A 72089-nucleotide genomic window follows, 5' to 3' on the forward strand; every position below is an offset into this window, starting at 1 on the left:
ATTTTTTTTTTTTTTACCACTATCTGCCCTTCCCAATACACCCCAATACAGCACACAAAAACTCAAGGAGTAATGGCAAGATTTTTCTTTGTGTTCAGCGCCTCATCAAAACCTCTTTTACATGTTCGTATTTATACATGGTATACTTTCCAAAAAATTTCATTCTCCTCAGAGGGACACAATTACAGTTTTTGCTGTTATTTATTCATTTTTCTAGATTTTTTTGGTCAGTTAGTTAATGGTTTTATAGCGGTGGTATTGGTAGTGTTAGTTATTGCTCAGGAGTTCTCTGCAAACAGTCTGCCCCATCACGGAAATGGTTTGGGGATATCTTTTCTTTTTGTGCTCTTCAATTCTGTTGTCTGATGGAACTGAGACAGTATGTGTTACTCTCTCTCTTTTAACTGATAAGTAACTGAGGAACTAAGAGGTTAACGAATATGTTCACTGTTACAAACATAATAAATGTCAGAGTCAGAATTTAAATTCAGCTTTGTCAGATGTTAAAACCCTTGAAAAAGATACAACAAAATAAAAACAGAGCAAGACAAAAAATGTAGAGATACTTACAAGTACTGTGGGAGGTCAGAGGACAGCATGGCTTACCTGTATGGATTGCTGGCTGACAATCATGGTGAGTCACAGAGGAGTTCCCTTTGAAGCTCATGGAGGGACCAGCATCTGAGCTGAGTCTGGAATGATGAGCAGGTATTCAACAGGCCATAAATAGGGAAAAATATTGGTGGCTGTAGCAGTAGGAGCAGATGTACAGGGGTAGAGAGATGTGGTGGTAGAGACTGCAAGCAGCCTTGTTTGACTGAACAGCAGGTGCGTTTGGAGAATGCCAGGTCAAGCCTCTGTGGTCTATGCAGAGGAGTATGACATCGACCCCCTGACATCGCAGGGGTAATGTGATCATATCTGTGCTCTTGAGGAGTTATTATTCTGTGGGTGAAATGAAGAATGGAATGAATGATAAGAAGACAGGAGATAAATAATATCGACAGAGGAGACATCCAGATTGGAGAGACATTTAAAAGGTAGAATCCCTGTTACCTAGGGAGGTTCAGAGGCAGGCTCCTTCGTCTGGAAGAAAGAGCCAGTAGAAAGTTATACTGAGAAACATGCTCTAGAGCCATAGCCCTTTATCCCATTATTCCAGTGGCCCCTATTATTAGTCCTTCCTTTCATATACTTTTAATAACCCACTTGTGCTCTTCATGACAAAACCCTCCAGATGAAATCACAGCCCTGGTTAAGTAAAACTTACTTAACCTCTTACTCTTTGCCTGCACTTCAGCTCTGAACATGGCTGGAGAAAAACACAGAACTGTTTAGTCCACTTAAGTTCATGACGGACTGACAGCTAACATCGAGGCTGCTTGGTTCTGTCCAGCGCTCCTGCTGCGTTTCTCCGTTCCATTTTGTCTTCCACTCTCTTAAGCCGCTAGATAATTTTAATTTTTACTACAGAATCAGTTTTTGTTTTAGTCATTTGGAATGAAAGAATTTCAGCCTTTTTTTCCAAAGTGCTTACCTTCTATTTCATTTTTCATGAAGTACTTCATTATGTGTCCTCAGAACAACAGTATTCTCTAACATAAACATAATAACCCTATCACATGCAGAACTTAGACAACGATACCATATTATCTGTTATACAGTCCATTTTCAAATTGCTCCAATTATCCTCCAAATGTCCTTTGTTGCTGTTTTTATTTTTAAATCTAGACTCCAATTAGAAATCCTTTATTGGTTTTGGCTTTCAAATTTATTGTCTCCATTATTGTACAAGAGTCCTTGCACCTTTGTTTGTTTTTCATGATATTACAACTTCCAAATACATTGTTTTGTAGAATGTTCCTCAATCTGGATTTGTCTGATTGTTTCCTAATTATTAGATTCAGGGTAAACAAGAATATTATAGGAGATATGTGTTCCCGTTGCCTTGAATCAAGAGACACATAATGCCAGTTTGTTTGATCAGCTTTGGGTTAAGGTGAGTCTACCAGATGCCTCCATTATAGAGACAGCTTTTCCCTCTTTATAATTAATAAGTATTTGATAGAGTGATACTCTGAGAATGTACAAACATCTTGATTGCCAATATCTTTTACCTGATGAGTTTAGGATCTATTGATGAACTTTTTCTCCATCAATTATTACATTGATAGATATAAAATTGGGATTTTTCCATTTCATTATTTCTTTTATATTAACTGGCATTGTTCTGATTAGATATCTCCCCCCTCCCTCTTTGAATATCATTACAATTTTTTTTCATTTTTTATATTCAATAGGTTATAACTCTTTACCATCATTATTCTTTCAAATGGTGAAATTCTTTCAGATTTGTCAGTGGGAATTTCTTTATGTTGCCTTGGTGTCTTTTTGACATTCCTCACTTCTTTCTTGGCACGAGGTATCCTTTTGCTTTCTCTGGCTTTGACATGGAATCTGACATTTCTTCAAGGATGACTTGTTCATTTTATTTATCCAAGAGTTATTTAACAATTCATTTAAAATGTCCCTTGATAAGACTTTCTAGGTTTATTTTTAATTTCTAGTTGAATTGCACTGCAGTTAGAGAATATTTTTGTGTTATTTCTACCTTATGAAACTTATTGAAGTTTTCTTTGTGACTTAATATATAGTCAGCTGTGTGTGCTCTGGGTCCACTTGAAAAGAATTTATATTTTCTACTTTGGGGATGCCTAGGGGTTCTTATCCCATCCCATGGTTTCAAGTGCCACATAAATGCTTCAACTCTAAGAGGTGTAGCTCCAGCCTTGACCTCTCTCCTGAATTCTCGACTTATAAATACAATTACCTTCTAACATCTCTCTTGGAGGTTTAATAAGCATTTCAAATGTAAAATGTCCAAGATGAAATTTTTAATTTCTGCCATCAATCCTACTATAGTCTTTCTTGAGTCAGAAAGTAAACAGCTCCAGCCTGCTTGGAGGTGTTCAGGTCAAAAAACTTAGAGCCATCATTGAATTCTTTTTCTCTTGCACTCTCACATCCAGTCAATCAGCAAATTCTGTTGTTTTTTTTAATCTTTGAAATATCTATCTATCTATCTATCTCCACCACTACTGCACCTCTTTATTTATTGTTGCAGTAGCCTTTGACTGACCTGCCTGCTTCCCTTTTGGCTCCTGCTGTCTAGTATCTTCTCTGCAGCCTGACTGATGCTTTAGTATGCAAATCATACTATATAACTCCTTCGTTCAAAAGACCATCTCACAATCTACATGGTTTGGCTCCTGCTATCACTCTGACCTCATCTTCTACCTTCACCTTGATCACTGACCTCTAGTCACATTGGCCTTCATGCTGTCCTTCAATGACACCAGGCACACTTGGCCTCAGGGCCTTTGCATTTGATGTGCTCTCATCTTACCATGCTTTTCTCTGAGACATCTTTATGTTTCCTGCCTTCACTTCACTCTGATCCCTGATAAAATCTCTCATCTGCAAGGCCAGAGAGAACTTCCCTGACTATCTAAACCCTACCTAATACAAAACTCTTTACAACTATTCCTATTAAGTCCTTTACCTGTTTTACTTTTCTTTATAGAACTTATCACCACTTGGGGTGTGTGTGTGTGTGTGTGTGTGTGTGTGTGTGTGTGTGTGTGTATGCAAGAACAGTACCTGGAAAACAATAAGATGTTAGTAAATATTTGTTGAATAAGTAAAATTGCTTTATTGAAAAACATATTTTTATTAAATTTTAAAATGGTATCACTAGGAAAGACACATTTGCCAATCTCGTGTGGTGTTCTATGTGACTAGACTCATTTTTATTTGGACTGGACTCAACAGTATCACTGATATCTTATAGAAAACTGCATTCATTTCCTTAAAACAGTTTTCCTAAGATTGGTTCAATATGGCAGAGTAGAAGGACATGCACTCACTCCCTCTTGCAAGGGCACCAGAATCACAACTAATTGCTGAACAATCAACGACAGGACGACACTCGAACTCACCAAAAAAGATACCCCACATCCAAAGACAAAGGAGAAGCTGCAATGAGATGGTAGGAGGGGTGCAATCACAATAAAATCAAATCTCATAACCGCTCGGTGGGTGACTCACAAACTGGAGAACACTTATACCACAGAAGTCCACCTTCTGGAGTGAAGGTTCTGAGCCCCACATCAGGCTTCCCAACCTGGGGGTCCAGCAATGGGAGGAGGAATTCCTAGAGAATCAGACTTTGAAGGCTAGAGGGATTTGATTGCAGGACTTCGACAGGACTGGGGGAAACAGAGACTCCACTCTTGGAGGACACACACAAAGTAGTGTGTGCATCAGGATCCAGGGGAAGGAGCAGTGACCCCATAGGAGACTGAACCAGACCTACCTGCTAGTGCTGGAGGGTCTACTGCAGAGGCAGGGGTTGGCTGTGGCTTACCACGGGGACAAGGACACTGGCAGCAGAAGTTCTGGGAAGTACTCCTTGGCATGAGCCCTCCCAGAGTCCACCGTTAACCCCACCAAAGAGCTGGTAGGCTCCAGTGCTGGGTTGCCTCAGGGTAAACAACCAACAGGGAGGGAACCAAGTCCCACCCATCATCAGACAAGTGGATTAAAGTTTTACTGAGCTCTGGCTACCAGAGCAACACCCAGATCTACCCACCGTCAGTCCCTCCCATCAGGAAGCTTGCACAAGCCTCTTAGACAGCCTCATCCACCAGAGGGCAGACAACAGAAGCAAGAAGAACTACAATTCTGCAGCCTGTGGAACGAAAACCATATTCACAGAAAGACAGACAAAATTAAAAGGCAGAGGACTATGTACCAGATGAAGGAACAAGATAAAACCCCAGAAAAACAACTAAATGAAGTGGAAGATAGGCAACCTTCCAGAAAAAGAATTCAGAATAATGATAGTGAAGATGATCCAGGACCTCGGAAAAAGAATGGAGGCAAAGATCGAGAAGATGCAAGAAATGTTTAACAAAGACCTAGAAGAATTAAAGAACAAACACCTAGAAGAATTAAAGAACAGACAAACAGAGATGAACAATACAATAACTGAAATGAAAACTACACTAGAATGAATCAGTAGCAGAATAACTGAAGCAGAAGAATGGAGAAGTGACCTGGAAGACAGAATGGTGGAATTCACTGCCATAGAACAGAGTAAAGAAAAATGAAGACAGCCTAAGAGACCTCTGGGACAACATTAAATGCACCAACATTCGCATTATAGGGGTCCCAGAAGGAGAAGAGAGAGAGAAAGGACCTGAGAAAATATTTGAAGAGATTATAGTTGAAAACTTCCCTAACATGGGAAAGTAAATAGCCACCCAAGTCGAGGAAGTGCAGAGAATCCCAGGCAGGATAAACCCAAGGAGAAACATGGCAAGACACATAGTAATCAAATTGAGAAGAATTAAAGACAAAGAAAAATTACTGAAAGCAACAAGGGAAAAACGGTAAATAACAAACAAGGGCACTCCCATAAGGTTAACAGCTGATTTCTCAGCAGAAACTCTACAATCCAGAAGGGAGTGACACGATATATTTAAAGTGAGGAAAGGGAAGAACCTACAACTAAGATTACTCTACCCAGCAAGGATTTCATTCAGACTCGATGGAGAAATCAAAAGCTTTACTGACAAGCAAAAGCTAAGAGAATTCAGCACCACCAGACCAACTCTACAACAAATGCTAAAGGAACTTCTCTAAGTGGGAAACACAAGAGAAGAAAAAGACCTACAAAAATAAACCCAAAACAATTAAGAAAATGGTAATAGGAACATACATATCAATAATTACCTTAAATGTGAATGGATTAAATGCTCCAACCAAAAGACACAGGCTCACTGAATGGATACAAAAATAAGACCCATATATATGCTGGCTAAAAGAGACCTACTTCAGACCTAGGGACACATACAGATTGAAAGTGAGGGGTTGTAAAAAGATACTCCATGCAAATGCTAACAGCTATAAAAGAAGAAATCGACAGTAACACAATAATAGTGGGGGACTTTAACCCCTCACTTACACCAATGGACCAGTCATCCAAATAGAATATTAATAAGGAAGCACAAGCTTTAAATGACACAATAGACCAGATAGATTTAATTGATATTTATAGGACATTCCATCCAAAAACAGCAGATTACACTTTCTTCTCAAGTACACACAGAACATTCTACAGGATAGATCACACCTTGGGTTACAAATCAAGCCTCGGTAAATTTAAGAAAATTGAAATCATATCAAGCATCTTTTCTGACCACAACACTGTGAGATTAGAAATCAATTACAGGGAAAAAAAAGGAAAAAACACAAACACATGGAGGCTAAACAATACTTTACTAAAACAAAGAGATCACTGAAGAAATCAAAGATACCTAGAAACAAATGACAACGAAAACATGACAGTCCAAAACCTATAGGATGCAGCAAAAGCAGTTCTAAGAGGGAAGTTTATAGCAATACAATCCTACCTCAAGAAACAAGAAAAATCTCAAATAAATCTAATCTTAACACCTAAAGGAACTAGAGAAAGAAGAACAAACAAAACCCAAAGTTAGTAGAAGGAAAGAAATCATAAAAATCAGAAGAAATAAATAGAAACAAAGAAAACAATAGCAAAGATCAATAAAACTAAAAGCTGGTTCTTTGAGAAGTTGATAAACCTTTAGCCAGACTCATCAAGAAAAAGAGGGAGAGGACTCAAATCAATAAGATTAGAAATGAAAAAGGAGAAGTTGCAACGGACACCACATAAATGAAAGCAACCTAAGAGACCACTACAAGCAACTCTGCCAATAAAATGGACAACCTGGAAGAAATGGACAAATTCTTAGAAAGGTATAACCTCCCAAGACAACCAGGAAGAAATAGAAAATATGAACAGACCAATCACAAGTAATGAAGTTGAAACTGTGATTAAAAATCTTGCAACAAACAAAAGTCCAGGACCAGTTGGCTTCACAGGTGAATTCTATCAAACATTTAGAGAAGGGCTAACACCCATCCTCCTCAAACTCTTCCAAAAAATTGCAGAGGAAGGAACACTCCCAAACTCACTCTGCGAGGCCACCATCACCCTGATACCAAAACCAGAGATACTACAAAAAAAGAAAATTGCTGACCAATATCACTGATGAATGTACATGTGAAAATCCTCAACAAAATACTAGCAAACGGAATCCAACAACACATTAAAAGGATCATACACCATGATCAAGTGGGATTTGTCCCAGGGATGCAAGGATCCTTCAATATATGCAAATCAATCCATGTGACACACCATATTAACAAATTGAAGAATAAAAACCATATGATCATCTCAATAGATGCAGAAGAAGTTTTTGACAAAATTCAACACCTATTTATGATAAAAGGTCTCCAGAAAGTGGGCATAGAGGGAACCTTCCTCAACATAATAAAGGCCATATACGACAAACCCACAGCAAATGTCATTCTCAATGGTGAAAAACTGAAGCATTTCCTCTAAGATCAGGAACAAGACAAGGATGTCCACACTCGCCACTATTATTCAACATAGTTTTGGAAGTCCTAGCCATGGCAATCAGAGAAGAAAAAGAAAGAAAAGAAATACAAATTTGGAAATGAAGAAGTAAAGCTGTCACTGTTTGCAGATGACATGATACTATACATAGAGAATCCTTAAGTTGCCACCAGAGAACTACTAGAGCTAATCAATGAATTTGGTAAAGTTGCAGGACACAAAATTAATGCACAGAAATCTCTTGCATTCCTATACACTAACAACAAAAGATCAGAAAGAGAAACTAAGGAAACAATCCCATTCACCATTGCAACAAAAATAATAAAATACCTAGGAATAAACCTACCTAAGGAGGTAAAAGACCTGTACTCAGAAAACTATAAAACACTGATGAAAGAAATCAAAGATGACACAAACAGATGGAGAGATATACCATGTTCTTGGATTGCAAGAATCAATACTGTGAAAATGACTATACTATCCAAAGCAATCTACAGATTCAATGCAATCCCTATCAAATTACCAATGGCATTTTTTTACAGAACTAGAACAAAACATCTTAAAATTTGTATGGAGACACAAAAGACCCCGAATAGCCAAAGCAATCTTGAGGGAAAAAAATGGAGCTGGAGGAATCAGACTCCCTGACTTCAGACTATACTACAAAGCTACAGTAATCAAGACAATATGGTACTGGCACAAAAACAGAAATATATGTCAATGGAACAGGATAGAAAGCCCAGAGATAAACCCACGCACCTATGGTCTACTAATCTATGACAAAGGAGGCAAGGATATACAGTGGAGAAAAGACAGTCTCTTCAATAAGTGGTGCTGGGAAAACTGGACAGCTACATGTAAAAGAATGAAATTAGAACACTCCCTAATACCATACACAAAAATAAACTCAAAATGGATTAAAGACCTAAATGTAAGGCCAGGCACTATAAAACTCTTAGAGGAAAGCATAGGAAGAGCGCTCTTTGACATAAATCCAGCAAGATCTTTTTGACTCAGCTCCTAGAGAAATGGAAATAAAAACAAAAATAAACAAATGGGACCTAATGAAACTTAAAAACTTTTGATCAGCCGAGGAATGTGTAAGCAAAACAAAAAGACAATCCTCAGAATGGGAGAATATATTTGCAAACGAATCAATGGACAAAGGATTAATTTCAAAAATATATTAACAGCTCATGCAGCTCAATATTAAAAAAACAAACAACCCAATCCAAAAATGGGCAGAAGACCTAAATAGACATCTCTCCAAAGAAGACATACAGATGACCAAGAGGCACATGAAGAGCTGCTCAACATCACTAATTATTAGAGAAATGCAAATCAAAACTGCAATGAGGTATCACCTCACACCAGTTAGAATGGGCATCATCAGAAAATCTATAAACAACAAATGCTAGAGAGGGTGTGGAGAAAAGGGAACCCTCTTGCACTGTTGGTGGGAATGTAAATTGATACAGCCACTATGGAGAACAGTATGGAGGTTCCTTAAAAAACTAAAAATAAAATTACCATATGACCCAGCAATCCCACTACTGGGCATATACCCAGCGAAAACCATAATTAAAAAAGACACATGCACCCCAGTATTCATTGCAGCACTATTTACAATAGCCAGGTCATGGAAGCAACCTAAATGCCCATTGACAGGTGAATGGATAAAGAAGATGTGGTACATATATACAATGGAATATTGCTCAGTCATAAAAAGGAATGAAATTGGGTCATTTGTAGAGACGTGGATGGACCTAGAGACTGTCATACAGAGTGAAGTAAGTAAGAAAGAGAAAAACAAATATCGTATATTAATGCATATATGTGGAATCTAGAAAAATGGTACAGATGAACCGGTTTGCAAGGCAGAAATAGAGACACAGATGTAGAGAACAAACGTGTGGACACCAAGGGGGGAAAGTGGGGGTGGGTGTGGTGGGATGAACTGGGAGATTGGGATTGACATGTATACACTAATATGTATAAAATAGACAAGTAATAAGAACCTGCTGTATAAAAAAATAAATAAAATTTTTAAAAAGCCTCAATGAATGCAATTCGTATGAAATAATAAAAAAATAAATAAAAAATAAAACAGTTTTCCTCACTCATCCACATGCCACTTTAGGTTAATGTGAAAATATGGGTCTGTATCTGAGGGAGCTAATCTTACTACTTAAATCAGAATACCTAAGAGCATTGAGCTCACTCCATTAGTACTGACAGGATTTTCAAAACGTAGCTTCCTCTGAGAGAATAATATTCCTGCTAGGAGACTGTCAATTTTGCATCTAAGAAAACAAGTGGAAACTGTTCCTTAGTGCTGAATATTGCATAAATCTTATGTATTGGAAATATATTCGAGTTTTTATACTTCTTTTCAATCAAATCTCTTAGTTCATTTCTTCTGCTTTGACTGAATACTCAATAGCTCTTTCTTGCATTTCTTTAATCTGAATTTCTCTTTAATCATCCTGCTTGATGGTCAGCACTAACCTAGTAAATATAGATGAGAAATGTTATGTGTTTTGTAGGGATGCTGATACTAATGCAGCTGATATCTGGACCATATAAATGAAAGTGCTATGTAAGTCAAAATGTGCTATATATCAGTGTTGTCAAGTGTGATATGTATCATTGTTATTATAGCTATGAACTTTGCTTGATAAACTCAGGAGTCTAAGAAATAATAATAGTTCTTATTTAAAAACAATATCAATTTACACTCAGCTCAGAGCTCCCTTCTTGCTTAGCTAGGAAGAAATTCAATCTTGACATTGTTGCTCACCCCTTCCCTCAGACAGAATTCTGCAAAAATTCTCATGTCTTTCCCTGAGTCAAAGCACTGAGCTGGGCCCAATGGCCAATGGCAATTAGTCAAACTAACAGTGGTTACTGAAGGAACTGCAGGTTCCTTTCTGGTCTGGTTGCTTTGCTGCTTGCTTGCCATTCTTGGGGCAGAGGACTCTGGTGAGGCTGGGAGCTCATGTGCCTAGAATGCTACATTCTTATCTTATAGAACATAAGAAAAATCCTTTCCACTTAGTATTTTATCAGTTAGAGTTCAGGTTTTCTGGAACAGAATTGGCTTTAGCTAGTTTAAGCAAATGGGTACATTATATGGAAATAAGAAGCTTATAGGATTTCCAGAGGGGCCAGGAAAACAAGTTTGGAGACTTTGTAGTCAGATAAATGCCCAACCACACGATGGTACCATTCTAAGAGGACAGGAGATGCTATTAGGCTATAGAAGTTTATCTCTTGTTTTACTGTTCCCTGATGGCACAGTAACATTTAGGACACAGACGTGCATTGGTTTATACTGGGGAACCTTTTCAACAGTTTGTTTACATTGCATCTATCTATATTGGTGAACTTTGAGCAGAGTCCAGGCTCTCTTCCTGCTGATTTTCCAGGCACCCTCAGAAGACGGTTTGATCTATGCCATCAGGGGTCCATACCTATTTGGGAGGGGAATAGAAAACTCTAAGAAATATAGTCATATTAGGTTTACTTAGTAATTTGCATCCAGTCAAGCAGACTGAAGTCTTTAGTATTGTCTTTAGTGATAGAGACAAGATGGCTGTTTTATGCAGATACTCTTCTTCACTTGCATGGACAATTCCAAATAACTCCATTTCATGGTTCCAATTCAGAGTCAGCTGGGGGAACATTTAGCAGCTAGCTGCTCTTGGTTGACCAATCACCATGAAGTCTGTTCAAGAATAAATGTGCTGTAGTGCTTTTAAGGTTGAAGCCACTGATTTGTAGCTCCTACCCTCAGGAATTTTTAAGACAAAATTTTCTGCTTTCTGGAACACTGTGGCTTAGTAAGGTAGGTTTTCATAGGTTTAAGCAGGTCCAAAGCTGCCTCCTTAGGAAAGTCCTGGCCTTATCTTTATATATTCCTGTGATTTTCATCCTGTAAAGGTGAAGTGGCAAGGACACTTTAGGTGGTTAACTTTCTATGAGAAGATACCAGTTTTCCTAGTGAGAACTTATTATCTGAACAATGCAAGTCTCTTTTTAAATAACACAGAATATAATGCTTCAGGCACTTGCTTTTCAGCCACAACTGTGGTTTCTTTTTAATTTTGTTTGCTTGTTTTTTTTTTTTTTTTTTCCTGCATAGCATTTTAAACAAATGCGAATTAGTTGCTAAAACGTAGGCATTGAGAAATTTTACACAGAAATCTAGACTTGGGTTTTCTCCTGAAAAGTTGGAAGCTCTGGCCGTAGCACTGAGGCCTCACTGCCACCTGGTAATAGAAGGCGGGCGCTGAGGAGCTGAGGCTCTGGTCTAGTTCGCTAGGTCTGGTCTAGTTCTCTTCAGGCCTCATGGCTTCTCACTGTATTCCTCCCAGCCCACTTCACTCTGTTATATGCTGATCTCCTAGGCAGTTGAGTTTGTAACCTCTAGTCTTGGCACATGGTTATTTATTTCCTTCAAGGAGAAGTTTTGAGGAGTTTTTCAGTGAGTGAGCATTTTGCTTTGTTTTTGTTTTTAACCTTAGATGTCAAAATGTACATATCTGTATTTTCCTAAGGGGAAGATTCACAGCTTTCATTAAACTTTCATAAGAGCTTAAGAACCATTACTTTGTATGTTCTAAGTCTCTCTTCCTCCCATGTTTTAATGATCTAATTATGTTTGTGTTTCAATGTAAATGTTTTAAGTCATCTTTTGGAATTAGGTATAATATAAATAATGTAATAGAAATAATGCTAATAATAAATAATAAAGAAAAATATCATCCAGAAGCTAACTTGATCTTAAAGCATGTTCCAGTCTTATTCTGTATCTATAAGTTGTGGAGTGCTCGAATTCACTCTGGGGCAGTGGTGAAGAATTGTAGAACCTGCAATTTAGTAATGTCAGTTTTTTTTCATATTGACTCGAGGGGTTTCTAATAGTCTACCACTCTCCAACTAAGGAAAGGCTACCATAACAAATTATCAGAGACTTGATTGCCAAAGGGAGGAACACAGCACTCTCATGGATGAGCCTTATGTAGCTGACAAGCCAGACACAAAGCAGGGGCTTAAAAATAGAGAGTTGAGGTGGGTAACAATGAATACATACCTCACAGAACACCTGGCAGGGAAAAACTATAGGGAATCAAAGTCTAGTGAAGAATATCAACGCCCAGTGTCTCTGACAGCACCTGTGATTTATCTTTCTCAGGTACTCCATCATCTTCCTCAGTTGTTTATGTGCTTTTTCCCTTTACTCTAGAAGGCAAAAATCCTTAACTTAAAATTTCTAAGAGGTAAAGAAATTAGAGAATTGTAATGTACTTTTTTTTTTTTAAATGGGAATAGCTGTGAGTTTGTCAATCTTCAGTCTTTTATTTATTTATTTATTTATTTATTTATTTATTTATAAATTTATTTATTTATTTTTGGCTGTGTTGGGTCTTCGTTTCTGTGCGAGGGCTTTCTCTAGTTGCAGCAAGCGGGGGCCACTCTTCATCGCGGTGCGCGGGCCTCTCACTATCGCGGCCTCTCTTGTTGCGGAGCACAGGCTCCAGACGCGCAGGCTCAGTAGTTGTGGCTCACGGGCCTAGTTGCTCCGCGGCATGTGGGATCTTCCCAGACCAGGGCTCGAACCCGTGTCCCCTGCATTGGCAGGCAGATTCTCAATCACTGCACCACCAGGGAAGCCCTGTAATGTACTTTTTTATATAACAATATACAGATCTTAAAAATACCTTCAGAAAAGAGCACTGGCATGTCTAGAGAAAAAAATGCTGTAATTTACCTTCCTTCTTCTTGCTCATATTAGAAGCCTTTGAATGACTCATTCTTCCATATGAGTGAACACTTGGAGTCCATGGTAAATAATCTGAAATTTTGCCAAATTCTTGATATTACTGTAGCGTCAACACACCACCATGGCAGCTTTGAACATTGTGCTTATAGGATGGAAATCTATTGAGTTGTTCAGAGAAAGAATGAACTGGTAAGATGCCCTCTGGTATATGTATTTCTGAAGAACAGCCACTCCAGAAAAATGCATTTGGAGAAATCACTTCAAAAGAATAGAGCAAGAAAAGGGAAAAGGATGACACAATGTTGTTTTCTCATAAATTAGTATGCAAGCTTAATTGTTTTTATCATTTTTATTTTTTAGCTTTGTTAAATGTGGTTTTGTTTTTTGGCCGAAGGTCTGAGTCAATTTTATAAGCATAGTGATAACTGGGACTGTAATAGCTGCCAGCAAATGGTGTTTCCTGAGGGATGACTTATGCTGGAAGGTGAGTCACTCCACTTCAAATTCTCAGCTCCGTGTGAACTGACCTGGCTCTGAGAGCATGGAAATGATTATTTAAGTGTGCCATCTTGCTCTTCAACAAGGCTGAAGAGATGTTGGGCAGGGTATCAGGGTAAGTCCCCGGGGGGCAGGAAGTGGCTGTAGGCTGAGGGGAGTGAGTGCTCCAAGGCTCCCAGCCAGGGCACAGGAGCGTGTGCACCGCCTGCCTGGCTTGTTGTGGAGCTAGGCAGAAAGCTCAACAGATGCATTTCTTCCTGTTTCCTCTGTCACTGCTACTTTCCTACCTGGTCCTGTGCCTAGAACCAGGGCAGAGGAGGAAAGGTCCTGTCCCTCATCTGTGAATGCAGCTCAGCTCCTATTATTAAACTCCAGACTCAACTCTAGGGTATAATGCAATGAACTTGACTGGGTTCCATATTACTAGTAACTGCTGTGACATTTAGATAAATATGAGCTTTTTCTTATCATCTTAAAAAATATGTCTTTATAGAATAAAAAAATAATCCATATAAGATAGTCTTCTTTTGGTCTGTTTTATACTAAGTGGGATGAAAATGTGCATCTATAATGTAAATAATGAAGAATAGATGATAGAAAGAAGCTAGAAATTAGAAGATCTCTTTTCCAGTCGTACTTGACTACTACCTTACTATGTTTGGTCTTCTCAAACATTAATGTGCATATGGGGAATGCTGTTAAAAATGCGCATTCTGGTTCAGGAGGTCTGGGGTGGGGCCTGAAATTCTGTATCTCTAACAAGCTCCTGGGTGATGCCTCTGCTGGTGGTCTCCAGCCTATACTTAGAGTCACATGATCTGAGTCAAATGCTTGACTGATTTCTGTTTCTTGCCTCTTCACTTCCTTCAGGCCTTGGGTCACATGTCACCTTCTCTCCATGGTCTTCCCTGACTGTGCTAGCTAAAATGGCAGTTCCCACTGTCACCTCATTTTCTTCATTGCACTTCTCCATAGATTCTGACATAAGTATTTATGCATTTATAATTTTCCTATTCTCAGTAGAGTGTAGGCTCCATGAGGGCAACAGCTTTATTTATGTTTATTTATTTTCTTTTCTTATTGTATCTTCAGTCTATAAAGGAGTACCTGGCATGTAGAGGAGCACAATATTGAGTGAATGAATGAATGGCTGGAAGGATGGAGGGATGAATGAATGAATTTTTCTCCCCATCATGCAATGTGTGACACCTTATCTGGAGTCCAGGGTCTTCTGAAAGATTGAACAATCCCACCTTTGAACAATCCCAGTACAGGCAAGAGCAGTGTTGGTAATATCTAGATTCAACTTGTAACAGAATTTGATGTCGACTAAAGGGAGTCTACAACTCTGGTTGGGCTCTTGATATTTTGCAGTTTCCATGTCATTGTAATAAAAATAATCAGAGTACAATCTTGCCCAGAGAAGTCAAGCATTCTAGGCTTTGAAAGAGAGTTCCTCAGGATTTCATGGTTAATTAAAACCATATCAGGAATCCTTCTTCCAAATTATTTCACCTAGTACTGGAAGATAGAAAACCCTTCTGCCCTTCCTGCTTATATTTATCCTGTCTCAACACAGAAGGAATTTTGTAGGGGCAAATTGAGTTGTTACAGCTCCTAAGAACACCATCATAATTGCAGCTCTCAGGAGTGGAAACTGTATTAAGCAGTGGTCAACCAGAATCGTAAGGTGTAATTTGTAAAACACTGGAACAGGCGAACAACAACTGTAACTGCAAATCAAGGAATTCTTGTTTTATTCTGGGTAGAAAGGAAGCGGGATGGGTTATGGGATTCTCTTCTACCATATCACAGTGAATAATAGTGACTTCCATCAAAATGGTCATCTTCAAATTTTATTTATGTATGAAATAATTTGTGGGAACACAAATTGTGTGAAAATAATAATTTTTCCATCATTTTCAGGACCAAACCTCATATTTTAAAGAACCCCCCACAGCAATAAATGTCCTGTCTTCTATGTGCAACACACAGCAGAAGGCAGTAATCACACAAGAGCTATAGATGACTAAGAGATGGCTTTTTGCAATATTCTAACTCCAAATTTAAAACTAATTATCTTAATCAAATTAGATAAATTGCAAACTGCTAAGAAAGAAGAGATGTGAGTTGAATTAGTCTTTGTACTTGCCCCTTGACAAGGGTGAAAAGGAGATTAAGTTATTTTGATTCAACTAAAATCTATGATTTAGGTAAACTAGTAAAGCAATAATTTCAGCCAAAAGTTTTGTTCCTCTTTAATTCCAAACACACCTGCTAATTTTCTCACTTGTGGAAAAGCAAATTGTAAGATTTGTGGATGATTGCTTCTCCAATAGAAGGCCCTAAAACATTTCTGACAAGGAGCTCTCACTTATTTCCAGTTATTTCACAATCATTGCAGGGAAGTAAGAAGAGAAAACCACAATGTGAATGCAAGGTAATGATGGGGCAGCTGGGGGGCATTTTCTCTTCTTTGAAACTCTCTTTAAGCCACAGGGCTTGGAAGCCTTCCAGATTTATTGGTATAGAAGCTTATCCCACCTGCCGGATTGTAAAATTCCCACTTACAGAGCTTTGTTGTCTATAAATCTGAACTAGAGATGACATGGTATCAACATTTTCTTCTAATATGCATCTGTTGAGAAATAGAAAAACAGGTATTAGGTGCTCATAAAATCACCACTCCGCCAAACTCATTTGTGTTTCAAATCTATGAAAAAATATTATTAATGGGATAAATTAAAGATGTCAAAGATAATAAGGTGATAAATAAATTAATAAATTCTTCCCATCATGAAAGCCATCAGGATTGTAGACTTGTGTAAAGTGAGTTCCCTTTAATTCATGTGATGGTACAATTAGGGCCAAGACTATGTCATTGAGGAAAACAATGATGTTGGTAAAAGGAAATACACACACATACATATAGACACACAAAGGCAATTTTCACAGCTCACAATGACAAAACATTTTGTTTTTCTGTTTGATTTAGTTTTAGAAAGCTATTTTCTTAGGTCTAGGTAAGAACACGGCTGTTGGGCTTTACCAGTGGTTGCATCTTTATTCATGTAATAAATATTGATAAAATAAAATACAGAATTTCCCCAAATATTTAAAGGTCATTTATCTTTCTGGCCTACTTCATGGAGTTGAAAAGAATATGACAAGAAGGGTGCTTCCCCTGAGATACTTGGTTAATAAAGCTTTACTCCCATAGTGGTAGTTACATAATCTTGTGCAAGAAGCATAAATCTTACTGTGCAAACCAGGACTGAATAACTCCTGGAATTTTAAAGGTATGGTGGCAGGTGATTACCATATGAGAGCTTATAGGGCACAAGGATGGGACTCTACTACTGATAAAACAAATTAGTTCATAATATTGGAATAACCATTAACTAATGGATAACCACCAGTCAGCAACAGTGCAAAAGCAATGTAATTTAGCTCTTGCCATTGACTAAAATGGCTGTACTGTTCATTCATTATTTGTTTCAGCATCTGACCAACCTGTGTCTAAAAATGGCACCCTCTTGGAGGGGAACAGAAGTGGGTAAAGTAATATTTCCCAACATGGCAACAAATGTTTCTGGGTGAATATGTTACCTTATAATGAATATACAGAAAGCATTGACAATATTAGGGGTATACAAAATGGTTAAATGGATGAAAATACCATTTTAACCAAATGGGAGGACATCCTATTAGATTCTTTTCATTAAACGTCCAAAAAGTAAGTGTCACATCTGGCCTATTGTTCAGTCACTTTCCAGTCAGGGTTCTTAAGTGATTCCTTAGTGCCATGAAATGCATGTTGAGAGGGGTCCTTTTCACTCTGCTGTGGCCTCTCCTCTGGAATTGACATTACGCAGTGCACATCACTGTCACTGTCACAGCATGAGCTGCATATTTTGGGTGAAACTTCTTTCATATGGATGTCAGATACTCCAGCCGGTGCTACATGTTCAGAATTCAGATCTTGTGTTTTAGAAAGAATTTTTTTTCTGCTTGGTTATATAGATTCTTTAAGATTTGTTATTAAAACATGTTCAGTGGGCCCTATAATTGCTGAATTTATGGAGGAGGCTAATATAAATTATTTTATTTTATAGCAAATCAACAATGATGATGTGGCTAGGGAATGTCCATTATTTTAACATCTTAGAAGCCAAGACTTTTTACTTGCCATTCATTTATATGCTTTGTGTGTGTGTGTGTGTGTGTGTGTGTGCGTGTGCATATGTACACACAGACGTTTATATAGCAAATGCCTGAGTTAAGCCTATTATCTTGAACGCAACCTAGAAAAAATCAGATACATCTGAGATATAGAATCAGTTATAATATAATCAGTTAGATACATTGAGAATAATCTTTTACAATCTTTCCTTGTTAAAAGCCAAACTTCTGCCCACCAAGTAGTAGAGCTCAGAAACTTTGGTGAATACATTAACTGGATCTTTCTTCCAGGTCTGATATTTGATCATGCGACATCAGTCTTAGAGGTAAGACAAAAAATTCTTACCTCTGGCATTAATTTGCAGTGTGACCTTGGAAAAGTCATTTAACCTCTTTGAGTTTTATTTACCACATCTATAAAATGTTGGGTTTGGGAAGGTTAAAGGTATTATTTTGAAAAGTAAGCATTAACTATTATTTAAAACAATTATAAAAGAAATTCAGGAAAGGAAAAAAGAAGGTAGGTTTCTTGAAGCTTTGTGTTCAGACCCAGGGTAGAAATTTAATTCAGGGTAGAATTTCCTCCTATGGAGGAAATGACTAGCTGAGAAACATTTCTTTCCCCCACCCAAACTGCCATGAAAAGGACTGACTGATAGAGGATGTCAAAAATAAGAAAGGGTTATGGTCCAGGAAATGCATGCTGCTGTGGTCAGTTTGATGGACTTGGTATCTTGAAACATAAGTGGCAGGTCCAAGAGGAAGTGTGGGCAAGCAGTGGATATCAAGGACATTTAGCTTAGTTTATTGATGGCAGCAGGTTATTTCATAAGGCAGAGAGAGAAGCAGCTGGAATCTTAAATCAGGCCACATTCTGTAATGTGGCTGACTCATTGTCAGTATCAGGGAAGTATCAGTAGATATCAAGGACTAAGAAATGATAACATGATAGGTGCTAGACTAGGGTGACTAGAAAATACCAGACAGAACTCCATACTTGAAGCCTACATAACTCCAGGCAAATTATGGAAAGTTGCAGCTAAGGAAGGGAAAGATGAAAATTTTCTTCACCATTCTTTGAGCTTCCTTGTAATGCAGATTAGACCATGGACCATTCATATCATCTTTGTGTCCCTGGCACCTACCCCAGTGCTGGACATTCATTATATACCTAACATACATTTGCCATTAAAAAAATATTAAATTATAGGATTCAGATGAATGGTGTTAATTTGATCTTAATAAATCAGAGTCAGAGAGGTAGGTCACATTTGTTATTCTGAAAAAATTGGGGGATTTGGTTTACAAAATAGTGAAATGAGAGAAATATATATATATATATTATATAAAGATCTAAATATTGTTTATGAGACAATAGAAAATCTTGGAATTTGTGACTTGTATTACTTAAAAGAAATTTTATATTGTATTTATAGTAATTAGTTGTCTAGTCACCATTAAATGCTGGTTTTGCTGCATGACACAAAATAACTACATGATAAATGTCAAAGAAATAAGTAATTAATGCAATTTATAATATGCTTTTTTTCAACATCAACTTAATCTATAAGTATGTGAAATAATTACATTAATGGAATCGTGGAAAAATTGGGACATGTAATTGATAATATCTAAAGAAAATACACTATCATCTTACTTAGTCATGGGGTTAATAAGATAATTGAAAAGTCATTTTGTTCATTCCATCCCCTTCAGGCAAAGCTAAAATGTTTATAGTTTCCTTTGAGAGGAGTGTACTTTTTTATAGTGCAATTTTTTTTTTTTTTTAATTAATTAATTTATTTATTTATTTTGGCTGTGCTGGGTCTTTGGTTCGTGCGAGGGCTTTCTCTAGTTGCGGCAAGTGGGGGCCACTCTTCATCGCGGTGCGCGGGCCTCTCACTATCGCGGCCCCTCCCGTTGCGGGGCACAGGCTCCAGACGCGCAGGCTCAGTAGTTGTGGCTCACGGGCCCAGCTGCTCCGTGGCATGTGGGATCTTCCCAGACCAGGGCTCGAACCCGTGTCCCCTGCATTAGCAGGCAGATTCTCAACCACTGCGCCACCAGGGAAGCCCCTATAGTGCAATTTTTATAAATGATACTTATAAGTTTTGATAAAATGTAACAAATTTTAAAATTAATATCTCTTCCAAAAAATCTGATGTAAAACAAATTTCTTTTTGTTAAATGATATTTTGGAGTAATTGCAAATTAAAATTTAAAATCTGTTTTCATGTTAAAAATTTGGCCTCTAATATAATAACATTTACATGTATAAAAAAGAAAAATTCATCAAAACATTTAAGGATAAAATTAATAATTTTCTAATACAGTGTATATAATCATTGTCACAAAGTTCAAATATTCTATTGAAATTAGAGTACTTTAGAGAAAAGCTATATTCTCTTGGTTCTGAGTCCTTGGAAGAACGAAATGTGGTCTACATATTGCCTGATTCTACCTTGTGTCTCTAACTTTTATCCACAGCACTTAGGTTTTTTTGGTCCTTCTTCTAATTGGGTTTGTTTATCTTGTATGATATTTCTTCATGGTTTATTTAGTAGCTCTGATAGCTCTGGTAAGGCCTGTTAGGGGTATTTGATTTGTTTGTTTAGCATACTTTTAAGCAACTAATTCCAACATAGGATACAGGTATCATTAGAAAAGGATGGTTACCACAATATATTTTTTCTTAAAGTGCAAATTTCACTTAGTGACTTTGCTTTTTAAAAAGCATATCTATAAACCAGAAGGATAAATGAACTTTTTTCACATGATTGTATAGCGATTCCTATTTTTAATGTTGTCTAATATGAACTGCACACACTGGGCACAGGGATTGAAAATTTGCACTTCTGCCTTTCCTTTTATTTGCACTGTGGTTATAGTAATCCCTTTAGCACATAAATACTTAGAAACCAGAAATGACTGACTAATAAATGTTACTGGTTACTTCATGCAATATTATGAGGCACTGTACTAGGCTCAGGAGAAGCATAGGCTGTGCTCTCTGAATTTATAGTACTACTAAAGCCAGACAACGTTTGCATGAATCTCCTTGGCCTTGGCTAACTCATTTTCATTTCATTTCTTTTTCATTTCATTTTCCTCCCCACCTTCAACTTCCTCATCTGTAAAAGACTAAATTTACAATAGAGTTCCAGCTTCTAGCTGGAACATTCTATAATTCCATAAATAGAAATTCCAGTTTTCTCTCTCACTCCTGCCTTTTTAATTTAAAAATATTTATTTATTTGTTTGTTACCAAAGACTGTGCCATTCTTTAACTTATACTACCAGGTCACTTCTTCTTTATGAAAGTAGAGGTGACATGCATCCCTTCAAGGTAACTAGACCCAAGCTTGTTCAACTAGTCACTCAGCAAACATATACGGAATATCTACCAGTGGAAGCTCTGTGCTCTACCCTGTGGAGGGTTTAGAAAGCAAACAGTTCACACTGTCAAGAAACTTACATTCCAGTCCTGTGGTCTCCATCTTTTTAAAGATCAGGATTCCTTTTTTTTCCCTTTAAAAACAATTGGCATTTATTGAATACATATGACCTGCCAGGTACATGCACAATCTCCATGCTAAGTTTGTAATATGCATTATCTCTATGATGTTTTTTGACTTGCAGGGTTGTGTGTGTGTGTGTGTGTGTGTGTGTGTGTGTGTGTGTGTGTGTGTGTGTATGGTATGTTTATATTTAAAAATTTTGGTAAAATAGATAAAATTTTTACCATTTTAAACATTTTTAAGTGTACAATTCAGTGGAACTCATTATGCTCACAATGTTATACAATTATCATTACTATCAACCTGGCATTTTCATCAACCCAAACAGAAACTCTATACTCATTAAATACTTACTCCTATTCTTCCCTCACACAAGTTACTGATAACCTGTAATCTACTTTCTGTCTCTGTGCATTTGCCTATTCTAGATATTTCAGATAAGTGGAATCATAAAACATTTGTCCTTTTGTATCTGGCTATTTCAATTTACATAATGTCTTCAAGATTCATTAATATTGTAGCATGTATCAGAACTTCATTGTTTTTTATGTCTGAATAATATTTCATTGTATGTATATACTACATTTTATTTACCCATTCATCTGTTGATGGACTCTCCTCTGATTTTGCTAAGCTTCCAATTTTTGTAATCATAGATCTACTTGGTGTCCTGATATTTTCATCTCTTCCTAGTGCTAAAGGCTAAAATGAAGCCATCCACCCTCCATGTTTGCCTTCACCTTTATTCTATTCAGAATTAGCTTTTTCATTAGCTTCTTTTATTCCTGTTTTATTTTCTCTTTCTGCTAATGATTGTCTTAGCATATGTATGACTATTTTTTTCCAAAGTATAGTTTCAGTGGTCCAGTGTGTTTACATAGGAACCTAGATTGTTAAATAATAAGGAAATATCAAAGCCATGATTAAGATTCCTTTGAGTTAAATTTTTTCTAGAATTCATTGCAGTGAAAATATGAATGTGAATGTTATTTCCCTCAACTCATTGATGTATTACCATTTTCCCCCCAAATAATATAAGGAACTGTAAGATATTTATATAATTTACTAAAATACTAGCATTGATCCTTGGAATAATTAAACTCATTGCTAAGTTTTATTATAAATAAATTTTTAACATTTTATAAGATTATTCTAAATATGATGTATTTACTAAAGTCAAATTGCAGGAAAGACTAAGGCTGTACCTATGTAGAAAATTCTTCCATAGTTGTTGACGTTTCTATAAACCCTTGTTACCTAGCTAAATTTAGAGATGTCTTACTGATGAGATATTAGTAAACTGGGTTTAGAAAATAACTATTCTGTATATTTTATTCTTAGGAAAAAATAGTTTAGACCAAGCACATTAATGAATTAAATTTAATGAGGACTTTTGTGGCAATAATGACGGAGTGTCAAGGTCTCTAAGATGCCTCATGCTAGCTATTTTTCATTCTCTTTAATTTACACAAGAAGGCTTAAAGAGCTCTGGGCAAGCTACTTCAAAGAAAAGAACATCACTGCTGAACCAAAGTTAATGCAAAATTATTTGAAAACTAGAGAGTCCTTTTAACACACAATCATAGAGGAACACAGAACTTTCATATAACAAAATATAAGTTCCCTTGTAAAGGATTTTTCCCTCTTTACTGTTCAAATTAAGTACATCCAATTCATTTTTTATTCAGTCCACAAGTTTTAACACTGTGTGGATATGTTGGTTTGTGAAAAAAACTGATATTAAAAACAATTCTATGTTAACAAAAACCAGCTGAATTTAGTTTAACATTTCTTATATTTCCATTTATTTTAGGTAATGACATGCATGAAAATGCATGCAAGTTGTATCTTTAAAGAATCTTTGGGTGAATAAAGTAAGGAAAGGAAGAAGGGTTTATAGTACCATAAATTGTAGTTGGAAATCTGATGCCTGAGATTGTCTATATGTGTTAGGGGAACAAGCACAAAGACCAATTAGCCCATTCTTTTGATTATCTTCATAATCAATACTGATTTCTGTGGTTTCATTGATCTGCTCACAATTCATATTGAGTCTTAGCTTGGAAAGAGCGAACACTTTCTCTCTCCCTCTCTCTCTCTAGCTGATTGCCTGTGCAAAGGAGATGCTCACTAAATGTTTATGAAAGAACAAGATGAAAGAGGGTTTGATGTCATTTCCCAGAAGAAAACATGGCCAAATGGCACTTTACAGTCCAATGCGATTTGCACTTTTTATTCTTTTGACTTCTTTTTTTAAAAAGTGGAATAAAACAGAAAACAATATAATGATACTTTAGCACTTCGCTGTCAAACATTCTATGGAGGCTCAACAAATACCAAAGCAAAAATAGAAACACTGTATGTTCGTAAGTTAAATTCAACTGAATTTATTGTTCAAGACAAAATACATACAGCAAGCAATATTAGCCGGGGTTCATGGACCCCAGGACTGCATAGTAGTGGAGAGCTTCAGGGTATCTGTGAAGACTCTGAAACCACATGCAAATTCTGGAGTGTATTTTTCTGAGATGATATTACTTAACAATGATGGAGAATTTTCTATTTGTTTGGAGCTGTTCTAATCATTTATAAGTTTTTATTCACTTGACCCTCATGACAACCTTAGGATATAAGTGTTCCCACTATTTTCGTATTATAGATGAAAAAATGACATACAAAAATTTCATGTAACTCGCCCAGGGCATCACAGCTATTAAGCAGTCAAGCCAGCATTTGAACACAGAAGTCTGGCTGCAAGGTCTGAACTCTTAATCAGCACACACACTGTGCTGTCTTTTGATAGGGAATAGATTTTGTAACTTTTCTTTTCATATTTTCAAGACGAGTTTGTGATCAAAAGACAATAAATATCTGCTGGAGTAGAGGAGACATCTAGACCACAGAAATGCCGCTTTCTTTAGACATGCTGTTGCTTAAAGTGCACGGGGTTTGCCATAGCTAAGGAAAATCAGATGTAGTCGCCTGTGGTCACGTAGATGTTAGGCATTTTTAAGGTCTGCTGATAAATGTCCCAACTATTTATTTATTTAATCTGGCCACCCAGGATGTCATATTTCATATTGCCTACAATAAAATGGATCAAAAATGGTAAGAATCAAGATTCTGACAAAGCAGGTAAAATGAATTGATCAAAATCTGGAAAAAAAGTTGAAATTTAAATGGAGACCATAGAGTAAGCAAAATGCATTTACTTAAAGTTGAGCCTAGAATTCCTGATAATCAAAGGAAAGTTCAAAAGATGATCAGTTAAATGATTCACAGTGTTCCTAAGAAAACCTATCACCTCCTCAGAGAGAATAATATATTACTTTGTTTGAAGTCAGTAATACATGCTCATAAAAATATATAGTGAACACTTTTTTCAGTAGCATCTCTCTAGTAAATGTAATAACTGCCGTAATAGACTGAATTGCATTCCCCCAAAATTCATAGGTTGAAGAAGTTCTAGCTCCCAGTATCTCAGAATGTGACTATATTTGGAGATAGGACCTTCAAAGAAGTGATTAAGTTAAATAATATGGTTGGGCCCTAATCCAATATGACTGGTGTCCTTATAAGAAGAGGAAATTTGGATCTAGATATTCCCATGCACAGAGGAGAGATCACATAAGGACACAATGAGAAGCTGGCCATCTACAAACCAAGGTGAGAGGTCTCAGAAGAAACTGAACTTGCAGACACTTTGATCTTGGACTTCTAGCCTCCAGAACTGTGAGAAAATAGATTTCTGTTGTTTAAGCCACACAGTCTGTGATATTTTGTTATGGCAGTCCTAGCTGACTCGTATAAGCAGGTTCCTTAAAATACTTTATAATAATCTGTACTTCAGCATCATTCTGGTTCTTACAGTATTTTTTTCATGGCAGTTGAGGAAGCAGTGCAAGTTAATTGAGGACCCCCAGTGAAATACTGAGACCTCCCCCCCCCACCAAATGTAGTTCAAACACAGTGCCCTCTCTGGGACAGCTTTATTTGGAGATGAGATCTAGATTATTCAGAGTAATGGATGAACTCTATGTGTGTTCGGGCTTTTGATAAATCATATTGCTGAAGAGAGCACTTAAACTTCATAGTAAGGCATGAAATAAAATGAAGGCATGAAATGAAATAAAATAAAATGAAACGAAAATGTCGTTTCTGTATTGCTAATTAAGGGCTAAAAATAGACTATTGGTCAAAAGACTTGACCTTTGATGAAAATGGAAAGCACCACCTCCCTCCAAGGGTTGGATCCCTCTAGCTCATGGTCACCTTGTCTCCAAACCAGGGAAAAACCTGCTCAGGAGCAAGAATTTTTGTTAGAAAGAGTGTGACTCAAATCTGATGCATGAAAAAATTAATGAATGACATAATGTTAAAGTTGCACACTGCAGGTTTGTACAGAATATTTTCAAATCAAGAGTGACCAGAATAACTATACCAAAGAAAATCTCATTAATGTAGGCATATAAATGCAAATTTAAAAAACAATTAAATGTAATGGTGATTAAATGTATGAAATGATTCACCATGAAAGTCTCACAGTAATTTATGAATAATATTATAAATAATTGCACTTTTTTATACCTCTATTGTAACTTATGTCACCAAGATTATAATTAGCTGCTGAATTGGTTGTGTCCTTCCTACTCAGTTACATCTTTGAGAACATGAATCTCATTTAATTTCATTTTATTTTCTATCAATGATGCTCAATACATGTTTTTAGAATGACTGAGTGAATAAAAAAAATGAATAGATGAAAAATGAGCACATGATCAGCTAAAATGTGTACAGCTATTAGATTCTTACACTTTTCATATATCATTTAATAATAATTAACAAAATATTTCTGTACACTTGTTTTCTATGATGTGAAATTTGATGCTACCCAGTTTTTAAAAAAATTACATTTTGGAAGATAAAGTTGAGAAAATGCTCTCAGTATAGTGTTAAGTACAGAATACAAAATTATATATAGACTGTAACACACACACTCTCACACACACACACACACACACAGAGAAATAAAAGTAAGTAAACCAAAATATTAGCTATGGTTATTACCTGGGTGAAGAAATTCATTCTGGAATCCTCCTTCACAGCCAGGTTTACTGAAAAAATTAACATATAAAATTCACCATTTTTAGTGCATAGGTTTATGAGTTTTGATGAAGGCATAGAGTTCTATGAGCTGTTTTTTTGGACATGTGACCACAACAACCAAGTAAAGAACACTTCCTTGATCCCAGAAGTTCCTCAATGTTCCACTGCAGTCATTCTTCTTGACTCCCACCCAATACACTGCCTGTGACATCCACTGATTTCTTTTCTTATAGGTTTACCTTACTCCCAGATATCATATCCTGAAATCTTAAAGTATGTAGTTTATGAATTTGGCTTCTTTCATTTAGCATAATGCTTTTGATATACATCTGTGTTGTTACATGTACCAGTATTCTTTTTTTTTTCTAGTTTTGGAGTATATGGAAAATTTCCTGCTCTATTCCTAATCCCTTCATGAGTACTCATTAGAGGTTTGTAGATAAGAGTCAGAGAATGGGTGCAAACTCCGCTCATACCTGGAGCTCCCGTGGGTTCTGCACTTTCACACTATTTGGCTTTTATAAGTTTGTTAAACATTTTAGGTGAGTTGTTATTATCTACTTCTATGATGCCTTGTGTCTTGTACTCCTGTGCTCTGCCACAGGTGAGCCAGTGCTTACATCCTGTTGTTCTTTCCTTAGATTTCAGACCACTTAGTTTCTGTGGTCTTCAGCTCTCTGAAGGGTAGAGAAAAGGTCTCTTCATTAGATTGTAAGTGCCAAGAAGGAAAGGCTAGAGGCCTGGAGCATAGTGGGTACTCAATGTTTGTTACGTAAACAAGTGAGCAAGTGGATGGATGAATGACACTTTTGCTTGAGCCGTTCTATGTAAAATTTATTACTTCTTTATTGAATGTTAATCAGCTTTTGGGAAACCTGTTAGGAACTTCTCTGAGCATATATGCTCCAATAGATTGGTTTCTGGACCCATACTCATAGTGGAGAGAGGCTTCATTCAGCCCCTACTGAGGAAATTATAATCTGACTACAATATACCAAGGTAACTGGTAGAAAAAGTGAAAAATTCAGTCAGCAGGTTAATTTGAATAACTGATGCCAGATAGCCAGTTGGTTTGATTTTTACCCCTCACTGAACTGACTTAATTAACAGCTTATTTTCATACTGTGTAGCTATCTCTATGCCTATTGACGCACAAGATTATCATTCACAGTAAGCAAATGATTTCCCCTGAGAGCCAGAATTCAACTGCTTTACTACTCTGATTAGAATTTCTAGCTTTGTTTTTTTTTTTTAATATGGCACAACTTAATGATTTTGCTCTTGTTGGTGTACTCTAAAATTTTATCTGTTTAAACACACATTTAACATAGAATATCTTGTTTCTAACTTTTAAGACATATGTATGGTTTAAAATGAACTTCAGTAATTCTGGATATTGCAAAAACTTATAAATAGGCAGCAATAAGTTGTGAAGAATTAATTCTTTTAGTTTCTGATGGCCTTATAAAACTTTATGCAACAAGCTACTCGTGTCTATGAAATCATACTGGGTGATAAAATTATTTTTCTCAATGTTAGTTTTTTGTTATATTTTTACTCTTTTTTTTGTTCTTTTTCTTTTTCTTTTTGGTTAGAATTAATATTTGAGAATAATTTCACTAACATAATATGGGTCTTACTTCACAAGAAGTTATTATAACAGTAGGCCAATAGACTAAGCTCATTTTATTCATCCTCTGACCATACTTTTGAATAGTATTTAGTTCTATTGATTTATAAGCTTCTGGTGTTTTCAAATAACATGTTTTAAAATTCTGCAAATTGACATGTTTATGGGTCTAGTTAAGGCAGGTAATATAAGTGAAGGCAGCCAGCTAGATGTGGCAGACACTACGCCCACCTTTTTAAATGAAGCTGCTATCACTTGGCTCCTGCAGGAATGCAGGTTGCAAAGACCTTCAGGCTTTCTGTTTCTGGTTCATTTTTTTACTTTCAGCTAAAAAATGGATTTTAATTTTTTAAAAAATCCTCATACCTAAACATCAGATAGATCAATGTGCAAATCTTGGCTTTGCTGCTTAAAGCATTTATCTCAAAGACCATCAAACCATTCAATAAATAATACCTGTGAATAGTTAAATGAGCATGCTAGTTATTAATTGTAAAACTAGAAAAAACTTGTAAGTTGAATTGAACTCCAGCTTCTGTACTGCTCAAGAGTTCTTAAAACAAAATGTCTAACTGCATACTCTGACCTGAGTGTGGGCATATACGTGTTTACATATATATTAGAAAATAAAACAAGAAAAGAGGAAGAATTTTTGGATAGATATAGATCAAAATTGGGCAAAAGCAGAAAGGCTAATGCAGAAAGAAGAATGTTTTCTGCTAATTCTGAAAACTTACTACCTCAGAAATAAAGTGCCCTTTTCCTACTACCCCATGGAAATGCATTTGTTATTTGTTCATGTTTGGTTCCCTCAAGGGTCTTTTTTGAGTGACTGAGACTAATCTGAGTGAAGGTCCTAATGGCATGTAATCGCTTAATGTCTTATATCTTCCAGGTAACTTTTGCATTTTAATAGAGGCCTCCTGTGCCTTAACCCAGTGGAGTGTGTAATAAGATTAGAGTGACCAGACACAGGGCTTTGCACCTGAAAGGACACAACGGTCAATGTTAATGGATAGCTTAGAGAATTTCAGGTCCTGGCAAGGCCAGGGTCAAAACATTTTTGAGAAAGAAGACATTTCAGTACCCTTCAAATCTAGATATGGGTAGGGTTTACTAGTTAGAACACTAATTTAGGTTGTATATATTATATCTGTATTATATGAAAAGTAATTAATAATTTGACTTATTTGAAAATGTTTTTAATCAGTTGTGTTGGAGTAACACAAGCAGATCATTAGAAGACCAAAAAAGGGTTAATGACAGAACCTCTCTTTTTTAAGCTTCATTTTATCCTAATATTTTGTGCTTTCTCTGACCATTCAGTATAATCTTATAACGAAGATCTCATTAGCTTTAACAAGTGGTATTTTGGTATCATTTTCATTTGCACATCCTCTCTCTCCTACAGAGTCTCCCAAGATTTTTTGAAGTTCTTGGGGATGGCACGTGTGCTCACAAATTAGCCCTATATGGCATATACATTTCTCTTTTCTGCTCCAGCTTTTTCTCTGCTGCAAAGGCCTAAGATAGATAGCTGTGAAGCTGTGTCTCAGTATTTCTCCCAGTGGCCTGCATCCCACTGAGAACCATTTCCTCTGTTGTGCACTAAACAGCTTAATTGGGTACCATGGTCACTTTCAAGCCCTATTGCTGCCTCATCTGGGCACAGCATCTGGCAGGCACTGCTCACACCTTTGCTCATGAATTGGGGCTTCAGGGTTCTGCAGTGTTACCATGCTCTTTGGAGTCCTTGGACTCCCAGGAATGGGTTACATTCTCAGCAGGAACAGGTAGATAACTTTCTCTACTCTTTGCTGTCTTGTACTTCAAATTAGTTTTAGATTAAATAATTCTTTCAATTTTAATTTTAGACCCTCTTCTTGTGTCCATACAAGCATAAACTGAGGAATAAACTCAAGCAATAAGATACATTATGTCTTGTTTAGACTAGAAAATCCTTTTTTTTTTTTTTTTTTTATTATTTATTTATTATGTTTATTTTTGGCTGTGTTGGGTCTTCGTTTCTGTGTGAGGGCTTCCTCCAGCTGCGGCGAGTGGGGGCCACTCTTCATCGCGGTGCGCGGGCCTCTCACCACCGCGGCCTCTCTTGTTGCGGAGCAGAGGCTCCAGACGCTCAGGCTCAGCAGTCGTGGCTCACGGGCCCAGTTGCTCCGCGGCATGTGGGATCTTCCCAGACCAGGGCTCGAACCCATGTCCCCTGCATTGGCAGGCAGATTCTCAACCACTGCGCCACCAGGGAAGCCCAGAAAATCCTTTTAACAACAAAGGGTTTATTTTGACCACATCATGTACCCGATTTCTCTTCTTTTAGGAAATGTTCTCTCTGGAGACCATATGTTTTAAGCAGCCGCCCTGGCAGCTACTCTGTTGACTGTCAGACATGACCACACCTCAGCAGGACAAAACTTGCCATCCAACTGGGCTGATGCACATCTTCAATTGTGATTTTTCTTCAGACCAGAATTGGGTCTCTGTACTTAGATTTTCTAATTTGTCCATGTTTAAGTATAGAGAACTTGTGAGAGTGTAGCTCTAAAAAAAGAGGCTTCTTTCCCCCATCTATCAAGATCAATAGAAATATGTTCCCCTTCTTTGCTGCAAATTTTCAGATAGACAGATGACCAGCAAGATAAAATCCTCTGCCTAAAATGTATGCAGCCCAAGACCAGGAGTAGAGCTTCAATGGGGAAGGTAAAAGACCCAAAGGAGTCATTTTTATTTCTTCCATCTATGAATCAAAATCTGAAAGCCATCTAAAATCTAACTGGTAAAACAAAATAAGACAGGACAAACCTCACTACTGTGTCTGTGATAAAGTATTGATTGCCTGTGTAACAGCCATTTTATCTTCATCCATGTATCAGAATCTCCATTTTTTTCAGTGGTAATAAGATCAGCCCCAAGGAATAAATTGCTTTCAGTTAATCATGTCTATTCCATCACCTTTTGTCAATGATTGGCCTAAGGATAGTCATGTGACTAAGGACATTAAAGGGAAATACATGGGTCTTCTGGGGAGTTTCTTTCCTTCCTTATCAAAAGAGGGAAAGCACATGAAGAAGGCCTACTCCCGCTACTCTGGCAACATTTATGCGTTCTGTATTTAGAAGCGGACATTTCAGAATCAAGTTTTTAGGATTATATGGAACAGGCCTAGAGTAGCAGAGGCAATCAGACCCATGCTCACACTCTTGGACCTGCTGACTAAACTCCTGAACTACCAACTCCCCTAATTTAGCTTTAAATAAACAAAAAATTTCCTTATGGATTAAGTCATGGGTTGGCAAATAACAACCTGCAGGCTAATCCAATCCACCACCTATTTTTGTAAATAAAGTTTTATTGGAACATAGTTACCACACTCATTTTTGTATTGTCTAGGACTCCTTTCACTGCAATAGCCGAGTTGGGTGGTTGTGACAGAGACTGTATGGACTGCAAAGCTTAAAATATTAACTATCTGCTCCTTTACATAAAAAATAGGCCAGTCCCTACATTAAGCCACCATTAGTAGAATTTTCTATTATTGTTATATCGATGAATCTGAATTGATAAAATCCTAACTTTAAACATCGACATTTGTTGGATGAACAACCACATTTTATATCTTATATACCTGTTAAGCCTTGACAAGTTATTTTCTAAATGAAAAGCAGTTTATACAAATGAAAGATAAAGTATTTTGGAGCTTATGTCTATGTTTTATTTAATTCATCCCCAAACTCCAGCCAATATTTTGCCCTAAGATGAAATCATCATCTTAATTGTAGTCTAGTAGGATTTAAAATAACTTGACTTTTTCTTTCCAAATGAGATATTTAATGGGAATGCTTTAAGGGTCCAACTACTGAGTGAAGCACTATTGTTACAGCTATTTCAAAATGACATTTATGCAGGCTATGTAAAACGTTCACAGTCATTAAATAGCATCCGATGGCCACTCATTTATCCTCCCTCAATTATGTAACAAAAGGACTAATCAAGATCAAGTCCCAGTTTCAAAAAAATTGCCTTTTTAGCAGACCGCCCCGAAGCTCAAATAAGTCAGATTGGTGCACATACTCTTAAAAGGACTTAACGCCAATTTCTATACTTATGTACTAAAGAGTTGTAAAATGGAATGAGTTTGCAATGTTTCTTAGGGGCTTTCTTTCATATGAAGATAATTAACTAAGACTTAACGTTCCCCCTGTTGTTTCCTAATATATATGACACAGAAATATACATTTAAGATTAACAGTATTAATGTATTAGTCAGACTGCCAAATGGGGACTTACTTGTCCTTTCCTCTCATAATTGTAGAAGGGTGGGATATTGCTAGCACGATGGGACACCTCCCTCATACACAGCGTTCCTCTGTTAATCTCACTTCTGCTCTTCATGATTAAACTGTACTGAAAGACTTCTTCCATGATTCAAAAGATTGTTTTTTAATATTTATTTTAATATGAAAGAAGGATATGCTCATTCATCATCAGAAATGTTAAAACAGCACTTCTTATCAACCATTGATGATGAATGGGAAGATCTTTCCTTAGTATGAGAGAGAATATTGCATAAATCTTCCTGAGTCTTACAACAAATCTCTCTTAATAAAATTCAGCTCATCAGTTTGCAGGATAAGAATATGTCTTCAGTCGTAAAAGGTAGAGTGACAATGGGAGACGTTTCAGAGATCTTTTATTTTTATTTATTTTTTTTACTGTGCTTGGGCTTCTAAGTAGATAACAGGCACAGCTGAAATCATATTTGTTTTTAACAGAGAAAAATTTAGGCTGATAAAATTTGTTTTGAGTGGACAGCCTGTCATCTCATCATATAGTCTCTGATATTTGTTAGCTATCAATTGAATGTGGAAATAGTTCTAGATATTGGGAGAAGTTACAACAGAAAAGAAACCAATAAACAACATTCTTTTAAGAGCTAGAGTAAACATGTATTAAATAAAAGATGGTGCTATGCTTGCTGAAATTACTACACTATGCAGTCCTTCATTAGTTACTGAGCACTTGCTATACATGGGGTCCTGATAGACCCAGAGATACAGCTGTGCACAGAGCAATGCTCCTGCTGTCATGGAACTAACATTTAACATGTCCCAGGGGTCTTCCATTTGTCACTTGAGAATCTAGCCAATAAACAGAGTCATATTTTCAATCATCTAACAATTCTTTATAGCTTGGCAAAAAATATGCCCTTTTTAAGTTAAATGTGTTATTTCTTTATCTTCAGGAAAAAATGATGAGGAACAAATTTGAATCAGATATTGCAGTCTAAGTAGTTTCACTGGCTGCTAGGTTCTCCTAAAATAAGGATCTACAACACTGACCTTGAGCCTTGGAAGCATTAGGACTGCAAGAATCAATTCTGTGTCAGAATCTTTGAACATATCAGGAGGTCAATTCTGCATCATTCATTCCACTGATCTTCCATCGCTATCATTTAACAGGTCAGATGTGCAGCTGGCAGACAAGCATTGCAAAGTTAAGTTAACACGTGATGCAGATGGAGAGTTCAGAACTGTGTGTCAATTCATTGGTCTCTCCAGAGTTCAGGGTCACAGATGAAAAAACTCAGTCTTTTTTTTTCTGCCAGCTAAGCAAACATGCTTGAAAGTATGGAAGATAGAATATTTGAATACTGTTGTACTTGCTGAGGAAATTTAGGCGTATCTAAATGTCTTCAGAGTCAACCCATGAGATCCTTTGAGGTAGATAGGGTCAGCGTGGGATCTTCCTGTTAAATGTTCATTGTGTCCTGCCTGTATCTTCACTTCCTACAGTGCCATTTGGTTGGGTGTGGGTGTTGGCTAGAATCTCCATAGATGCAGCATTTTGTCTTAAACCCAGCTCTTGTAACAAGGAAATAATGTAGGTTTAAAATAAAGATGGTAATGAGACTTTTAGTGCAGTAACAGTCCAACTGGATACACTACCAAATTCCTTCCCATGAGATATATAATCTCTGTAATGGAAAGGGGGAAAAAAACCCCAAAAGATGTATTGAATACAAATAATGGAATGAATAATTATAAAATGGTATGAAATTAACTTTGCATTGTTAGAATTTGCTTTTAAAACCATGAGAATATTTAGGAGAGATTTATATTTTTATGTGAATAGGCTATATATGGCTATTGTTGCTGAATAATAAATGAAAGTCCTTCTGGACTCTATGGTAGCATATGAAAATGTGTAAAGTAATATTAACTAGAATGTAATGTTTAGCCATAGTTTACCAGTTAGAATTTAAATAGATACAGTAGTTAAATATTCCAGGTATAAATATTGGTCTATAAATCAATCTAGTTAAACTCAGTGTTTCTCAAACCTAGCACTTTTGACATTTTGGGCCACAAAATTCTTTGTTGTGAGGGCCTATCCTGTGCATTGTAAGATGTTTAGCAGCATCCCTGGCCTCTACCAACTGGAGGCCAGTAGAACTGCCCCAGGGGTTACAAATAAAAGTGTTTCCAGATATTGCCAAATATTCTCAGGGAGGAAATATTACCTTGGTTGAAAACCGCTGAGTTAACTAAAACCCTTTTTATCTCTTATTAGAATTCACATGCTACTGTAGCAAGCGTGAAAGGGAGGTGGAGTTGTAAATGGAGTGTAATGGTTAATCATTTGTTCATATTTGTAGAAAATAACTGCTACAATTAAAGTCAAGGCCCCACCAAAAATAAAACCCTTGTCAAATGGCAAGATTTTAGTTGATAAATTGAGAATTTTACAAAAGTAAAGGAAGACTCTGAGCTATGTTATTGGGAAGCTTCCAAACTGGAAGCATGGTAAACAAAAGGAAAATCACATGTAGATACATCATAGAAAAACTGCTTAAAGCAAAAGACAAAGAGACACTCATAATAAATAATCAGCATAAAATGATATGTTAATTCTGAAATAGGAAGAATAAGATTGACATCTGCCTTCTCATGATAAACAGTGGAAACTAGAAGGTAATAGAATGATATCTTGAAAGCTCTGAAAGAAAATTATTTCCAACCTATAATTCTATATTAAGTGAACATTGCCTTTAGAAAATAGAGACAAATAAAAATATTCTTTTGGATAAAGATTGAGAAAAATTATCTTCATGAGTGCTGCACCAAAGGAAACAATCAAGAGTGTTCTCTAGGCAAAAGGAAAATAATCATAGATGGAAGTTTTGAGATGTAGGAAAAAATAAAGGTCAGTAAGAACAGTAAAAATGTTGGTAGATCTAAATAAATATTCACTATACAAAACCAGCAATAATTTGTTTTGGGTTTCAACATATTTAGAATTAAAATACACAGCAAATATATAGCACATAAATCACAAGGATATAGATTGTCTGAGAAGTAGTAAAAATATAGGGTGAATATAAGCTGGTTTGCATAAGCCTCTTATCAAGGCATCATTAATGGTAGAGTCTTGTTTCACTGTCAGAATGTCCTGATTTGGGTGATAAATTAAATGTTTGCCCTTTAATACTATTAATTTTTATCAGAGGTTGATAAATTAAGAAGTCATGTTGTAATTTCATGAGTAAACACTAGAAGAATAGCAACATAATTTAAACTAACAATCTAATGAAAAGGAAAATAAAACAAAAATAAGTAATATTAAAAAAGACAAGAAAGAAAAAGAATATAGAGCATGTAGTACAAATATAAATCAAATAATAATATGGTAAATTTATCTTATACGTGGAATCTAAAAACAAAACAAAACAAGCTCAAAGGTATAGAGAACAGATTGGTGATTACCAGAGGCAGGGGTTAGTGGGGGGAAGAAGTGGGAGAAGGAGTCAAATGTTAAACAACAACAACAAAACCTAACTTTGTTGCTTTCTCTGTGGAATTATCATTACCTTACCCAGGGCTGACATGGACTTCCAGAGTTTCCCAGTCCTTCAGGGATAATGCTTTACTGGACATGGGTAAGGGAATGGCTCACTGGAAGGATGAGGAAATGATGGTGGGGGCAGAATTCTTTTGCTAACGTAAGAAAAGTCTAGATTCACTTGTAAAACATCTCAAACAGACCTTTTCTACATGACAGACTTCTTTCTTGAATCTGAAGCTGCCGAGCTCAACATGGGTGCTAGACATCTCACTTTTATTTGCTTCTTGTAATGGATGAGTCAAAACATAACCCCAAACCAGAAATGAAAGTGAAATATATGGAGCTGTGAATACAGATATTTTATTTTGTCAATTAAGGCTAGGTTAATATGCTTTTGGGAAAAAATAATACGGTAAATTTAAAGCAAAATTTATTGTCATTTTGATTAAATGTAAATAAACTGTATACTACAATTAAAAGACAGAGCACCAGACTTAATATAAACAACAAATAACTTCTATCCATATGCTGCATGTAAGAGATATACTGTAATCAGAAGGATACAGAAAGTTTCAAAGTAAAGAGATGCAAGAGAAAGTTTCTATAACTACACTAATATCAAATTAAAAAATTTCAGTTAAAAATAATAGAAATAGAAGGACACATTGCATAATGGTAAAATGTTACATTGACCAGGAAGATATTATCATTCTAAATTCATATGTACTTAATAAAACATAGTATGAAAATATAAAGCAAAATTGACAGAATTAAAAGAATTATATAAATGCATAATTATAGTGGGAGACTTCAACTAAAAAAAGAAAAGCAACAGAAAATACAATGAAGACAAAAGTTGATTCTTCAGAAGGACAGATTAAAATTGATAAACACTGGTGACACTGTTCATGAAAACATGAGGGAAAACACAAATAACTAATGTGGATAATTTAAAAGGTAGCATTACTAGAGATCCTACAGATATCACAGAGAGATTACTTCCAAACTTAATTTTTGAAGGAACATATACCAAAAAAAGCTGACAAGCGCATTTACAGGAGGAAAATCAAATACCAATATCTTTCATGAATTATAAAAATTCTATACAAAATATAAGTAAACCAAAGAGAGCAATATATAAAAGGAAAATACAGCAGAGATGTGTCTAAAAATAATGGAGAGAAAAATAATCATAGTAGAGTCAATTTTAATAGCCAAACACTACAAATAAAGTAGATATTCACCAAGAATAAAATGGATACATAGATGGTACTATAGTTCATGTAGTAACATTATATAGCATGAATATTAATGATTTGCTGCAATAAAAAGTATCACAGGGGATAATCTCAAAAATGTAATATCAAGCAAAGAAATCAGATACTTCTGTATGAGTACATTTATATAAAGTCCCAAAACAGACAATATTAATCTATGATGTTCAAAACAGTACTGATAGTTAGTTATGGGTCTTTTATGGTGTTTTAATGTTCCGTTTATTTTCTTAGGATGTGATTACAAAGGTGTGTCATTTTGTGATAATTTATTGAGTTATACATTATAATTTGTGCATTTTCATCTATAAATGTTACTCCACAGAAAAATATTTATTTTTTAAAATGGCGGCCCATAGACTGCTTTACTTCTCATTTGATTTTGATACCTACAGTCCTTTGACTGGTAAACATTTTTTATTAGTTCAACTTTTGTTATTGACTTAATCTAATCAAATCTATGGGCCTGATTAAGCTGGTTAATGAAGGTAGGCATGGCCTTAAGAGTAATATTCTATCTTTTCTAATTGATTAAACATTTCATAAACATAAAATATCATGGCAATTAGAGGGATATAGAGGACAGATCAATATTCCTTATAGTGATGTGAAATTATTCAATAATTTCAATGAATAATACAATAAATACAATTTTAGGGAAAGAGCATTTGTTATTGAAAGGTGCTTATCCTTTCTTATAGAAATTGTGTGTTATTTAGGATAATCTAGAGCAAAATTTACATAACTAAATATTTGTGAATTCAGTGTTGATTTCCATGAAAGGAGATTATTGTTTCTTAGGAGGTGTCCCAGTTTCCGAGATGTGATTAGTGATCAGCAAAATCAGGTTGTGCAGATTTGTGCAGTTACCACTGGTAACACTCCAGCTGCCATTTTTGCAAAATTATTACAAGTTCTTGTGATACCAGCACACATGGACATCTTTATTCAAAGAACTGTGTGCTAGAAGGTACTTCAAAGAGTGTTCTGCTCTGTTTTTTTTTCATTCTAGGTTTTGGATTGTCAGGGCTGGGAACTCAATAGGTTGACAGTTAAAAACAGCAGCAATAAGATCAAGAAGTCAAGTGTTTGTTCTTTCAAGTAATATGAAATATATCATTCCTCTTCCATAAAAATGACTTCTTTTTGGTAAAATGTGCACTAATCTTATTTTAACAGAGAAGAGCAGGCATTGCTTCAGAATTTCAAACTTTACTGATTGTACCAAAGGGCAATTGTTGAGAGCTTCTCAGCAGATTGAGTTCAGTTCACACCTCCACACACAAAATCATAATCAAGACAACCCTCCAAAGCAATTTCAGTGACATGGCAGCCACAGACTCTTCCTGCTTACCAAAGGGAAGTCCTTTCTAGGTCACAAGCAGGAGACAGGTGTTTATTAGTTTAGGCTTTCAGATAATCTTCCCACTGCCTGAAAATCCCATTAAAGAGTACAGTAGTCATTTCAGCTTCATGACTGAGGCAAAGGTGTAGCTGTCTTTGAGAGAGCCTGTTTTCAAGATGTCCATTCACTTGATTTTATGAGGAATGAGTACCGGAGGGAAGGCAAGCATTCTTCACAGAGGGAAGAAAGCACTTTGAACTTTTTAAGCGACAGCCTCCTTCAAACCATCTGCATTGCTGACAATTATTTCCAGTTTGCTAGAGTACTACAATCTTAGTTTATGATATTTTGAAAGCATAAAGCTAGGATTGGAAGCTTTGAGGCAGAAACTTCAGCCTCCATCAGCGGGGTGCATGCTATAATTTACCTCATTTTTCACAAAGATAGTTTTGGAAACTGGTTCCAGAGGAGACTTTGACGCTAATAATAGATCTGGCTAACACAACTGAGGCTTCTCCTCTAAGGCTCACATTCACCTTTTAAAGATCTATAATGTTTTGAATACAAATCCAGCATCATCTACATATGGAGAAATTTATAGCAAGTTAAGAAAGTTCCTCTGATGAGAAAATGCTGAGGTCTGATCTACAGACCAGTATTGTTGCAAATACATCATTTTCACTGTAGTTTGATGGATTAATCCAGACACAGACTTGTATCTTGTCCTCTGCTGAGTGGCCTCTTCCGAGAGAAGCAAATGCCCATGTCTCAGGGCTGCTGTGATTAAATGAGATCATGTTTTCAAAATACCATGCAGTAGGTGCATGATGAATGTCATCTGTTGCTTCTAGTAACTATTATGATTTCATTAAACTGGAAAAAGTTATCAACAATGCACTGTATGCATTGGAATGAATATAACTCAGACACTGGGAGTTAGATACATGGGGATTCCAAAATGAGGAAGATCCACTCCCAAGGTTTTTGTAAAATTTTATAAGAAATCAAAAGTAAAAGATTCACTAAATATTTCACGGAAAATATGGCCTTCATTGCAGTAGAGAAGCAGCTGAAAGAGTTAGACACAGAAGAAGCAAGAGAGAGCATGCACTCTGGAGTTTGTGTCAGTAGGTCTGGGAGGGGTTCTTGGCTCTCTTGCTTAGTTGTTCAGTGATCTTTGGCAAATCACATAAACCTTTCTGAACCTCCTTTAACTTATCTCTCTCTCTTTTTTTTTAACATCTTTGTTGGAGTATAATTGCTTTACAGTGTTGTGTTAGTTTCTGCTGTATAACAAAGTGAATCAGCTATATGTATACATATATCCCCATATCCCCTCCCTCTTGCGTCTCCCTCCCACCGTCCCTATCCCATCCTTCTAGGTGGTCACAAAACACCGAGCTGATCTCCCTGTGCTATGCAGCTGCTTCCCACTGGCTATCTATTTTACATTTGGTAGTGTATATATGTCAAGGAGATGAGGACATCTTCTCTGACCTTCTCACAGGGATGCTGTAAAAATAAAATTGGACATTATGTGTCTGTGTAGATATCATCATGTTATGTTTGTAAACTGCAGTGGAAACTTTCATGCTGTTCATAGCTTTCTTCCCCTTTCCCTGAACTGAAATGCAAAAGCTTCTTCTCTACTCTAGTCCACCCTCAGAGGACAAACTTCCTATATTAAGACAACCTTTCCTTCCTCCCATCCTCCCACCTGTTTCCAAGTTTGAGGAAGAATAGCTTTGAGAGGAGAATTTCCAGGTGGGGAGATAGAGAACCAAATCTATACCAGCAAGTTCTGCCTTATATTGGTTTCCGTGGTCATTAGCTCCCCATTGCTCCCTTTTAAATAACCCCCAAATGAACTGAAATCCTTTCGTTTGGCTTCCCTTGGCATAGCTGAAAACGACTGACATTTTCAAAAGCAACTTTAATAAATACATTTTCAAAACAGAAATGAAATCATTTAAAAATGCCAGTAAAACCAAAGCTTTTTCAAAAATTTACAACTATACAGGGATGGTTGATCTTGTTTTCATATACTGGAAAATGCCAAGGAAAGTTCCTGAAGAGAACCTGTGTACCCTTTTAAATCATAATATAACAACCACTTCATAATAAAATATCCATTTGTTTATACAGTAAGAATTACCCATATATAGTAAGAGAGGGTATGTTCTTCTATACTCATAAACCTGCTACTCTTTAAAGTTACTGCTCATTTCCCTCTTTTCACACTTGTCAGTAGTCTAGCCCACCTTCACTGACTCCATTTCTTCCCCATCCTTTGGTCTCTAACCCTTTGACATCTATTTTCTGTTGCCAGCAGTTCACTGATTGCAGTTTCCTTCAGGCTACCTATGAACTACAAGTTACAAAGTCTAACCCCTTCTTCTCAGTCCTTCTGCTTCCTGCTCTGTCCTTTAGTCAGGATTCTTGGTTGTTAGTGGCAGAACCCTTACTATAAAGAGATTGAACAAGGGAAAAAGTGGCATTTATTAGAGTGATTCTAGGGAAGTGTGCAAATTAAAATAAAGTGGTAAAAAGTCAGTCTTGAGAGAGCAGGAATGAGGGCAGTATTAAAGCCCTCTGAGATTTGAGCTCTGTCAGGACTCTGTCCTCCCATATCTCTTTACTCTCCCTCTGAATATCCCACCATGGACTAAATCCTCCAAATTGTGGGAGATAAAACCATTAGTTCTAAGTTCCAAGCTCAGATTTTCACAGCTTTGTCAATCTTAATTCGTCTTCATCTTTTCCTCCCAGTCATACAGGAAGGGGTCTAACTGATTGGACTCTGGGTCCAAATTTGAGTCCCAGTAATTGTGGTCATGGGCTGAAGTACCATGTCCGACCCAGCTTGGGATTCTAGAGCCTCTGTGTTTCAGGAGAGGGTAGACATGGTGCTAGAACCAACGACCCCAGTTGGAACCATAATTAGTATTGGAAATACAAGTTCTTCTCCACACTAATTGAAAGAAGCAAAGGAGGAAGTGCTCTTTTCTGAAGATGGGGACATGGCAAGTCAAAATATTACTTATCTCCTATGATCCTCTGAATATGACATGTTGTTGGCCATCTCCACTTCCCTGCTTCTGTGAGACCAGAGCAGTTCTCCTGGTTATTCTCCTGTCTCTCCAGTGTTCTTTCTGGGTAACTTTTCCTGTATTGTTTCCTTCTAAATTTAGGCATTCCTTTGCATTCTATTCTTGTGCCAGTTCTCTTCTCTTCTAAATACTTCTCTCTTGGTATCTTTATTCATTTTTGTAGCTAAGCAATCCTCCTTATTTAGATGACCCCCAAATACATATATCTCTAATGACTTTTTTCTACTGAATCTCGTAGACTCATATTTGGACTGTACCCTTAATAGTTCAATTGGATATATTCAAAATCAAATTTATCATCTTTTCGCTCTTGTACATTTATCTTTTGTTTTGCTCAGAATAACAGGCAGTACTAAAAAATTGCTAAGAAGTTTGAAATTTTGATTCATATTGTCAGAGGCAGGAACATGAGGAGGCAGCAATTACTACTATATGGAGGTTATTAGAATTTGAGGAACAGAAGAAAAAGAGGCTAAAAGCTTTGGTCCAGAGCTGAAATTCTATAGCATTTAATCAAGGTAATGAAACACAGAACTCAAGAAAGCATTGTAATTAATTCTCTTCTCTGTCTGGGTTTAGGTTTTTCAGGCTGCCTTTGTATGTGCCCTCTTATACCCTATAGCATCTTAAGGCACCACATAACACCTAATTCACAGCATTCATATTGTCCTAGTCATCATGGATCAAAGTGTCCTCCCTCCCACTCACCTTCCCCATAGAATTAGCTGTCACGTTCCTTCAGTTTTAACTCTGTAATACCTAGTTCCTTTTTTTCTTTTAAAAAAATACTTTTGTTAAGAATCCCTAAGTTCAAGCCCTTTTTTTTTCCTCCTAAACTGCTTCTGAACTGGGCTCTTTTTTCTAGTCTCTTCTTGCTTCAATACAACCAGCCTACTGATGCCAGAACAATCTGTTTAAAGTGCAGCCCTAATCATGCCACTTCTATTGATTAGAGAGAAGGAACTGGAGTAGAAAGGTAAAGGGAGGTGTCAAGTTGATGGATGATCAGATGTAGACTTTTTGAAATTCAATCTTTGGAGATACAAAGAGCTCAAGTCAAATATACTTATTATTGAGAATCTGGGGTTGATGTGTGTGTATGTGTGGATGGAAAGTAAAGTGTTTGGCTAATGGAACATCTAAAATGATGCTATCATGGACCCAGCTAATGCCATGTAATTCTTCATCTTGAGGAGAAGATTGGTGAAATGCTTTTCTCTCTCGTTATGCTAATCTAATTTAACTAATACAGTTGCTCAAAGCAGAAGAAAGTAGTGATGAAGAGCACAGATTCTAAAGTCAGATGACCACTTTGGAATCTTGGATCTCTAACCTAACAAGTGTGCAACTGTGTAAAATTATTTTAACATCTTTGAGTCTCAATGACCTCTGCTGTAAAATGAGGATTGTTGTGTAGATTTATTTATTGAATAGTTAATATTAGATTACTATGTCAATTTATTGTGTGGCTTATACTGTGGATAATATCAGATAACCTATATATATCATATAGAACAGTGCTTACAAAGTAATAGTAATAATAATAACTGACTTTGAGTGATTGCTATGTATTAGGTGCTGTTCTAAGCACTACCGATAAGCAGTGCTTAAAATGCTATTTAATCTTGATAAGATGCTATTTTACATAATGTACCATTATTATTTCTTTTTTTACACATGAGGAAAATGAAGTGCAGGGATGTTAAATACCTTGCCCAAAGTCATACATCGAATATATGACAATATCAGAATGCAAAGCGGTAGTCACTCTCAGAGCCTGCGATTTTTCACTCTGTACTACACTTACCTTCCTGCTAATGGTAACAACAGTATACTTTTCCTATCTCAAGCATGATTATTTTGCATCTCCAGAATTGAGTGAGACTGGATGGGTAATCAGCAACTCACATTCTCATAAATCTTCAAGTTTCCCATTGCCTGAAGAATAAAATCCACAGTACTTATTTAACTAAAGTTTTTTTGTAATCTGGTTTAGACTCACATTTTCAGCTTTATCTTCTGTTTCTTTTAAATAATCATAGAATATGATAGAAAACTCTCAGCTACTTCTAGGTCAACAAGCACATTTTTTTTTTTTCAGTTTCTTAATTTTGTACCTTGGCTCTCTGCTGGGAATGCCCCTCACCCCCGGTGAAAATCCTTCACCATCTTATGGCCCCGAAAAAAGGTCACTCTCCGTGAAGAATTCCTCAAACTTTTATTCTGTTTACTAATAGCAAAATTTTGCAGCATTTAATGTGAATGATTTTAGTTATAAAAGAATCAAGATTACACATTTATCCCAAAGTCATTTCTCTAGAATTAACATGTTTTGAGATACTGAAATATCACTGAAAAGTCTCATGTTTTCTTAATTGTTTTTACAGCTAGATGGACCAAAGCAAGACAGTGGTTTGTAGAGTAGTTGTGCCTAAAACATCTGTTCACTTCTTAGAAAGGATATTAGACTTAAAACCTCAATTTGGAAATTTGTTGGAAAGAGTTCTAGCACAAAGTTTAAAAGGATTGGCCAGCTGACTAATGGGATAGTAATTTGGGGAAATTAGAGGATTTCCCTTTTAGAAGATTGGGTAGAATATACTTTGAATTCATACTGAGGGAACTATACTTGAGGAGTTAATTAGGGTAAATACTTTGGCCGTTTTTGGGGCCCAACACTTAGGAAAAGATTCAAACATTTCTGGCAAAAAGAAATTCCCTCATGGGGCCCTATTTAGCTTTGGACTATTGATCAGATGTTTTAACGTGGTTGTAGTTATTGGACTACAGTTGAGGAGATCCTGCAGTCTCAAAAATGCATAGAGATCATCTTTAGAACCATGTGAATTAATGGTTCAGTTGCTGATAAAGATTGAGGCTCTGGATTTATCTTCTTGAAACTACACTGTTGACAACAACCTCATTCACTGCCATTCAGGTAATATGCAGAGTCTCCCACTGATATCTCTTGGTATCTGAATTTTACTTTTGAGAGGATGAGTTGCTTATAAAAAGATCTCATCTTAAAATGTTGGTTACTGTCATACAGAGGTTTTCACAGAGGATATTTAATTGTATCCTTTTGAACAAAGACAGGTCATCCTGAGTTGGGGAGGTCTCCTTGTATTGGGCAGATATACAACTTTGAGTGGAACACAAGTGGAGATTTGAGGAAGGGATTCCTATAGCACTAGCCAGGACCACTGAATCAGCCTTGTTGACCGAATGACAGAAATTGCAGCTGCTTTTGCTCACCGCTGGCACCCCCATATGATTACCACTTGCTAGGTGATTTTTCCAGGTTTATTTGGCTTTTTAACAGATAGAGCTAAATAAACTCCTTTCCTTGATTGCCTAGATATAGAGATACTGTAAATAAACTGTACGTAGAAAGAAAAGTCTTGAGAAGAAAATGAAGAAAAGTGATGTATGTTATATAGACTTCAGAAAGGTACCTGTAGAATAGTATGAAAAATAGGACAAACAGCTTTCCTTCTAATTTCTCCATAATTTCACTATTCTAAATATATGTATGATTAGATACAGGGACAGCAATAATGGGGACAAAAAGTATATTTTTAACCCATCCCTTTCTAAAATGGAATTAAGCAAAAAAATTTCTGGTAATTAAAAACTTTTTAAACTGTTTTCTAAATAATCTAGAATTTAATACAACTGTTTCTGTGTATTTGTTAGGGGTGTCTGTAGGCTCCAATGGGTAGTGGGACTGCTTTTGGAAACCCTTAAACTTTCCTCAAAATGTCACAAAATTTCTACTGTATCAGCACCTCTTGAGATGCTAATTAAAAATACGGATTCTTAAAATTTACCTCAGACATACAGAGTCAGAATTTTGGGAGGTGGATCTGCGAAATGAGCATTTAAAACAGGTTTATTATGAGTATGAGTTTTGTTATGACTGTTTGAAAACCATTTGTTTAAGGAAATCTCAAATATTTGCCTAGGATCTTAACTATTACTGATACATACAGAACAGGAACACAATCTTCTTAAGATGAAAAACAGTCTATCACTTTGTTTGAGAAGAGTAGATTGGGAATCTTAATTATGTTTTTGGTAAACCTACCAACAGGAAAGGTGACTCCAAGTGGTTCAGAGGAGAAAATATAGGTGATATTGCCTATACTGGACTGGAAGAGAATTCTCTTAATGTGAGGCAGAACTTAGAAGAAAAAGCTCATGTTTTTGGAGTAGTGATCATTCTGTTGCCCCTGAATAAACACAGCTGTGCTAGTTACTAGAGGTGTAAAGATGAATAAGACAACATGGCTATCCTTAAGGAGTTGACATTATTTTGGGGAGGCTGACTTGAAAATAAATAATGGCAAGAACAGAATCAGTCATAAGACAGCACAAAGGAGGGAAGGATCAGGGAAGAATCCATTAAATTAATTCTTGAAAGATGAGTTGAAATATCCAGATGATTGGTAATAGAAAAGTGTAGGTGACAAGATTGAATTTTAGGCCAAGGAACAATATGTGTAAAGACATTGACATCTGAAACAACATAATGTATTTGCTGAGCTGCAGATAATTTGATTTGGCTGAAATGTCTAGAAGTGTGCATTTGATAGATTTCAGGTCCTAGCTGTACAATGCTTAAAATTCAGAATAGGCTCTGTGAGAATAGTCTAAAGTAAGTAAACCCTAGAGAAGGCTTCAAGATGATCCTCTCCTGTCCTGTCAGTAACTATTTTGACCTCTTTATCTGCACTTTTTCCTTAAATGATTCTTTCCTGCTCTGTGGCTTTAAATACCAACTTTGTTGAGGATTTCTGATGGATATCTGCAGAACCAGTGCCAGACTGGTATCTTATTTCCCACGTCACCTCTCCATTTGGCCTCTAAATGATAACATATTCAAGATGGAACTCCCAATTTCACCCTAATCAACCTACACGTGGCTCAGTTTTCTCCATCTCATCCAAACATTTGTTGAAGCTGAACTCCAAAGAATTCTTCTTAATTTCTCTTTTTCTATCATCTCTCATACTCATTTATCAGTTTTTATCTGAAAAATATGTTCCAGAATATTCTACCTCTCTTGATTGCCCTTACTCTCCATCACCACAGCCATCATTAGGATTCTATCTAAAATAGTAATTCTAACAACTGGCTAGTTACTATTCATCACATTGCCCTGCTGTTTTCCTTTATTATATTTATTGGTGTTTCTAGTTATCTTGTTGATGATTTGTGTTTTTCCCCACTAGAATTAAGTCCTCTGTGATAGGGTCCCTTTCTCTTTTATTCACCACTGTATTCCTTCCAGCCGGAACTGTGCCTGGCACAGAATACACCAAGGGTATCCTCTGTAAATATCTGTTGAACAAATGAAAAAATAAAGGGAGTATTTTCAACTAAAACAATGGTGAACACAATCTCTAGAATTACCAATAAACCAGCCATCAGCCATATGTGGCTATTTAAATTCAATTTAAAATTAATTAAACTTAAACAAAATTCTAAATTTAGTTCCTCAGTTGCATTAGCCACAACTCAAGTGTTCAATAGTCACATGTAGCTAGTGATTACTGTGTTAAACACACAGAAATAGAACACATCATTTTTGCAGAAAGTTCTACTGGGCAGCACTCTATTCTAGAGAATGAAGTGTTTAAGCCATCATAAAAGAATAGGTGTTAAAGGAAGAAAATTTCTAACCTAGACAGGTTATATAATTTAAGGAGTAAGTGAAAAGCCATGAGATTTTCTTTTAAGGAGCTCTTTTAAATAAGATAAATTCTCAGCTCCGGAGAAGGCTTAGCAGCCATATAGCCTAAAGGTGGGTCTTTGACTTTTGACCTCCCAAGGTCCCTCTTGGGTCTACACATTATTCTTGTGATTATAATTAAACTTGCATTGTGCCAGCCAAATGCTAAATCTTTCACTGAATCCACAGAAGACATGGTCTTTGATTGCAAGGAATTTTTCAAGGCTCTTTTCAAACTGTATTTAAGAATAGATCACATATTGTAAGAGCTTTAATGAAAAGATTCACGATGATTGACGACTGAGAAAATGTGAGTGACAGAGCCCACAATTTCAGAGCATTTCCTTGTCCTGTTTAATTTACAAATTAGAAGAAATTGACTTGTCCTATTTAATTTGCAAAACTTCAGAAACTCTCCAGTTTAAACTACTAACAATCGTAGCCAGGTTTTATTAGATCTTGACCTACGGGCTTGTCAGACTTCTTCTAGCAGGCTAGTGTATCTTCTAGCTCATTCCCAGAGTGCATTACAGCTGCCTTCCTTGTTACAGCAAAACCAGTCAGAGCTCTTTGGAATAGTCCCTGAGACAGTATTTTTTTTTTTTTTTAACATCTTTATTGGAGTATAATTGCTTTACAATGGTGTGTTAGTTTCTGCTTTATAACAAAGTGAATCAGTTATACATATACATATGTTCCCATATCTCTTCCCTCTTGCATCTCCCTCCCTCCCACCCTCCCTATCCCACCCCTCTAGGTGGTCACAAAGCACCGAGCTGATCTCCCTGTGCTATGCAGTTGCTTCCCACTAGCTATCTATTTTACGTTTGGTAGTGTATATATGTCCATGCCACTCCCTCACTTTGTCACATCTTACCCTTCCCCCTCCCCATATCCTCAAGTCCATTCTCTAGTAGGTCTGTGTCTTTATTCCCATCTTGCCACTAGGTTCTTCATGACCTTTTTTTTCCCCCTTAGATTCCATATATATGTGTTATAGAGAGTGAAGTAAGTCAGAAAGAGAAAAACAAATACAGTATGCTAACACATATATATGGAACCTGAGACAGTATCTTAAAGGAGCTTTTTACTGAGTCTGAATACAAAGGTATCCATGGGGCTTGTTTGGTTTGAATTCAAGTCAAGCGGCAAGAGAGGACATTGCTTGTCTGAGAAAATACGATCATGGTTCAGAGAATTCTTCTGTTCCATAGACAGGGAGCATGCTGAGAAGAGAGCAAGAGGGACAGCAGAGGGATGGAAAACCCTTGTTTTTGAAAAACCAGCTCTGGCCTAACTTTACAGAATGGCGAATCTGCATGTGACTCCTACCTGGAGAAAGGCAGCTTATTTGATATTCAGAGGAATGAAAGAGCATCAGAAAAAACTTTCATGAGCTGTTTTCATCTTTGCTGGCTTGCAATGTCATCGTGTATTTCGGGCCAATAGAGTTTGCATCAGTTCAGTTGACAGGACTTCATGAATTTTAATATCCTGACTCCATATTCATGTTGGTGTTGATGCATCCTTGCACCTTTATTTTCCCCTTCATTTTTTTAGTAAAAATCTGGATTTGTGCCCAAAGTACAGAGCATTGTCATTCTGTAAAGTATGTGAAACAGTTAATGCAGGTTAAATGAAAAATTGCATGAGTTTGTGTAATTTGTTTCAACAAATCCATAGGCTATAGTAGGTTTCATTTGAATGAGTAAAATGGAAGACACATTGCATCATTTTGCTCCTGGGCTCTTGGATTTGTTTAAATTGGACTCCTTCACAAAATCTTTCAATACCTTTCAGTCTTGGGTTTAGACAACCTGGGAGTTGGTTTGTCATATCACTGCAAGAGAATATTAAAACTTTGTATGGTTGCAGAAAAACAGATAATGCATTTTTAAGGTTATGTTCGTACATAAAAAGATGAATACAAAACCACACAGCTACTATTTGGTTATTTATTGTCTAAGAGACCTGAGTTTGACACTTTGGAATGATGTTTTCACATGAGTGACTATGGTTCTCCTAATTAACATATGGTATTTGGTCACCCACATGTTCAGTTACCCAAAGAGGGAATGTGCACATTATAATTCGAGGTGTAGAGAAAATAGCACAAAAGGGAAAGGTTATGCTGATAGAGAAAGATACACACATTCACAGTTGCATGAAAAAAGCAGTTCAATCAGCATATTTGTTTTCCCATTCTGCAGCATATTACCATAGGGAAGACAAGATTTGTTTCTTGAATAGTCAACACCAGAACAAATTTCTAGTCTTGCTACATAATAGATGTTATTTAGAGATGCAGAAGTACATAAATAGCTGAAAAGTTGCAGCTCTAGATACAGTAATTCAGAGCCCTTGAACACAGGTGTGTCATTGCTCTGCTTGGTTTTAAATTATGTTGTCGTCATATCAAATCCAAGCCCATCCTAGGAAACTGAGACAGAACTTTTATCAACTTTCATTGAATTCAGCTAGTTGTTGAGTTTCCTGTGGGTTACAATGCCTTAAAGGTTAGCTCACCAACTCAATATTGTTTCCTTAAAATGTATTGTCTAAATAGTATTAACAGTGAGAGTATAAGGATTGCTGTGCCTTTCTGAGTTTTTGGTTTAGAAACAATAAGAAGAATTTCTGATTTAGAGGGCAAGATAATTAAGTTCAAATATTTGACCTTTTATTAGAGAATATGTAAACTTAAATCCTGATTTCCCTTTGGAAAATTGTATTGGTGTATAGATTTCCTTAGTTTCATTAAATATAATATTTTTGGCAATGGCTCTAAACATTTTCACCCAGTACTCCTTCCAAGATGATCATCTCAAAGTTATCATCTCAAACCAAATGTCAAGAAAAATTTTTTTTTAATATTTCTAAGCACATGCATAAAATATTTATTTTTGAAAAAGGGAAAGCTGAAGAAGCATCTTTCCTTTCTTTAATCAGTTATTTCAGAAATGAGAAAGGCTTTACTTGAGACCATGGTTCCATAAGAGAGTATGAGGCTATAAAAAGAGGATAATTAACAAAGGGCAAGGCCAGGCTGTCCTGGCTACACAACGGAATAAGTGTAGCCATCAAACTTTAAAGCTGAATGGGGCTTTAAAGAGCTTTGTCCACTTGCATATAAGCCAGAAGGGGAAGGCTATGACTACCTTACTCATTGTTCTCCCTGCTCCCTCCAAGTAGCTAACACAATGTTGGAATGAAGTAGATTAATAAACACTTGTTGAATAAATAAAAGAACCCAGAGGGACTTCCCTGGTGGTCCGGTGGTTAAGACTTCACCTTCTAATGCATGGGGTGTGGGTTCGATCCCTGGTCGGGAAGCTAAGATCCCACATGCCTCACGGCCAAAAAACCACAGCATAAAACAGAAGCAATATTGTAACAAATTCAATAAAGACTGTAAAAATGGTCCACATCAAAAAAAAAAAAAAATCTTAAAAAAAAAAATAAATGAACCCAGAAAGGGGAATGGGTTTTCCAAGTGAAAACAATGTTACAGTTTCACAGTGGATTCAAGAGTCAAATCTAAGCCCTTTGTAGTCTTTGACTTATGATATGATGCTCTTTCATGACTCTGGTACTTTTGAAAATTTTTACAAGCAAACTCTTAGCAACCTGAAGACAGCGAAATTGAGCAGTTGATCATTATAAGCAACTTCATTTTCAGTGGGGTAAATGTTTTCCCAGAAAAGGTGAACTCATGCTGCAATAAATATAACTTTTGGGGAAAACTTATGGGAAAATAAAAAGTCACCATTTAAGGTCCAGTCATACAGGTCTAAGATCTTAGGGTAGGGGGACCTTCAAGATGGCAGAGGAGTAAGACATGGAGATCACCTTCATCCCCACAAATATATCAAAAATACATCTACATGTGGAACAACTCCTACAGAACACCTACTGAAAGCTGGCAGAAGACATCAGACTTCCCCAAAGACAAGAAACTCCCCACGTACCTGGGTAGGGCAAAAGAAGAAAGAAAAAACAGACACAAAAGAATAGGGATGGAACCTGCACCTCTGGGAGGGAGCTGTGAAGGAGGAAAAGTTTCCACACACTAGGAAGCCCCATCACTGGTGGAGATGGGGGGTAGCAGGGGGAAAGCTTTGGAGCCACAGAGGAGAGCACAGCAACAGGGGTGCAGAGGGCAAAGCGGGGAGATTCCCGCACAGAGGATTGGTGCCGACCAGCACTCACCAGCCTGAGAGGCTTGTCTGCTCACCTGCTAGGTGGGTGGGGGCTGGGAGCTGAGGGTCGGGCTTCGGAGGTCAGAGCCCAGGGAGAGGACTGGGGTTGGCGGCGTGAACACAGCCTGAAGGGGGCTAGTGCACCCCAGCTAGCTAGGAGGGAGTCCGGGAAAAAGTCTGGACCTGCTTAAGAGGCAAGAGACCATTGTTTCAGGGTGTGCGAGGAGAGGGGATTTCTTCACTGTCTGCTCACAGAAGGCAGAGCACCAACTAAACCAGTTCCAGAAATGGGCACGAGTCACAGCTATTAGCTCGGACCCCAGAGACAGGCATGAAACACTAAAGCTGCTGCTGCAGCCACCAAGAGTCCTTTGTGCAAGCACAGGTCACAATCCACACCCCTCCCTGGGAGCCTGTGCAGCCCCCAAAAGCCAGGGTCCCGTGATCCAGGGAAAACTTCCCTGGAATGTCACGCAGGCCTCTGTCACCGCAGGCTTGCCCAGCGTTCCTATTATAACTACCATACCCATCCCCTCCACCCCCCACCCCCGCCATGAGTGAGCCAGAGCCCCGTAAATCAGCCACTGCTTTAACCCCCTCCTGTCTGGGTGGGGAACAGATACCTGCGGGTGACCTACATGCAGAGGTGGGCCCAAAACCAAAGCTGAACCCCAGGAGCTGTGAGAACAAAGAAGAGAAAGGGAAATTTCTCCATGGAGGCTCAGGAGCAGCAGATTAAATCCCCACAATCAACTTGATGTACCCTGCATCTGTGGAATACCTGTGTAGATAACGAATCATCCCAAATTGAGGCGGTGGACTTTGGGAACAACAGTAGACTTGGGGTTTGCTGTCTGTGACTGACTTGTTTCTGATTTTTATGTTTACCTTAGAGTTTTTAGTGCTTGTTACCACTGGTGGATTTGTTTGTTGGTTTGGTTGCTCTCTTCTTTTTATTATTATTATTACTTTTTAATTTTTTAATTTGAATAATTAAAAAAATTTTTTTATTTGAATAATTTAATTTTTTTACTTATTGTTTTTTTCTTTCTGTTTTTCTCCCTTTTCTTCTGAGCCGTGTGGCTGACAGGGCCTTGGTGCCCCAGCCTATTTTAATGCCTGACCCTCTGAGGTTCAGGACATTGGACCAACAAAGAGCGACCAGCCCCATGTAATATCAACTGGCATGAGCTCTCCCAGAGATCTCTGTCTCTCCGCTAAGACCCAGCTCCACCCAACGGCCAGCAAGCTCCAGTGCTGGAAGCCCCATGACAAACAAACAGCAAGATAGGAACACAACCCAACCAATTAGCACAGAGGCTCCCTAAAATCATACTAAGTTCACAGACACCCCAAAACACACCACTGGATGCGGCCCTGCCCACCAGAAAAAAAGATCCAACCCCACCCAGCAGAACATAGGCACCAGGCCCCTCCACCAGGAAGGCTGCACAAGCCACTGAACCAACCTTACCCACTGGAGGCACACACCGAAAACAATGGAAACTGTGGACCTGTAGCCTGTGAAAAGGAGACCCCAACACAGTAAGATAAGCAAAATGAGAAGACAGAGAAATACACAGCAGATGAAGGAGCAAGGTAAAAACCCACCAGACTAAAAAAGTGAAGAGGAAATAGGCAGTCTAACTTAAAAAGAATTCAGAGAAATGATAGTAAAGATGATACAAAATCGTGGAAATAGATTGGAGAAAATACAAGAAATGTTTAACAAGGACGTAGAAGAACTAAAGAGCAAACAAACCGTGATGAACGACAAAATAAATGCAATTAAAAATTCTCTAGAAGGAATCAATAGCAGAATAACTGAGGCAAAAGAACGGATAAGTGACCTCGAACATAAAATAGTGGAAATAACTACCGCAGAGCAGAATAAAGAAAAAAGGATGAAAAGAATCGAGGACAGTCTCAGAGACCTCTGGGATAACATTAAATGCTCCAACATTTGAATTATAGGGGTCCCAGAAGAAGAAGAGAAAAAGAAAGGGTCTGAGAAAATATTTGAAGAGATTATAGCTGAAAACTTCCCTACCATGGGAAAGGAAATAGTCAATCAAGTCCAGGAAGCGCAGAGAGTCCCATACAGGATAAATCCAAGGAGAAACACGCCAAGACGCATATTAATCAAACTATCAAAAATTAAATACAAAGAAAAAATATTAAAAACAGCAAAGGAAAAGCAACAAGTAACATACAAGAGAATCCCCATAAGATTAAAAGCTGATCTTTCAGCAGAAACTCTGCAAGCCAGAAGGGAGTCGCAGGACATATTTAAAGTGATGAAAGGGAAAAGCCTACAACCAAGATTACTCTACCCAGCCAGGATCTCATTCAGATTCAATGGAGAAATTAAAACCTTTACAGACAAGCAAAAGCTAAGAGAATAGAGCACCAGCTTTACAACAAATGCTAAAGGAACTTCTCTAGGCAGGAAACACAAGAGAAAGAAAAGACCTACAATAACAAACCCAAAACAATTAAGAAAATGGTAATAGGAACATACATATCAATAATTACCCTAAATGTAAATGGATTAAATGCTCCAACCAAAAGACATAGACTGGCTGAATGGATACAAAAACAAGGCCCATATATATGCTGTCTACAAGAGACCCACTTCAGACCTAGGGACACATACAGACTGAAAGTGAGGGGATGGAAAAAATTATTCCATGCAAATGGAAATCAAAAGAAAGCTGGAGTAGCAAATCTCATATCAGACAAAATAGACTTTAAAATAAAGACTATTACAAGAGACAAAGAAGGACACTACATAATGATCAAGGGAACAAGCCAAGAAGAAGATATAACAATTGTAAATATTTTTACACCCAACATAGGAGCACCTCAATACATAAGGCAAATGCTAACAGCCACAAGAGGGGAAATCGACAGTAACACAATCATAGTAGTGGACTTTAACACCCCACTTTCACCAATGGACAGATCATCCAAAATGAAAATCAATAAGGAAACACAAGCTTTAAATGACACATTAAACAAGGTGGACTTAATTGATATTTATAGGACATTCCATCCAAAATCTACAGAATACATTTTTTCTCAAGTGCTCATGGAACATTCTCCAGGATAGATCATATCTTGGGTCGCAAATCAAGCCTTGGTAAATTTAAGAAAATTGAAATCATATCAAGTATCTTTTCCAACCACAACACTATGAGACTAGATATCAATTACAGGAAAAAACTGTAAAAAATACAAGCACATGGAGGCTAAATAATACGCTACTCAATAACCAAGAGATCACTGAAGAAATCAAAGAGGAAATTAAAAAATACCTAGAAACAAATGACAATGAAAACACTGCAGCACAAAACCGGATGCAGCAAAAGCAGTTCTAAGAGGGTAGTTTATAGCAATACAATCCTACCTAAAGAAACAAGAAACATCTCAAATAAACAACCTAACCTTACACCTAAAGCAATTAGAGAAGGGAGAACAAAAAATCTCACAGTCAGCGGAAAGAGAGAAATCATAAAGTACAGATGAGAAATAAGTGAAAAATAAATAATGGAAACAATAGCAAAGATCAAGAAAAGTAAACGCTGGTTCTTCGAGAAGACAAACAAAATTGATAAACCATTATCCAGACTCATCAAGGAAAAAAGGGAGAAGACTCAAATCAATAGAATTAGAAATGAAAAAGGAGAAGTTGCAATGGAAACTGCAGAAATACAAAGCATCATGAGAGACTACTACAAACAACTCTATGCTAATAAAATGGACAACCTGGAAGAAATGGACAAATTCTTAGAAAAGCACAACCTTCCAAGACTGAACAAGAAAGAAATAGAATATATACACAGACCAATCACAAGCACTGAAATTGAAACTGTGATTAAAAATCTTCCAACAAACAAAAGTCTAGGACCAGATACCTTCACAGGTGAATTCTATCAAACATTTAGAGAAGAGCTGACACATATTCTTCTCAAACTCTTCCAAAATATAGCAGAGGGAGGAACACTCCCAAACTCATTCTATGAGGCCACCATCACCCTGATACCAAAACCAGACAAAGATGTCACAAAAAAAGAAAACTACAGGTCAATATCACTGATGAATATAGATGTAAAAATCCTCAACAAAATACTAGCAAACAGAATCCAACAGCACATTAAAAGGATCATACACCATGATTAAGTGGGGTTTATCCTAGGAATGCAAGGATTCTTCAATATATGCAAATCAATCAATGTGATACACCATATTAACAAACTGAAAGATAAAAACCATATGAGAATCTCAATAGATGCAGAAAAAGCTTTTGACAAAATTCAACACCCATTTACAATAAAAACTCTCCAGAAAGCAGGCATAGAGGGAACTTACCTCAACATAATAAAGGCAATATATTGAGAAACGAACAGCCAACATCGTTCTCAATGGTGAAAAACTGAAACCATTTCCTCTAAGATCAGGAACAAGACAAAGTTGTCCATTCTCTCCACTATTATTCAACATAGTTTCGGAAGTTTTAGCCACAGCAATCAGAGAAGAAAATGAAATAAAAGGAATCCAAATCAGAAAAGAAGTAAAACTGTCACTGTTTGCAGATGACATGATACTATACATAGAGAATCCTAAAGATGCTACCAAAAAACTACCAGAGCTAATCAATGAATTTGGTAAAGTTGCAGTATACAAAATTATGCACAGAAATCTCTTGCATTCCTATACAGTAATGATGAAAAATATACAAAAGAAATTAAGGAAATACTGCCATTTACCATTGCAACAAAAAGAATAAAATACCTAGGAATAAACCTACCTACGGAGACAAAAGACCTATATGCAGAAAATTATAAGACACTGATGAATGAAATTAAAGATGATACCAACAGATGGAGAGATATACCATGTTCTTGGATTGGAAGAATCAACATTGTAAAAATGACTCTACTACCCAAAGCAATCTACAGATTCAGTGCAATCCCTATCAAACAACCACTGGCATTTTTCACAGAATTAGAACAAAAAAATTTCACAATTTGTATGGAAACACAAAAGACGCTGAATAGCCAAAGCAATCTACATATTCAATGTAATCCCTATCAAACTACCAATGGTATTTTTCACAGAACTAGAACGAAATATTTCACAATTTGTATAGAAACACAAAAGACGCCAAATAGCCAAAGCAATCTTGAGAAGGAAAAACAGAGCTAGAGGAATCAGGCTCCCGGACTTAAGACTATACTACAAAGCTACAGTAATCAAGACAATCTGGTACTGGCACAAAAACAGAAATATAGATCAATGGAACAGGATAGAAAGCCCAGAGATAAACCCACGCACATATGGTCACCTTATCTTTGATAAAGGAGGCGCAAATATACAATGGAGGAAAGACAGCCTCTTCAATAAGTGGTGCTGGGAAAACTGGACAGCTACATGTAAGAGAATGAAATTAGAACACTTCCTAACACCATACACAAAAGAAACTCAAAATGGATTAAAGACTTACATGTAAGGCTAGACATTATAAAACTCTTAGAAGAAAACTTAGGCAGAACACTCTTTGACATAAATCACAGCAAGATCTTTTCTGACCCACCTCCTAGAGAAATGGAAATAAAAACAAAAATATACAAATGGGACCTAATGAAACTTAAAAGCTTTTGCACAGCAAAGGAAACCATAAACAAGATGAAAAGACAACCGACAACCCTCAGAATGGGAGAAAATATTTGCAAATGAAGCAACTGACAAAGGATTAATCTCCAAAATATACAAGCAGCTCATGCAGCTCAATATCAAAAAAACAAGCAACCCAATCCAAAAATGGGCCAAAGACCTAAATAGACATTTCTCCAAAGAAGATATACAGATGGCCAACAGACACATGAAAGGATGCACAACATCACTAATCATCAGAGAAATGCAAATCAAAAGCACAATGAGGTATCACCTCACACCAGTCAGAATGGCCATCATCAAAAAATCTACAAAAAAAAAAAAATGCTGGAGAGGGTGTGGAAGAAAGGGAACCCTCTTGCCCTGTTGGTGGGAATATAAGTTGATACAACCACTATGGAAAACAGCATGGAGGTTCCTTATTAAACTAAAAATATAATTACCATATGACCCAGCAATCCCACTACTGGGCATATACACTGAGAAAACTGTACTTCAAAAATTGTTATGTACCACAATGTTCATTGCAGCTCTATTTACAGTAGCCAGGACATGGAAGCAACCTAAGTGTCCACTGACAGATGAATGGATAAAGAAGATGTGGCACACATATACAATGGAATATTACTCAACTATAAAAAGAAATGAAATTGAGTTATTTGCAGTGAGGTGATGGACCTAGAGTCTGTCATACAGAATGAAGTAAGTCAGAAAGAGAAAAAAAAAATACGGTATGCTAACACATGTATATGGAATCTAAAAAAGAAAAATGGTTCTGATGAACCTAGGGGCAGGACAGGAAAAGAGACGCAGACATAGAGCATGGACTTGAGGACACGGGGTGGGGGAAGGGTAAGCTGGGATGAAGTGAGAGAGTAGCATTGCCATATATACACTACCAAATATAAAATAGATAGCTAGTGGGAAGCAGCCACATAGCACAAGGAGATCAGCTCGGTGCTTTGTGACCACCTAGACGGGTGGGATAGGAGGAGTGGGAGTGAGATGCAAGAGGGAGGGTATAGGGGGATATATGTGTACATATAGCTGATTCACTTTGTTATACAACAGAAACTAATGCAACATTGTAAAGCAATTTTATGCCAATAAAGATGTTAGATAAAATAAAAAAAAGATCTAGGGTGACTGGTATCATTTTGGCTAGTACTTTCCCAGTTTCAGCACTGGAAGGTCCATGTCTCAGGAACCCCTCAGTCCAGGTCAAATCAGGATGGTTAATCATCCTATTCAGATTTGCAAGAGGCATAATAGGGTTGGGGAATGGTTTCTGAGGATATAAGAAACCCATAAGTGTACACATTTCTCAAAATATCTATCTCATTTTGGTATTTTAGGGGAAGTAGCATAGTTTATATCTTTATAAATAAGTACAAGATATCAAAGGAACATTCACTATCTACCTTAAAATTTCTGAGGTTCTCTGCTGTGAAAAAATTATTTGGGTGGAAAAGTATGAGAATATCCGATACCTTGGTTGGGCTGACAGATATGGGTGAATGCAATGACTATAAAAGTTGGTATATTTGGAAGGTCTCATGTGACCAAATAAGGCATACTCACATAAGACATTAATAAAGTTAAAATATATGATACAGTAGGGAAAAGAAAGCATAGGTAGTTTTTGAATAGTCCAAGTCTTCCAGAGGCAGATCCCCAGGGCCCTCTCAGTCACACAGGTTGAATATGCTTTGTCTTTGGATTATGAATTATCCAAGATATGTGAGAGACATTTTATTTTTGAGAGAGCTCATGCACTAGTTTCCTGCATGGGTTTTTTTTTTTTTTTTTGTACTCTGCTAATGACACAGCTAAAAGTGGGCTGAGTAACCAATGAAACTACATACAAGCCATCAAGCTACATGGCCTAAACATTGCAAACAAGCTAGTATAGAATAATTCCAGGGAAGTTTTGAACTTTAAATAACAGAGTATATCTATCATGTCTCATCTTTATCTGGCCATTCCCAAAGGTAAGCATAGAGTTACTCAAGTCCAGATATCCTGCTGCAAGTTAACCCTAACCACACACCATGGATAGTTATTGGAGGTTACTCCTTAGTATTTTCATAGTAAGAAGATGAGTTTAGAATGGAGTTATTTATGATCAATGGCTATAAAATAATGGAAATAACTGGAGAGTAAGTCTCAGAATACTAGAACTAGGAGATAATTTTTGATGCCTGAATGCTGACTTAGAATAAATGAAATGAAGTATTACTTTACGATTCAGGTCATAAACCCATGGAACTTCATTTCCTATGAGAAGGTTTGAGAAGAATATATCAATGACTTCAAAGAGGTTTTAGTAACTCATGTTGACTTAACCTTGATGAGATTTTAAGGAGGTAGGAATTGTTTGCAGATATTTTTTTAAAATAAATTTATTTATTTATTTTGGGGTGTGTTGGGTCTTCGTTTCTGTGCGAGGGCTTTCTCTAGTTGCGGCGAGCGGGGGCCACTCTTCATCACGGTGCGCGGGCCTCTCACTGTCGTGGCCTCTCCTGTTGCGGAGCACAGGCTCCAGACACGCAGGCTCAGTAGTTGTGGCTCACGGGACTAGTTGCTCCATGGCATGTGGGATCTTCCCAGACCAGGGCTCGAACCTGTGTCCCCTGCATTGGCAGGCAGATTCTCAACCACTGCGCCACCAGGGAAGCCCGTTTGCAGATATTCCTGAGTCTGAGTTTAGTATCAAAAATACTGACATACCTCTCCATCATAACTCCATAGATGCTCTAATAGAGAACTAATGTTCTGCTCAACAGATCATACATATCACTCAGGGTAGCCTTTCTCCTGTTCTTAGTTGAGTCATTTTCTCAAGACTCAGGATGTGAGATATGGCAGCTAGAAAATCTGGTAAGCTGGCCCATGTTCATTGGTCAGTTCCATAATCAGGTCCCACTTACTTTTTTCATCTGATCCACTACTATTCTCCACTCTCCATTATCTTGCATCCCTTTACATCTATCTGCCATTGGCTCACACTGGGCTAGTCACTGTTTTCTGATCTTCCAGGCTCTTCTTCACCACCCTTGCGTTTGAAAATGTAATTCTATATTCAGGGAAAATTGGCAAAATCAGCATTTGTCATCTTTTTCTTTAACTGTTATATCTTCTTCTTATTTGGGGCAAAATTACACTTGCAGTTGACCCATTGTAAATGCTCAAAATGGTTGCTAAGTAAATGAATGGATATTGGTGTATTTTCCTCCTGAAAATGTATATTTCACATGTATATGTATATGTACATATGTATATTTCAATGGGGTAATTTCTTTACATACATAAATGATCTGAATATATCATTTAATTAGGGAGAAGAAAAATGTATTTAGGTACACATGTAGCCTCACACTAAGCTTCAAATGGCACCTTCATAGGAGATCTGCACACTTCATTGCATTCTCCACATTGATGTTTAGAGGAATCTGTCAATCTTGAGTCACACCAGTCTCTGGTCTGCTCATCATCTAACATCATAAAGTTGTGCAAAAAAAGAGAGATAAAAGCATAGAGAATTCTGTATTAGGCATAATTTGACTATCTAGAGTATAGAAGTGGAAAACTGTCATTTCTGAAGAGTATCGTACATATATGTGTATGTGGTTTTCCTAACTCAGGTGAAAATGTAAATAAAATGACATTTTAAAATGACATGTAAAATTATGAATTTAAATATTTAAAAATATATATAAATATGAAAATATGGAGTAAAATGGTACTTCCATTTTTAATTTAAAAATAACTGGTTTTGATTCTATATATTATTAATAATTTTTTTCTTTCACAAAACTCCATCATATCATAAGAATACATTCATTCCACTATTACACTTAAATGACAAGCCAGTTTATTACTGACCAGCTTTAAGCAAAGAAATAGGACACATTTAATAAAAAAAAAAAATCCTGCATTTTCTCCTGTATATCCCTATTAGGTCATCCACACAGAAACTTCTCTGTAGCTACTGGTAAAAGCTTCTTATCCAGATATAGTACTTATTGGACTGAACATTTTAAAAGGATGTAGAGGTTATTTCCAGTTCAGCCCAATTTATTTTCAATATGAATTTGTTCAGATATTCTCTCATCCTTTTCTTTTTGCATGTAACTTATCTTTAAGTCTAATTCATGTGAACATCCTTTTGCAATGATGTAAAGATTTTCAAGAACCTGCACCTCCAGCATTTAAAATTACTTACAGTAGAATAATTTCAGCTTGGTCTTAGTTTTGTTTCTTATTGATTCATTTTTTAAGGGGAGGGGAGGGAACTTGGCCTATTCTTTTGGTTATTCTATAAGCCTTTTTTCTAAACCATAGTAAGTCTTTACAACTCTTAAAAAAAAAAAAAAAATCAGTGAACTTTTCATTGCTTGCCCTGCAAGGCTAATTCTTGTTAAAAGCTTGTTTGAGTAGATGCTGCCACTTGAATTTTAAGTTCTAACTAGGTGTCCCATGCCATGGTTACAACTTTCAATTCCCTCTCCTTCCACTTTCCAATAGAGAACAATTAAGACTTGATCAGGATCAGTTATGATTTGTGGTTTCTCTCATAGGTTACCACAAAGAAAGATATGACTCCTACCAAGCTTTCATCTGTGAATTATGGGGAGCAGGGAACTGATTCAGGGGCTTTCTACAGGGCTGTGAGCATGCTGATGAATCAAACATAAGCCTGACAGTGAAGCAAGAAAACAAAAATTAATTAAAATATTTTTTGGATACAAAAGTAAGACATTAGCATTATTGAACATTTAAAAAAACACAAGGGAATATTAGAAATATAAAATTATCATTATGCTACCACCCAAGAAATATTAATATTAAAAAAAATCTTTATATAGTAAAAAATTGAGAACATGTTGTATTTAGTTTGCTTCTTTTTATGCTATTTTAGTGTTTTCACAATTTTTAACATGATTTTGAATAGCTATATAATGTTCCATTATGTGGGTTTCCATAATAACCTGGAGTTACTTTGATGGAAAATTTGGAGATGAGACCCAGTTCTAGAATTTAAATTTCTATCTTACCAAATATATGTTTGTTGATTTTTAAAAAATTATACGCCCCTCATTTTCATGGGGTTCCTGTCCTTTGTGGATAACTGCAGTGACATTGGAGTACATCATCCCTGGTGCTTCTACTCATGGCACTTACTAACTGTAAAAGGTATTTCATGGTACGCTGAGAATAGAACTCTACATCAAATGTGCTAACTAATGTGAGCTTCCGAGTCTCAGTTTGGTTTTGATTGCTCTTCCGAAGCACTTTCTGAACAGGGCACTGTTTTAATGTCACAGAATCCTCCAGAGGCAAGAAACAATGCATCACGAATCTGCATGAAAAGGTAGCTAGATGAGAGCTGAATGTAATTCTTTTGTTGAAGGCAGGGCAAATCATAGCAAAGTGCCACTGTAGCAAGTTTCCAAACAAATCCATAATAAAAAACTCAGCTGAAGATAGCATTGCGGCCGAGAGTTGGCCAAAGGCCATATTTTTTGAAATCCAGAAAAAACCATATATTTCTCACCTTCAAACACAGCAGTTGAATTGATGATCTCTCTTTGTTTCTTTCTGTTTTCATTCTCTTTGCTCCTGCCCTTACTCTTAGTATGTGCCTTAGATGATAAATTGTCAGTGTTTGTGGATTTTCTTGTATGATCCAAATTTCATTACTTAACCGGCAGCCTAAATCACCTTCATTGAGTGTAGTCCTTGATCAGTCTCCTTAAATTCATATTGTTTATTGGCACAGCTTTGAAACTCATTTCCAGAAACTACACGTCCCATTTCCACTCTCATACACAGATTTACTCCATCCACACCTGCACACTCAGGCACATGCATTCAAATTGTTTCCGAAGTTTGCGCTTCTCTCCCAACTGCCTTTTGTTGTCATATCACCCCCTCCCCTTACCATCTCATAGAACTAAAAGACCATGAGCCCCGAGACAGAAAATCACGTTGGAAACTGCCTGGGTCTGAGGTCCAGAAGAACTTCAGTATCAGACTGAATCTGCCATTGATCAGGTGTGTAAAATCAGGCAATTTACGTTCCTTTTGTCATTCAGTTTCCTTAAAAAGAGACAATGAATGAGCTTATACCTGAAATCCTAAATGGAAATGACTTAATAAATAATGCAGGTAATTTTCATAAATTACAGAAATAACCCTGTGTAAGACAATAGCAAGTCCTGAGGACTGCAGACAAATGAAAACTATATATCCAGTATAAAAGGATTAAAATATGTGACCCCAAACAAACAGGTAAGCAAACAAAGCAAAACAAAACCACACTCTCTGCTACCTGGATTCAGTCCATAGGCTAGCAGTGTGCAGCCAAAGTTTAGATTCTCTCTTTCTCTTCCTACCTCTGAAATTCTATAACATTCCAGTGTCAAAATTCTTTACAGAAAGAATTTTTAACAATAGCCAAACCTAAAGAGGAGAGGAAAAAGAGGATGTTGGACTACTTTCAGTATCTCTTTATCAGACCTCATACTGTATACCTGAAGACACCCAAGAATAAGGAACAGGCTTGGGAGCCAGACATAGTTCCCAATCAGGAAGAAATAAGCTTTGTTAACACTTTGTTAGGGATGATGGATCCATTGACTTTTGAAGAAAAAACAGGGTACATTCTGAATGACTATATGCACATTCTAGAATGAGAATCATATACCAACTATTATTAAATTAAACATGAATCATTTATAAAACTTAGCAAATAACATGTACTATAGTTATCAGTTATAAAATTGGTGAAAAACTTTTTAGGTAAGTCTGGATCAGACACCTTTCCGATCTATCCAGTCTTGCTACACTCTCCTCAGGATCCACCTAGCCTTCAGTGACCACAGTAGTGTTATGCCATTCCAGCCAATGCAGAGGTTTTGCTTCCTTGTATTAATTTTGTACTAGTTTTCGCTTGTGTTGTTTTTCAAAATTCAGAGTAAATAGTAAATCTTTGTCAATGTATTGGAAGGAGACCTGCTCCTCTCCCATAAACATGGCAAATATGAACTTCCACTTATTTCTCCTTGAATTAATGTTTAGCTCTGAATGTAAGGTGGTCTGAGTCACAGAGTAGCATTCTTTTTCTTGCATTACATTTCATTCTTCTAAGAAGAAATTCAACTTTCAGATTGGACTCTGAGCTTCAATTCAGTTCAACACATATTTTGTGCCAGGTACAGGGATAGAAAGGTGACTTAAATATAGAAAGAAGAATGAGAAGATTCTTACTCTTTAGAGAGTATATTCACTTGGAGAATATAGGCACATATAATAGGTACTTCAAGTACAAGGTGATAAGTACAATAATGCAGGTCTCCAAGGTGCTTTGAGGGCTCCGAGTAGAAACAACTCACCCAAAGTGGACTTAAGGGGCAGAGGAAAAGAAAGCTTTCTGGATGTTATGTATTCTGACTGCCTTATGGAGTGACAAGCCATGAGCTGGAGCTGAAAATATTTAAAAATTGAATGTATTCAGGAATTTTCAAGTAATTCTATGTGGCTTTAGTATAACATGATACAAAGAATATTGAAATGAGAGTTTGGCAAGAAAAAGCCAGGTAACAAACAGACTTGTATATTACACTAGAAAGTTTAGATTTTACTTTATTTTATTTTTTAAACGTTGTTTTAAAACATCTTTATTGGAGTATAATTGCTTTACAATGGTGTGTTAGTTTCTGCTTTATAACAAAGTGAATCAGCTATACAGATACATATATCCCCATATCCCCTCCCTCTTGCGTCTCCCTCCCAACATCCCTATTCCACACCTCTAGGTGGTCACAAAGCACTGAGCTGATCTCCCTGTGCTCTGCAGCTGCTTCCCACTAGCTATCTATTTTACATTTGGTAGTGTATATATGTTCATACCACTCTCTCACTTTGTCCCAGCTCACCCTTCCCCCTCCCCGTGTCCTCAGGTCCATTCTCTACATCTCTGTCTTTATTCCTGTCCTGCCCCTAGGTTCTTCAGAACCAATTTTTTTTTTTTTTAGATTCAATATATATGTGTTAGCATATCATATTTGTTTTTCGCTTTCTGACTTACTTCACTCTGTATGACAGACTTCAGGTCCATCCAACTCACTACAAATAACTCAATTTCGTTTCTTTTTAAGGCTGAGTAATATTCCACTGTATATATGTGCCACATCTTCTTTATCCATTCATTCATCTGTCAATGGACACCTAGGTTGCTTCCACCTCCCGTCTATTGTAAATAGAGCTGCAGTGAACATTGTGGTACATGACTCTTTTTGAATTATGGTTATCTCAGGGTATAGGCCCAGCAGTGGGATTGCTGGGTCATATGGTAGTTCTATCCTTAGTTTTTTAAGGAGCCTCCATGCTGTTCTCCATAGTGGCTGTATCAATTTACATTCCCACTGACAGTGCAAGAGAGTTCCTTTTTCTCCACACCCTCTCCAGCATTTAGTTTTTGTAGATTTTTTGATGATGGCCATTCTGACCAGTGTGAGGTGATACCTCACTGTAGTTTTCATATGCATTTCCCTAGTGATTAGTGATGTTGAGCATTCTTTCATGTGTTTGTTGGCAATCTGTATATCTTCTTCTTTTTTTTTTAAATTAGATGTTCACTTTAATCAGTTTATGGCCAAATTTGCACCTACAAATCTTCACACATATATTCCAACATGTAATTTTTTTTAACACCTTTATTGGAGTATAATTGCTTTACAATCGTGTGTTAGTTTCTGCTTTATAACAAAGTGAATCAGTTATACATATACATATGTCCCCATATCTCTTCCCTCTTGCATCTCCCTCCCTCCCACCCTCCCTATCCCACCCCTCTAGGTGGTCACAAAGCACCGAGCTGATCTCCCTGTGCTATGCGGCTGCTTCCCACTAGCCATCTATTTTACGTTTGGTAGTGTATATACGTCCATGACACTCTCTCACTCTGTCCCTGCTTACCCTTCCCCCTCCCCGTGTCCTCAAGTCCATTCTCTAGTAGGTCTGTGTCTTTATTCCCGTCTTGCACCTAGGTTCTTCATGACCTTTTTTTTTTCTTTCTTAGATTCCATATATATGTGTTACCATACGGTATTTGTTTTTCTCTTTCTGACTTACTTCACTCTGTATGACAGACTCTAGGTCCAACCACCTCACTACAAATAACTCAATTTCGTTTCTTTTTATGGCTGAGTAATATTCCATTGTATATATGTGCCACATCTTCTTTATCCATTCATCTCTTGATGGACACTTAGGTTGCTTCCATGTGCTGGCTATTGTAAATAGAGCTGCAATGAACATTTTGGTACATGACTCTTTTTGAGTTATGGTTTTCTCAGGGTATATGCCCAGTAGTGGGATTGCTGGGTCGTATGGTAGTTCTATTTGTAGTTTTTTAAGGACCCTCCATACTGTTCTCCATAGTGGCTGTATCAATTTCCATTCCCACCAACAGTGCAAGAGGGTTCCCTTTTCTCCACACCCTCTCCAGCATTTATTGTTTGTAGATTTTTTGATGATGGCCATTCTGACTGGTGTGAGGAGTTACCTCATTGTAGTTTTGATTTGCATTTCTCTAATGATTAATGATGTTGAGCATTCTTTCATGTGTTTGTTGGCAATCTGTATATCTTCTTTGGAGAAATGTCTGTTTAGGTCTTCTGCCCAATTTTGGATTGGTTTATTTGTTTTTTTGATATTGAGTTGCATGAGCTGCTTGTAAATCTTGGAGATTAATCCTTTGTCAGTTGCTTCATTTGCAAATATTTTCTCCCATTCTGAGGGTTGTCTTTTTGTCTTGTTTATGGTTTCCTTTGCTGTGCAAAAGCTTTTAAGCTTCATTAGGTCCCGTTTGTTTATTTTTGTTTTTATTTCCATTTCTCTAGGAGGTGGGTCAAAAAGGATCTTGCTGTGATTTATGTCATAGAGTGTTCTGCCTGTTTTCCTCGAAGAGTTTTATAGTGTCTAGTCTTATATTTAGGTCTTTAATCCATTTTGAGTTTATTTTTGTGTATGGTGTGAGGGAGTGTTCTAATTTCATACTTCTACATGTAGCTGTCCAGTTTTCCCAGCACCGCTTATTGAAGCGCTTTTCTCCACTGTATATTCTTGCCTCCTTTATCAAAGATAAGGTGACCATATGTGCATGGGTTTATCTCTGGGCTTTCTATCTGTTCCATTGATCTACTTTTCTGTTTTTGTGCCAGTACCATACTGTCTTGATTACTGTAGCTTTGTAGTATAGTCTGAAGTCAGGGAGCCTGATTCCTCCAGCTCCGTTTTTCTTTGTCAAGATTGCTTTGGCTGTTCGGGGTCTTTTACATTTCCATACAAATTGTGAAATTTTTTGTTCTAGTTCTGTGAAAAATGCCATTGGTAGTTTGATAGGGATTGCATTGAATCTGTAGATTGCTTTGGGTAGTAGAGTCATTTTCACAATGTTGATTCTTCCAATTCAAGAACATGGTATATCTCTCCATCTATTTGTATCATCTTTAATTTCTTTCATCAGTGTCCTATAATTTTTTGCATACAGGTCTTTTGTCTCCTTAGGAAGGTTTATTCCTAGATATTTTATTCTTTTTGTTGCAATGGTAAATGGGAGTGTTTTCTTAATTTCACTTTCAGATTTTTCATCATTAGTGTATAGGAATGCTAGAGATTTCTGTGCATTAATTTTGTATCCTGCTACTTTACCAAATTCATTGATTAGCTCTAGTAGTTTTCTGGTAGCATCTTTAGGATTCTCTATGTATAGTATCATGTCATCTGCAAACAGTGACAGCTTTACTTCTTTTCTGATTTGGATTCCTTTTATTTCATTTTCTTCTCTAATTGCTGTGGCTAAAACTTCCAAAACTATGTTGAATAATAGTGGTGAGAGTGGGCAACCTTGTCTTGTTCCTGATCTTAGTGGAAATGGTTTCAGTTTTTCACCATTGAGGACAATTTTGGCTGTGAGTTTGTCATATATGGCCTTTATTATGTTGAGGAAAGTTGCCTCTATGCCTGCTTTCTGCAGGGTTTATATTATAAATTGGCGTTGAATTTTGACAAAAGCTTTTTCTGCATCTATTGAGATGATCATATGGTTTTTCTCCTTCAGTTTGTTAATATGGTGTATCACATTGATTGATTTGCTTATATTGAAGAATCCTTGCATTCCTGGGATAAACCCCACTTGATCATGGTGTATGATCCTTTTAATGTGCGGCTGGATGCTGTTTGCTAGTATTTTGTTGAGGATTTTTGCATCTATGTTCATCAGTGATATTGGCCTGTAGTTTTCTTTCTTCATGACATTTTTGTCTGGTTTTGGTATCAGGGTGATGGTGGCCTCATAGAATGAGTTTGGGAGTGTTCCTCCCTCTGCTATATTTTGGAAGAGTTTGAGAAGGATAGGTGTTAGCTCTTCTCTAAATATTTGATAGAATTCACCTGTGAAGCCGTCTGGTCCTGGGCTTTTGTTTGTTGGAAGTTTTTTAATCACAGTCTCAATTTCAGTGCTTGTGATTGGTCTGTTCATATTTTGTATTTCTTCCTGGTTCAGTCTCGGAAGGTTGTGCATTTCTAAGAATTTGTCATTTCTTCCAGGTTATCCATTTTATTGGCATAGAGTTGCTTGTAGTAATCTCTCATGATCCTTTGTATTTCTGCAGTGTCAGTTGTTACTTCTCCGTTGTCATTTCTAATTCTATTGATTTGAGTCTTCTCCCTTTTTTCTTGATGAGTCTGGCTAATGGTTTATCAATTTTATCTTCTCAAAGAACCAGCTTTTAGTTTTATTGATCTTTGCTATCGTTTCCTTCATTTCTTTTTCATTTATTTCTGATCTGATCTTTATGATTTCTTTCCTTCTGCTAACTTTGGGGTTCTTTTGTTCTTCTTTCTCTAATAGCTTTAGGTGTAAGGTTAGGTTGTTTATTTGAGATGTTTCTTGTTTCTTAAGGTAGGATTGTATTGCTATAAACTTCCCTCTTAGAACTGCTTTTGCTGCATCCCATAGGTTTTGGGTCATCGTGTTTTCATTGTGATTTGTTTCTAGGTATTTTTTGATTTCCTCTTTGATTTCTTCAGTGATCTCTTGGTTATTAAGTAGTGTATTGTTTAGCCTCCATGTGCTTGTATTTTTTACAGATTTTTTCTGTAATTGATATCTAGTCTCATAGCACTGCGGTCAGAAAAGATACTTGATACGATTTCAATTTTCTTAAATTTACCAAGGCTTGATTTGTGACCCAAGATATGATGTATCCTGGAGAATTTTCCATGAGCACTTGAGAAGAAAGTGTATTCTGTTGTTTTTGGATGGAATGTCCTATAAATATCAATTAAGTCCATCTTGTTTAATGTATCATTTAAAGCTTGTGTTTCCTTATTTATTTTCATTTTGGATGAAGTGTCCATTGGTGAAAGTGGGGTGTTAAAGACCCCTAGCATGATTGTGTTACTGTCGATTTCCCCTTTTATGGCTGTTAGTATTTGCCTTATGTATTGAGGTGCTCCTATGTTGGGTGCATAAATATTTACAATTGTTATATCTTCTTCTTGGATCAATCCCTTGATCATTATGTAGTGTCCTTCTTTGTCTCTTGTAATAGTCTTTATTTTAAAGTCTATTTTGTCTGATATGTGAATTGCTACTCCAGCTTTCTTTTGATTTCCATTTGCATGGAATATCTCTTTCCATCCCCTCACTGTCAGTCTGTATGTGTCCCTCTGTCTGAAGTGGGTCTCTTGTAGACAGCATATATACGTGTCTTGTTTTTGTATCCATTCAGCCAGTCTATGTCTTTTGGTTGGAGCATTTAATCCATTTACATTTAAGGTAATTATTGATATGTATGTTCCTATTACCATTTTCTTAATTGTTTTGGGTTTGTTATTGTAGGTCTTTTCCTTCTCTTGTGTTTCCTGCCTTGAGAAGTTCCTTTAGCATTTGTTGTAAATCTGGTTTGTTGGTGCTGAATTCTCTTAGCTTTTGCTTGTCTGTTAAGGTTTTAATTTCTCCATCAAATCTGAATGAGATCCTTGCTGGGTAGAGTAATCTTGATTGTAGGTTTTTCTCCTTCATCACTTTAAATATGTCCTGCCACTCCCTTTGGCTTGCAGAGTTTGTGCTGAATGATCAGCTGTTAACCTTATGTGGATTCCCTTGTGTGTTATTTGTTGTTTTTCCCTTACTGCTTTTAATATTTTTTCTTTGTATTTAATTTTTGATAGTTTGATTAATATGTGTCTTGGTGTGTTTCTCCTTGTAATTATCCTATGTGGGACTCTCTGAGCTTCCTGGACTTTATTAACTATTTCCTTTCCCATATTAGGGAAGTTTTCAACTATAATCTCTTCAAATATTTTCCCAGTCCCTTTCTTTTTCTCTTCTTCTTCTGGGACCCCTATGGTTCGAATGTTAGTGTGTTTAATATTGTCCCAGTGGTCTCTGGGATTGTCCTTAATTCTTGTCATTCTTTTTTCTTTATTTTGCTCTGCGGTAGTTATTTTCACTATTTTATCTTCCAGGTCACTTATCCGTTCTTCTGCCTCAGTTATTCTGCTATTGTTTTCTTCTAGAGAATTTTAAATTTCATTTGTTGTTTTGTTCATCACTGTTTGTTTGCTCTTTAGTTTTTCTAGGCCCTTGTTAAACATTTCTTGTATTTTCTCCTTTCTGTTTCCAAGATTTTGGATCATCTTTACTCTCAATACTCTTTTTCTTTTCTTTTTCAGGTAGACTCTTCATTTGTTTGGTCTTCTGGGTTTTTACCTTGCTCCTTCATGTGCTGTTTGTTTCTCTGCCTTCTAATTTTGCTTAACTTACTGTGTTTGTGGTCTCTGTTTCGCAGGCTGCAGGTTTGTAGTTCCTGTTGTTTTTAGTGTCTGCCCCCAGTGGCTAAGGTTGGTTCAGTCGATTGTGTAGTCTTCCTTGTGAATGGGACTGGTGCCTGTGTTCTGGTTGGTGAGGCTGGATCTTGTCTTTCTGGTGGGCAGGACCGCATCTGGTGGTGTGTTTTGGGGTATCTGTTACCATATTATGATTTTAGGTAGCCTCTCTGCTAATGCGTGGCTTTGTGTTGTCTTGCTAGTTGTTTGGCGTAGGGTGTCCAGCACTGTATCTTGCTGGTCGTTGAGTGGAGCAGGATCTTAGCATTGAGATGGAGATCTCTGGGAGAGCTTTTGCTGTTTGATATTATGTGGACCCAGGAAGCCTCTGTGGACCAGTGTCCTGAACTCGGCTCTCCCATCTCAGAAGCACAGTCCTGACACCTGGCCGGAGCACCAAGTCCCTGTCAGCCACAGGGCTCAGAAGAAAATTGAGAAAATAAGAAAGAAAGAAAATAAATAAATAAATACGTAAAATAATGTTATTAAAATAAGAAATTAAAAAGTAATAAAAAAAAAGAAAATGAAAAACAAAAAGAAAAATAAATAAAGAAGAGAGCAACCAACCCAAAAAACAAATCCACCAATGATATCAAGTGCTAAAAAGTATACTAAGAAAAACTATAGTACAGCAGTAACTAAAGTATACTTAAAAAAAAAAAAAAAAAAAGCAGGCAGACCGAACCCTAGGACAAACCCTAGGTAAAAGCAAAGCTATACAGACAAAATCACACAAAGAACCACACACATACATAGTTGCAAAGAG

This window comes from Balaenoptera musculus, chromosome 12 (assembly GCF_009873245.2).
Source record: "Balaenoptera musculus isolate JJ_BM4_2016_0621 chromosome 12, mBalMus1.pri.v3, whole genome shotgun sequence".
Classification (NCBI taxonomy): Eukaryota; Metazoa; Chordata; class Mammalia; order Artiodactyla; family Balaenopteridae; genus Balaenoptera; species Balaenoptera musculus.